The sequence below is a fragment of the Carya illinoinensis genome, chromosome 2, assembly GCF_018687715.1.
Source record: "Carya illinoinensis cultivar Pawnee chromosome 2, C.illinoinensisPawnee_v1, whole genome shotgun sequence".
Classification (NCBI taxonomy): Eukaryota; Viridiplantae; Streptophyta; class Magnoliopsida; order Fagales; family Juglandaceae; genus Carya; species Carya illinoinensis.
The window spans coordinates 19,453,782-19,525,870 of NC_056753.1; the positions used below are offsets into that span (position 1 = coordinate 19,453,782).

The following is a 72,089-nucleotide window of genomic DNA, read 5'->3' on the forward strand; positions in this document are numbered from 1 at the left end:
ATATATGATACTCGTAATGCTCAACTAGTGGAAGCGGTGGCAACTTTGTGTGAGACAACTTCCTTAAAGGACACACGTACACGATCGAGAATGGGCATTGATGGAGAATGTTCCGCAATAGATCAACAATCTAGCAGCTAGTTATGACAACTTGGCTCAACTTTGCTCAAAGGCTCACTCTGGGGAAGGTTTCTCAAGTGGTGATAACCTGAAATTTAAAAGAAAACAGAGTAATACAATTTTTGAATACTTGTATTTTTGATCGATTGATATCGGCAGATTATAGAGAGTATAAATAGAAAGACATTTTTACAATCAAATGCTAACTTTCAACAATACATTTAAATTTGAATGTCAGTTACGGAAACCAAAATCAAACAGCAGGATCACGACTTCCTCATCCCTTATCTGTAGCGTTGATTTCGGCAGCTAGTAAGTGGTTTAAAACCTCATGATTTTCAGCCGCAATATCTACTTGATCTTCTACATGCCCCCTCAATCTGAAGAGGAGATCACGGACATTCAGATTGAATTGCACATCTTTGAATTTGATAGGTGGTAATGGTTTTGTCAAGGCATCAGCTAGTTGATTGCGGCTGGAAATAAATTGCACTGCTAGCTGCTTGTGAGATACTTGATTTTTGACAAAATGAAAATCAATTTTGATGTGCTTTATTCATGCTTGAAACACCGGATTGGAGGAGAGATACGTTGCTACAATATTATCACACCAAAGCACAAGAGGTTGAAAAATAGAGAGATGTAACTCAGATAAGATGGAGCGGATCCATATGATTTCAGCAGTTGTGTTTGAAAGTGATTTATATTTAGCCTCAGTGCTACTTCGGGCCACGGTTTGTTGTTGTTTACAGCTCCACGAGATTAGATTGGGTCGTTGAAAAATACAATACGCACCAATTGATCTTCGATCATCTCGATCTGCAGCCCAATCAGAGTCGAAGTATGCTTGAATTCTCAAGTTATTAGCTTTGGTGATGAGGAGACCAGTTGAAACTGTGTGCTTTAAGCACCTCAATATTCTCTTGACGGCTTGCCAATGAGTGTCCATGGGCTTGTGCGTGAACTTACTTACTTTGTGAACTGCAAAAGCCAAATTTGGCCACGTAAATGCCAAGTATTGCATGCTACCTACAATACTTCAGTAGAGGCTAACATCAGTACATGGTGATCCATCGTTAGCAACCAGATGACAATTAGAAGCCGTTGGGGTGGTACACAACTTAGCCTTGTCCATTTTACTCCTTTTTAATAAATCAACAATATATTTTCTTTGAGTGAGATAGAGTCCTTCGGGTTTTCTTTGAGTGAGATAGAGCCCTTCGGAGCTTCGAACCGCTTTGACTCCAAGGAAAAAGTGAAGATTGCCCAGTTTATTGACAGCAAATGAAGCTTTGAGACTTTGAATTATTCTGTTGATAGCATGAGAACTTGACACTGTAATTAATATGTCACCAACATATATTAAAATGTAAAGTACATCTTTGGTGGTCTTTAGCACAAAAAGAGAGTTATCGGCTTTGCTTTCACATAAATTGAGTGACTTGAGTTTATTAGAGAGCTTTGAAAACCAAGCTCTTGGGGCTTGGCGCAAGCCATATAACGACTTATGGAGCTTGCATACATGATGCGGATATTGTGGGTGAATATAACCTTGAGGTTGAGTCATGAACACCTAATCTTTTAAATCTCCATGCAAAAATACATTTTGTACGTTAAGTTGAAGAATAAGCCATCCATAAGTTACGACAATAGATAAGACTAGTCGAATTGTTGCATGCTTCACAATTGGACTAAAGGTTTCTGTGAAATCAATCCCTTTCTGTTGGTGAAACCTTTTGGCAACCAAACGAGCTTTGTAGCGCTCAATGGTTCCATCGGCTTTCCTTTTGATTCGATATACCCAACGACATCCAACGATATTAGCTCGAGATTGTGGTGTAACAAGAGACCACGTACCATTTTGGAGAAGTGCATCAAATTCTTTATTCATAGTGTCACGCCAGTGGCTATGTTTGAAGGTTGCCGTAAATGAGGTTGGTTCTTGAGCTTCAGTGGTTGTTTCTGTGATTAGAGCTTTTGAAAGTGGGTAACGGATGTAGTCATTTGCATGCTCCCGTGGTTAATGAATGTTATTTTTGGATCTCATGACCATAGGATGGCGATTAACAGCAGGCTGAGATGTAGAACAAACTTGAGTTACTGCTTGGTCCAAAGGAGCATCACTATTAGGAGGGGAGTTGGGCAAGATCACGTCGTCTGTTCTTGCAAAAGAAGAAGAGCAATGTGTAGATTGTGTTCCCATGGGAAATGAATTAGGTTGCATGGGAGTGGTGTTTGGAGGAGAGGAGATGGTAATGGTGAATGGAAGAGCCACAGACGGAGTGAGAGGTGTCCCAGGCTTGACTTGCTGGAAATATGGAAAAAGAGTTTCATAAAAAATGACATGTTTGGAAATGTAAGTTCTACCTGTAGAGGGATCAAAACATTTATATCTATTATGACACAAACTGTAGCCAAGAAAGATGCAAGTTTGAGACCAAAAATTGAGTTTATTTTTGTTATAGGGTCTCATGTTTGGCCAACAAGCACAATCAAATACACGCATAAATGAGTAATCGAGCACACGATGATAAATTAATTTGAAAGGAGATTTGTGTTGGAGGACAATTGTCGGAAGACGATTTATGATGTATGTTGTTGTTCGGAAAGCATCTTCCCAATAGATGAAAGGAAGATTTGAGTGAGCCAACAAACTTAGACCAACTTCGACAATATGGTGATGTTTACGTTCAATTGATCCATTTTGTTGGTGGGTGTAAGGACATGCCACCCGATGATTGATTCCATGGTGTTTAAAATAGGTGTTTAATTGACGGTATTCACCACCCCAATCGAATTGAATTTTTTTTCAAAATGTTTTTCAACATCGGCTTGGAATTGAAGAAAAAATTGTTCAACATCAGATTTGAATTTGATTGGAAACATCCATACAAATTTTGAATAATCATCAAGGAAACTAACATAATATTTAGCACCCGTGGCAGAAGACACAGAAGCAGGTCCCCATACATCGCTAAAAATTAAATCTAATGGATGACGAGAAACATGTGAAGAAGACTGAAAGGGTAAGTTATGGCTTTTAGCCATTTGACATTTGGAGCAAATAGATGACCTTTTATTGGTGCTAGCTGAAAGTTGATTATTGATGAGGACTTTGTTGAGAACGGGTTGGGATGCATGTCCAAGACGACGATGCCATTCGTGAGTGGATACATGGACAGTGGTGAGAGTATGAGGGTGACGAGAAGTGGAGTTGAATTGATAGAGTCTATTCCTGAGTTGGTCTTGATAATGGATCTTCCCCAAGTAGTCCTTCACAAGAAAATATTTGTTGTGAAATTCAAAATATACATGGTTTTTTTTTTTTTGAAGAGATCTCATCTCATTAATAAACCAGAAAACAATTTGTAACAGATGACTCCATGCTACATACATACACAGAGTGCCACGATTACACCATTTCTTTGGTTACAACTGAAACTACACATGAAGGACAGGTTAATATCATAGGTATCCTCTGCACAGCTTAGAGCTTCTTGTGCCAGAAGATGAGCTGCCATGTTTGCCTCACGAGGAACATGAGAAATGCTCCATTTTGCGCATGAGTTCAGTATCTTCCTTGCATTTCCCACCAGACATCGTCCCATGCTCCAGTCCAAGCCTTGTCTTTTAGTCAAATCAACTACCTGTTTTGAGTCTCCTTCCAATGAAGCCTGCTGTATGCCCAACTCCTTGATGAACACTGCTGCTAGCAGTAATCCATATGCTTCTGCATCAAAAGGCCTCTCTCTGAAGGTTCTTTGAGCTCGGAGTGCACCAGTAACCTGGCCTGTGTGATCCCTGACCATGACACCTATGCCAATTCTGCCTTCAACTGACCTTACTGCTGCATCCCAATTGACCTTGTAGTGGTTCTCAGCTGGCTTTTTCCACTTGTGTGAATCTACCCGAGGGTTGTCTCTTCCCTTTCCTGGGCCTTGCAAGCTGTCTGTGTATAAAGTCCACTCTTCTAGTGCCTGGTTGTATACCCTGGTGGGATGCCTAAGTTCCTTGCCATGAACCATCTGATTCCTCCTATTCCATATTCCTTTTGAGATGCCTGCCACTATCCCAAGCTCACTGGTGTTCAGCACCTCCACTAGACTGGACCATACATCAAAGAAGTGATCACTATGGTATGTCATCTTTTGAATCTTTCTAAAGCTATGGTTCCATACATCTTGCGCAGCAACACAGCCCTATAGGGCATGGCCTGACGTCTCAGAGGCTTGTTTGCAAATACCACAAGAACTATCTTCAACCACCCTCCTCCTTTTCAAATTTGCCAAGGTGGGGAGAGCCTCACTGCATGCTCTCCATATAAACATTTTGGTTGCTGGTGTGGTTTTGATCTTCCATATTGTCTTCCACACTTGTGTATCTTGTCTTCTACATGAGGGTTCCCCATCTACTTTAGCTTCCATTGACCTGTGCAAATGGTAGCAACTCTTAACTGAGAATTGACCATTGTTGGTATGTTGCCAAGTCATCCTGTCCTGTCTATCCCCAAGGCACACTGGTATTGCTTTGATTGCCTCTATCTCGTGTGTTAAGAATAAATCCTGGAGTAAACATTCCTTCCAGCTTCTACATATTGGATCTATAAGATCACTTACTTGCTCACACCAGCAGTCTTCTTCTCTTGGGGTGATAAGTTTGTATGATGGCAGAGATGGGATCCAGTTATCCGACCAAATGTTTACACTTTGGCCATTTCCTATTCTCCATACCACTCCCCTTTTAAGGACCTCTATGCCTGCATGTATGCCCTTCCAAGCAAAAGATGGTCTCGAGCCCAACTGTGCATCTAATAAAGCACCTTTTCCACAATATTTCTGCCTAATAACCATGGCCACCAGGGAGGATGGGTTATTGAGCATTCTCTAGCCTTGTTTGGCTAGAAGTGCCAGGTTAAAACTTCTGAAGTCCCTGAAGCCAAGGCCTCCAGCCTCTTTGTGCTTGCTGATCTGATCCCAGCTGACCCACTGTATTTTTGAAGTGTCTTCACTGAAGCCCCACCAGAACTTTCTTAGTAACTGATTCAGCTTCCTTGTAATCGAATCTGGAAGTAGGAAAATCCCCATTGTATATGTGGGAATGGCCTGCAGAACCGCCTTGAGTAATACCTATTTCCCTGCGCTTGAAAGGTGCTTTGTTTTCCAATTTGCAATTCTGGCCCATGTTCTGTCAACTAAGGAGTGGAATGCAGTCACTTTCTTCCTACCAACACATGCTGGAAGCCCCAAGTATTTTTCAAATGAGCCATTAGTCTTAACCCCTGCCAGCTGCAGGATTTGATCTTTGGTCTCTTTCTTAGTGTTATTGCTGAAAAACACTGATGATTTTTCCTTGTTAAGAACTTGACCCGAGGCCTGCTCATACACAGCTAAAGTATCAAGCAAGTGAATAAGTTCCTTTGGGTTTGCTTGGCAAAAAAGGAGGCTGTCATCTGCAAAAAAGAGGTGGTTTACAGTGATGGGGCCTCTTCCTATCTGAACTGGGGTTATCTCTTTGTGCTTTTCAGCTTGGTTCAGTAATGAGGTGAGAGCCTCAGTACATAAAATGAAGATGTAGGGGGACATAGGGTCGCCTTGTCTTATGCCTCTTGAGGGAAAGAACTTTTCCTGTGGTGTCCCATTAACTAGGATTGAGTATGTGACAGAATTAAGGCATGTTTGAACTAGGTTGATCCATTTGATAGGGAAACCCATTTTTGACATAACACTCTTCACAAAACCCCATTCTACCCTATCATAAGCCTTACTCATGTCTAATTTGAGGGCCATACTCCCTTTCTTTCCTTTCATTCTTGTACTCATGGAGTGGAGAGCTTCATAAGCAACTAATACATTGTCTGAAATGATTCTGCCAGGTACAAAGGCGCTTTGGTTGGGGGATATGAGGTTGGGGAGGATGGACTTCAGTCTGTTGGCAAGGGTTTTTGAGACAATCTTTTACAATACATTGCACAGGCTGATGGGTCAAAATTCAATCACTCTTGTGGGGCTTTTAACTTTTGGGATTAGAGATATAAGTGTGTCATTAACTTCAGCTAAGGAACCTCCTTGGTTTAGAACATGTAGTGCAAACTGACTTACCTCCTCTCCTACTACTTGCCAGTGCTTTTGGTAGAAGAATGCTGGGAATCCATCAGGCCCAGGGGAGCCTAAAGGATTCATTTGGTCTACAGCACCGTGGATTTCTTCTCGGGTGAAAGGATTAAGGAGCCATTATGTCATCTCAGTGGTTAAGGTGGTGTTTAATGCAACCAAACATTCCTCAAAATTAGTTGGGGAGGAAGTAGTAAACAAAGATTTGAAAAAGTCTGTAAAGACCTCACCAATACCCTCTTGCTCAGTTATTACCCTTCCTTGTGAATCTTGAATACTTCTAATGGTATTTATCTTCTTTCTTTGATTGGCCTGCAGGTGAAAATATGTAGTGTTCCTGTCCCCAACTTTCATCCAGTGTTGCTTAGCTCTCTGTCTCCATTTCGTGTCATTTACTTCCATTGAGATCTCAACCTCATTTTGAAGGTGTTTCATGGCTGCTATGTGCTCCCCACTGCCTGTCTCCTGGAGATGACTAATCTTTTCCAGTTTCTAATTAATATCCTTTTGAGTCTGCCCTTTTTCCTTCTGGTTCCACTGCACTAAGCCCCTCTGGCATAGCTCAAGTTTTAGTCGTACTGAGTTGCCACCTCCTCCACTCATTCTATCTGCCTTCCAAGCCTTTTCTACTATCTCCTTACACTCCTCTTTTAGGTCCCAAGCTGCCTCATATCTAAAGCACACTCTCCTCTTCTTTTTTGCATTGCCTTCCTTATGTTTGCTGATCCATAGAGGGGAATGATCAGACCTTACTGCTGCTAGAACAGTATAGGTGCCAGAGCTAAACAGTTCATTCCATTCCTTGTTTACCATTGCCCTATCAATTCTTTCTTTTGTAAATGCCCTTCCTCTTTTGTTATTGGACCAAGTAAAGCATTGTCCCAGTGAGTAGAGGTCTTGGAGTCCACAGAACTCGACTGCCCTCCTAAAATCCTCAATCTGTTTATAAGGCCTACTTGCAGCCCCTTGTTTCTCCTTCTGGTGCATGATTTCATTGAAGTCTCCTGCACACAGCCAGGCCATAGGTGTGGGGGGTTTTAACATTTCAAGTAATTGCCAACTCCCTTTCCTTTTTGCTGTTTCTGGATGTCCATAAAATCCTGTGAATTGCCATGATTGTCCATTAACTTCTTCCTTAACTAGTGCACTGATATGCCACCGGGTGTAGTTAATGATTGTAACTTCCCATTCCTCTTTCCACAGTAGAGCAATCCCACCACTAAGTCCCACGCTATCCACTGCAAAACAGCCATCTAACTTCAAGCTCCTTCTCACACTTTCTAGTCTTTGTTTCCCAGCCTTTGTTTTCACAAGAAAGACTAGGTTGGGGCACTTCTCCTTAACTAGTTTTTTAAGGATTCTAACTGGCCGAGGGTTCCCAATTAGCCCTCGGCAGTTCCACACCACAATGCTCATTGATATTGGCAGGGCTGGCTCCCAGCCTTTGCCACTTGGTTCTTGTTTTCATGGTCCCTACCTAGCCTCTTGATTCTCTTAGCATCTTGTTTATTTTCTTCACTTCCTCTTTTACAACCCCTCTTATATCCTGACCTTTGGCAAATATTAGTTATGTCCTTCAAAGGAATTTCCTCTGATAAGCATCCATGAGATTCCTCTCCTCGGGCAAGCCTTTTCCATTTTCTGGTAATGGGACCCTCAAACTGTGTAGCAGGTATTTTCATGATCTCTGAGCTAACAACCTTCCTCCTAGTCAAAACTTCACCTGTGTTCTTTTCCCCATTGGTTCCAACTTGTTTATCTAGTTTCGGGTGTGTACTTTCCTCAACTAGACTTTGTTTGACATGATCTATTTCCATTATAGTCAAGGCCCGAGGCAGTGGGGTCTCATTGTCAGTGTCCAGTATAAGGGCCTCGTGCACACTTGGAAATGGCCTATCTAAATGAAAATGGGTACTAGTTGCTAGGTGTGTACCTGTCATCACTTCAGAAGTTAGGACTTCCTCATCTGCCCTTTGACCTTTTTCTTTTTGGAAAACCCTTTTTAAGTTTCCCACTGAAAAGGTTTCCCCCAATTTCGCTGACACCTCCTGTTTCACAGCATGGTTGCTTGGTATGCGCTCTTCTCTGTCACATTGACCTTCCTCCGGCACATGCACTCCACTGTTGCTGCTGGCTGACTCACTCAAAAATGAGTAGCACTAATGCTATCCCAAGTACAGGAGGATGTAGTGTAATAATTAGGAATAAATTCCTAGATCGTCTCCTCAGGGAAAGTTGCTTAAAATTAAACTCGTTGAAAAATGTAAAAAACTTCACAAAGAGAAAACAAGATGATGATATGTGCAATGGATGGAAAAGTGTACTAGTCATGGACTAGATTCATGTTTTTAGATTTTGATTGTTGGATTGGAATGTAAAGGACTAATAAATTAAACTCAGAAATTAATAAAACTAAATTAAGAATTAAACTAAATTAGAAAATAATTGACAAAACATGAACTGAAAATTGAAAATGCCCAAAACCAAGATTCTAGAATTCATCTTTGTAATTAAATTACAAATTCTCAAAATAACACATAACAATTGTAATCACTATTAAATGAAAACTTAAAGAAGTGAGAAAAATAAATAACACGAAATAAGTAAACAGCAAATAAATTACCCAAACTTCTAAGCCAAAAAAAATCTCAAAAGTATTCCATAAACTTTAAACTGAAGTTAAATAAAATAGAGAACGAAAAGTCTAGACGAAAACTCCCCTTCACCATTCAATTGAAATCTAAAGCAAAAAGAAACAATTTCTCATGTATCACTCTTGAAAATTAATCTTCAAACCTTTAATGAAAACTCTAGAATAATTCCTCTACTCCCCACGTATGATGTTTCAGAAAAATCAAAAACAAAAACAAAAGCTTACAACCAAACCTTTCTTGCAATAAATTAAGGTAACAAACTTAATGAGAACTCCTAGAACAATTCTTTTGTTGTATGGAACCAACTAGCATATTTAATTAAAACTTCTAAAATAATTCTTTTGTTGCATGAAACAAACTAGTAATGAAACAAACTAGCACACTTAATAGAAATTAAGGTATTACACTTAATGAAATAAAATTCTAGAACAATTCTTAATACACTTAATAAAAATTCTAAAACAACAGAGCATTGAAGCCAAAAGGAAAAACAAAAATCCGAATACAAGAAAGACTCAATTAATTAAACAACATAACAAAGCACAAAGTTGTTCTTGTAAGTTTGGACTGCACCCCTTTTATAGCCGAACAACTTGGCTAGTTGCCTCTTGCATTCACATTTCATTTGCATTCACACCTAATTTGCATTCATACCTCAATCTTGCATTCACACTTCAATCTTGCATTCACACTTCACCTTTAGAATAATTCCAGCCAACTCTTGCTTTATACAAGTCAAGCATGGCTCTCTTTCCTCTAATCATGCATCGACTTTGCTTTCTTCTTCTTTTTATTTTTCAGTTTCAGCACAACACATTAAGCACTTACCGACTTCTCTCAATTAATTCCAGCACATCACACTTCAGCTCAAACAAATCATGCACCGAACACCAATCACTGCATCTATTCTTTCACACCTTTATTCTACCATCCAGCCACACACACATGCATATATATATATATATATATATCAATTCAGTGCCAAACTCCCCCAACTACAATTCACTCCAGCCGACTTCTCTTATTTCTTCCCACACCTTTTCAATTTCTGCCGTCCAGCCACACACATTTTAATTCCAGCACAACATTCACATGCCTCTCTCTATTCTCTTCATTTCGGCTCTTGTTCAATTCAGTGGAAAGGCAGCAGCCTTTGATGACTTTTTTAATGTCAAATTTGGTGGAGACAATTCGGTGGACAGCAGCTCAAATAGACCATCTTTTTCTTCATTTAATAACCGGATCACTTTCTAGCTTTTCATATGTTTATGTAGCTCAAATGCACCGGTTCTCTTCACTTTAATGGGATCATGTTTCAGCCAACAACTTCCCTTTAATCATGTTATTCCAGTTGACTTCCATCTTCAATTTCTCACCTACTCATGCACCGATACTCTTTTTCATTTCATGAATCCCTTGGTTGAAAGCTCAAGCACGGAATCTCTTGGTTGAAAACTCACTCTCTTGTACCTACTGCACCGTCCAGCCACACACACACACACACACACACACACACACACACATATATATATATATATAGATGGTTGAATTCAAGTTGGTGCTGCCAAACTCCTTCCTCCAAGTCAAGCATGGCACGGCATGCACTTCCATATTTATTTGTTTTTCTTTTCAACATGCCTCTTCTTGGTTTTAGCCTCCTTTTTGGACTTGGGTTGAGTTGGTGGGATGAAGTGCATACGGCACTCTTCAATCTAGAGGTGGTCATCAATTCAATATATCTTTCCATGCCATGTGTATAGGACCTACAAGCCAAAATTCATTGTTTTGAGTCATGCATGCGTTAATGACTTCCAATCTATTAAAAAAATTTAACATATGAATCACACACAAAATTTATCTCATACTAAGCTTTCTAAATAAAATATGCATATGAATAAACATTATCCAATTGAATCTCAAGTTATAAAATTAAGCACAAACTCATGCTATTAATCAATTTAAATCACAACTTGTATTTATTCTTATTAACCATTTTTCCATTTAAAACCAATAATAATGTCATGATGAATTTAAAATACATTGGTTTTAAATAGCTAAAATATGCAATATCTTAGCTCAATCACTGGCACCGTATGCTCCTCCCCTTGCTCCTCCACTTGCTCCACCCTTTGACCCACCATACTTACGGATACTAAAGATATCTATATGCATGGGTTGAGCTCTTAGCCAATGACCAAACTGGTGGGGGGCCTGGTCTTCTTTTTGTTGTTCATGGCGTATACTGTTACAGTTTCTACCTTTGTGGTATAGGATACCGCAGTGGAAGCAGAAATTCTGTAAGCGCTATTTGAATGAGATCCAATGCTCTTGATCTTCAAACAGCATCCACTTCCCCCTAAGCAGGGGTTTGTGAAGGTCGACAGCCACTCTCACCCTCAAACAACGACCCCATGCACGTCCATCAACCTTTGCATCTACACGGATAACATGTCCTATGGATTCTGCAAATTGTATGTCGACCTCCTCTGTCATCGTGCCTAGTGGAAGGTTGTGCAGTTGAACCCAGAAAGGTTCAAAACGAAACTGCATGCTATTAATGGACACCTTAACGTCGATTTCTTGTAAAGATAGTAGGCACCTGTCGAAGAACCATAGCCTGCCACCCAAGACCTTCTCCTTATCTGCCAGTTCTTGAAATTCTATTAAGAAACTCTGGTCACCTATCTCTTTAAACTTCACCCATCCTTGCAACCTCCAAATTTGTGACATTGTGGTTCTAAAAGCTTCGTTGTTTACCATCTTCTCCACCATAGCCCGTCCCACTATGCAGTAATCCCCCATCCTGATCCTCTCCTTTGGCCCATCCAGTTTCACCTGGATAGGTGAACTTTCTTCCGTTGTTAGCTGTAGCCTTTCCCATCGTTTGGCCAAGTCCTCTGCCTCCATTGGTGTGCTTCCTCCAAACACAAGGATTAAGTAGTTTGACTTACAGAAACTGAGCCTTTGAGACTTGGTGGGATAATAATTATACTCCTTCAATGACACTAGATAGAGCCTACTAAGAACAAAGTAAACAAAACCTCACAGATAGTGAGAACTTAAGCCGTTGGAAGCCAACAATTGCTTTTGAGCATCGTTGATCGATGCCTACTGAATAGGCGAGGCCAGTTGATGCCGAGAGATGCGTGCCTCTGTTGTGAGAAGTAGAGAGAGGAAATAGAGGCCACAAAACTTTCATGGCCTAATCCTACAAGAACATAGGCAATAACATCTTCGCATGTCATGGGTTGGACTACAATAGCTAACTCATTGGTTAGTTTCTTAATAAACAAAAAATATTCAGTAGCAGTTTTACTACCTATGGTAGCAGTCGCCAGTTGTGTGCAAATTTGCACAATTTTGGCACAAGATCGCGAAGAAAAATTCTCCTCAAGAGCACACCAAACATTATGTGAAGTGGTATAGTTGACCACTTGGGCAAGGACACATTCAGAGAGAGAAGACATGAGAGTGCTAAGGATGATGTAATCCTGTCGGACCCAGTGAGTGTTGGCAGAGTTGATTGTTTCAGTGATGGGGCCATTTTCAAGTTGGGTGATAAAGACAAGTTTTTGGAGGCATAGGTGTGGTTCCATCAAGATAGCCAAATAAATCTTGGCCATAGAAGTAACGCATGAGTTGTGCTTTCCAGAGGAGATAATTCTCAAAAGTAAGCTTGATAGTGACAACATTATTCATGGAAATAACAAAGGTTGGATGGGAGGGTGAGGTGGGAAGTCTGGTTGAAGATGAGGGAGAGGAAGACATGTTTTTTTGTTTTTTTTTTTTTACATTTGTCTTGGCTGGTCAGTCTGATACCATAAAAGAAAACAAAGTAATACAATTTTTGAGTACTTGTATTTTTGATTGATTGATATCCAAATGCTAACTTTCAGCAATACATTTAAATTTGAATGTCAATTACGGAAACCAAAATCAAACAGCAAGATCACAGCTTCCTCATCCGTTCTTTGTAGCATTGATATCAACAGCTGATAGGTGGTTTGAAACTTCCTAGTTTTCGACTGCAATATCTACTTGGTCTTCTACAAATTTAAATGCCAATTCTATGTTTTAAGGACAAGGTCGAATTCAAGCTCATATACTTCATTTGAATTTTCCTCACTTCGATGGATTTGAACCCACTGAATGGATCTCAAAGTACAACATTTTTATCATACTCTGAGACACTAAAAAATCACAAGTTGTAGATTGCTAGTTAATTGAGTCAAGTCCAATAGCTGGTTGGAATGATCTTTTGGTCACTCTTAGAGTTTGATTTGGGCCTTCAGTTTATGAAGATCCATTGGAAGCTTATACCATGCTCAGACAGACTATTAGAGCAAAAGAATATCATATCTATTTCAAAATTCTATCTAACAAAATTTCAGGTCTTAGGGGGAGTTTTGCATTAGTACCTTTGAGTGGCCAAAGGAATGATTTAAGGATAGTAGTTACCATGTTCAAGCTACTACACTCTCTGCGGTCTTTGGCCTATCTAGATTGCAAGAAGAGGAAGTCTAGAGGCGAAACAAGAGCTACAGCACCACTACCCCTATATCACACCCTATACCACACCAACCAAGCCAACTACATCATGGCTTCCTGCCCCTAACCCCATCTAGAGATTACTAGCAACACAACCATCACAACCACCTCAAAATAACACCTAGCCACCTTGAAAACTAGCCTACTGCAATAAATAAATCATGCCCAATCAAATACAAGAAATGAGAAATTTGGGATTATGTTGTTATTGTGATGAATAATATCAACCTTGACACAAATGTAACCAACCCAAAATTGCATGGAGATAGATCAAGAAAAAGAGGGAGAGGAAGGAATCCAGCCACCATAGAGCTAGGAACTAATTCTGAAATAAAGGAGCAGCGAGGAGAATTACTGGACATCTCATTGCATGCCATAGCTAGTGCCACGTCCCCAAAAACCATGAGGTTGCATGGCGTTGAATTGTTTCCTAAGGTCAAGAAACCATCAAATTAGGATGAGACTTGAAGATGCACCCAAAGCTGTCTTTTGCACATATGAGGGACACTGAGTTTTTTGTAATGGCCATTGGGATTAACAACACACCATCAACCTTGAAAGGTTGATGAATGAAATCTTTAGACCTTACCTTAGAAAATCCGTGCTTGCATTTTTTCATGATATGCTTGTATATAGCAAGACATTGGATGATCATTTGAAGCATTTAAAGGCTGTTTTGGAAGTGTTATACAGTCATTAGCTATATGCCATGCCATCCAAGTGTATGTTAGGCAGCCAAGAGGTTGAATATCTTGACCTCTTAATTTCTAAAGGAGTTAAATCCAATCCTAGGAAAATATCAGCAATGCTGGACTGGCCACTTCCTAAGGAGGGGTGTAACAGGTCCAATTTTGTACATTTTTTAAAATCGAAATGGTATACACCGATTTTAAAAATTTTAAGTAGGACTGATTCACAGTGAAATTGGAAAATTGGTTTTTTCGATTTCGGTCCGATCTAGTCCGGTTTCACAGATTATTAATGTTAGTAATAATATGATGTTTACATATACTAAACTATGATTCTATTCATATTATAGTATAAATACATTATTTTATAATATTTAACACATACTAATATAGTATTGAATTTAACTATAGTTTATATAAGTTTTAGACTTTGTATATGAGTATATATGATCAAATGTGTAAAAACGTATTTACAATATATATATATATATATATATATATATATTTAATAATAATATATTATGCCAAAAATGTATTATATATATATATATATATCGAAAGTAAGCTTATATTAATAACTTAATATTAATGTTTATATTTAGGATTAAAATTTTATGTTATATTAATGTTATATTATAAGATTAAAATTTATATGTTATATCAAATGTTATATTAAAATTATAAGATTAATAGACTTGAATAAAAAGATTAAAATTTCATGTTATATTAATTAACAATTTAACATATAATATAAAAAATTATAAATATAAATACCGGTCCGGTTTGGTTTAAACCGATTTTCAAAATATGAAAACCGGTACCACATCAGTTTAGGACTTGTTTTGGTTCTTAAGAACTGGTACCGCACCAAACCAAACTCACCGGTTCGGTTCGGTTCAACCGGTTTTCTAGGATTCTTAGGAATAACCAGTTTTCTGGTTTTCTTACACCCCTATTCCTAAGAATCCCAATGCTTTAAGAGGATTCTTAGGTCTCACGGGGTCTTATAGAAATTTATATAGGATTATGGAGGGATTGCAGCTCCACTAACTTTTCTCCTCAAGAAGAATTCATTCTACTAGACAAAGGCGCGATGCTACCAAAGCATTCAATGCGCTCAAGGCAGCCATGGTAATACCTCTAGTTTTGGGATTTACCATATTTTTCTAATGTGTTTATAAATGAGTGTGATGCTTCATGTGAAGGTTTGGGAGCAATTCTCATGCAAGAAGGGAGACCATTGGCCTACCTACTTTAGCCAGCTAGGGGCTCAAGGGGAGGAGCTTATTTTTCTCAAGTTATGAAAGAATTACTAGTACTATTGGCTATAAGGAAGTGGAGACATTATTTACTTGAGCACAAGTTTACAGTAAGGACAGATCGACAAGCTCTCAAGTACCTCTTAGAACAAAAAGTGGGTACCCTTGCCCAATGAAGATGGGTCTCTAGGTTGCTGGGGTTCAATCTTACAGTGGAGTATAGATGTGGAAGGGAAAATAAGGCAATTGACGCATTATCGAGATTAAACTATAAGGATGAAGACTCTAATTCATAAGAGAAACTAATTACGAGAACAATCATAAACGTGTAGATGAAGGCCATTAGTGCAATCCAGCTACATGGATGAAAGAGCTTCTCCAAGTGTACCCACGGTTGTAGAAGCTAATCAACAATGACCATCAAGGGGCCCTTTACCCAAACAAGTACCACTTACGTGATGGCTTATTATTTTACAAGGGTCGAATGCACTTAAGGACTCTTGTACCACTCTAGCAACAAGTCTTACACCAATTTAATAGGAGTCCACTAGGTGGTTTCTTGTGGGCACACAAAATTCCCTCAAGGATTAAGAGAGTCTTTCTGGCTTGGGATGCAATGTGATGTGAGAACCTTCATCCGAGAATGCAATGTGTATTAGTGCGTCAAAACAAAAAATCTCCACCCTGCTCAAATCCTCCAACTCTTGTCAATTCCAACTCATGCATGGGTCGACATCAGTATGGAGTCTTACACCTTTTAGAAGCCACAATGTAATTGTGGACAGGTTCAAGAAGTATAGTTTCTTCCTCTCTGGCTCAACCATATGTAACTGTTAATGTTGCTCGATTATTCATGGACAACATCTTTAAACAGCAGGGAATGCCACAAACCATAGTTAGCGATTGAGATCCTATCTTCACAAGTAAACTCTTAAAGGAGATGCTTCCGATTAGTGGGGACCGAGTTGCTTAAGAGCTCAGCTTATCATTCCCAAACAGATGAGCAAAGCAAGATCGATTATGAAAAAGGGCTTGGAATGTTACCTCACGTGCTTCTTAGGTGACCGACCGAAGAATAGGGCACGATGGTTTTCCTTGGCAGAATGGTCGTACACCTTTACCCAGTCAGCCTCTTTGAGATTGTTTACAGTCACCAACTGCCACGTCTCCTACCTTATGAACCAAGCTCCACTACAATTGAACCCATGGAAGAGGAAATGATGAGTCGTGACTATATAATGGCATTGGTCCAAGAAAATCTTTAAGAAGCACAAGCAAAGATGAAATATGATATAGATAGGAAAAGAGTAGAAAGAGAATTCAAAATTGGGGATTGGGTTTACCTGAGGTTGCGACCATATCGGCAAATGACAGTGGCACTCCTGCAGAACTTGAAGTTTTCCCCAAAATATTACAGTCCCTCCCAGGTGATCAACTGAATTTATAAGGTCGCATACAAGCTTAATCTCCCAATTGACTCACAAATTTATCCTGTTTTTCATGTCTCATTCCTTAATAAGAAACTTGGACCTCACATTAACCTCATCCCCAACCTTCCATCCATCATGTCGGATGGGACTCTTATCTCCTGAACTAAACCAAGTATTAGCGAAAAGGATGGAAGAGAAGGGAACACAAGGTAGAGTTGATATATTGATTCAATGGAAGGGAGCTACTCCTGAAGATGCTACGTGGGAAGATCTAGATGAGCTCAGGTAGAAGTTTCCAGACCATGAGGGGAAGGATTTTAAAAAGAGGGACTGTGTTAGGAGCTGAACGAAGGATTCGGATTGCCTTGCCACGTGCAGTGCTTCTTCTGTCTTATTTCCTTTAATTGAATGGGTTATTAGTGTCAATTTTGTTAGTATGTTCTATTGGTTTTAATTATGTGCTTAGACTGGAGTTAGAACAGGTCTTTGACCGCTAAGGCACGTGGGTGTCTCTCTCGTTTCAATAATTTTAGTTGTTGCAATTATTTTGGCTTTCTGTTATTTTTATCTTGTATTTGAGGACCAGACTAATGTAATGAAAATCATCTTTTCAGTCCTATTTGCACGAGTGTTTCTGAAGATCCTTGGCTCCTGAACTACCATAATTCTCTTTTGTTCAACTTATTATTACTATGTTCATAATTGAAAACACATACAAATTTATAACATAAACCCATTTCAATCACACATACAAAAGTTTCCAAGGAACTAAAAGGTCATTCGAAATGAAATAAACAAATAAAAAAAAAATATAGGGCTCAGATATGAAATTGGCGGCATTGTACATACTTTTCAATAGCCAACGCCTAGACGATACGAGTTGCTTTTCTTGCTGGGATGATCAGCTTTTGTCAATATATCATCAGCGGTAAAACTTGCAACCATCAAAATCGAATCTTTTGATATCCATTGCGTGGGTTGTAGTCTGTGGCAATGTCTTTCACTTTGGATTTAGGATAGAAAAAACAAAACCCACCATGAGGGAAGATAGAAAGCAGGGGATTGCTGGGAGGGAAATGAGTCGTATAAGGTGCTTTTTTTTTTTCAGGGATTTGATTTGGGATTTATTCTGATCAATTGTTGTGATTTGATTTGAAATTCCTTTCAGGTTAACATGAATTATTTATGGGTTTTGAAACATCTTTGAAAGGTACCAAACCAACACAAAACTAAAATAATTATACTACAATTGCACATAATCAATTGTTGGAAAAGCCACTCTCGCAAATACATAAACTCACAATTTTCTTCTAAAGATTCTTCGTCTCTCTAACGGATTAAACACACATACAGGAAACCATGATAACTACCCATAAAAGAAATAAAAAAATATAAAGAAAAAGAAAAAGAAAAACTACCCATAACTAATAGTAACCCTTAAGCCTAATGTATCAAGACTTAATAACTGATAACATTTTACATTAAATAACTAGAAAATATAGATATCTAAAATTACTGTTGCCAGCAATCCTATTTGGTCCATCTCCAAGAACATGTGTCATTGGCCTATACCATCTTCTTGTCACTTGTTGGTTCTTCTATGGAAGGTTATAATGTCTCATGGCTGACCGTTGGCAGTAGATTAGCTGGCTACTTTGGGTACACAATAATTCTCACACCCTTGAAAGAAGCTTGTCCTCAGGCTTCAGATATTTTCTTCAAAACTTCCAAGTGTAATCATCACAACCCAGGATTTTAAGAAAAATACTTTAACTATAAAGAAATTGCATAAAATTAAAATCGCAAAGTGACGTGGCTTGATGTAGCACCTAAGATGGTAAAGTTACTTTTATCGTAAAGTAGATCTAATGGATCAAATGAAGTCATGACTATTTTTGGGTTTATTTTTGTGTAACTTTTTTGTGTCTGTAACACTTCTCAATTTTTAAGCTCAAACCCACTCTGATGGTATTACACAAAATTTCTAGGGAAGAATACTCATTGGTACCAATTGAGACCACTCCATTGTAGCAATGATAAAACTCCAACAAGTGCTTCAAGAGCCAGTCCAACTTGAATGATTTGGTTGCCTATCTTGGATTTTGATATGCTTGTAACCTTTTGCGCATATACTTATATGAGTGGCTTCATTCCCTTCTCTACCGGCATGGGAAACTTCATGAAATTTGTTAGGAGTGTTCTAAGCTATTCCAAGATGCATCCCTGATGAGAAAGTAGTGGAGACTCTCTTTGAAGGCTATCTATAATGCTAGAAGAATCACCTTCTAAAATGATTTTAGTGAACCACTAAAATCACAATGGTAGTATAAGTTGGGTGGAGACCACTAATAATATAGGAGATGGGATCATCATCTTTAAGAGATTTGCCCATGGTAGCAATTGGTTAGCATATTGTTTAGCCAATAGAAGAGATGTAGTGCATGATTTTGAGTTTTGATTGAGAGTTTGGAGTTTCCTTTTGATCTAGGCTATATAAGACCTTGAATGTGAAGCAACCTAGCAACAAGTGAGGTCCATACATGTTTAGAAGTGTTGAGACCATAGACAATGGAAAGGACACCTTCAATGAGGCTGGCATTAGCATAAACTGATCCATTTTGGTCCATAGGACTAAGGTTGGATTGAATTAGAGGATAAGATTATCTTCGGAAATAGGAAGATATTGTCAAGGGCAGGATTTTGTGCCTTCTACGATGCCGAGGAGGTCATAGGTGCGCAAGATAGGCAAAAATTGAGAAACCTAGGTAGTTTGAGGTGTCAATTTTAATGGTGGACACCTACATTATCCTGATGTAACCTACCTAGGTTTCTACCTTATCCTAATGTAGAAAGGTGGACACCTAGGTTTCTACCTTACATAAGGTAGTTTGAGGTGTCTACATTATCCTGATGTAACCTAGGTAGTTTCCTCACCTACATTATCCTGATGTAACCCAAAGACGCCTACATAGAGTGTGCTCAGATCATTTCCCTATCCTCTTAGACTGTGGAGGTATTCAAGGAGGCAGAAGGTATTTTAAATTTGAGAATATGTGGCTAAAATCTTATGGTTTTGTAGACAGGATCAGACAATGGTGGTCCTCTTACGTGTTCCAAGGCTCTCCGAGTTACATTTTGGCAAGAAAATTGAAAGCACGGAAACAAGATTTGAAGCTATGGAATGAACAAGTGTTTGGTAATGTGCTTTCACAACAACGATCCCTTATGGAGGAATTACAGGGCCAGGAGGGTGAGTAGGAGGCAAGAGTTCTCACTGAAGCGGAAAAAACCCACAAGAATCAGGTAGTCACAGATCTTGAACAAGCTTTATTGATGGAGGAGATATCTTGGAGACAGAAATCCAGAGCACTATGGCTTAAGGAGGGGGACAGGTGTACGAAGTTCTTTCATAGGGTGGCTAATTCACATCGGAGGAACAACACCATCGACACATTGATGGTGGATGGAGTAGTCTGTTCGGATAAAGCAAGCATCAAGGACCACATTGCACAGTATTATGAACACTCACTAGTCGAACAACAACAATGGAGACCTACAGTTGATGGGTTGTCTTTCTCAACAATAGATCAACGGTCTTTAGAGCAGCTTGAGAGACCATTTGACGAAGAAGAAGTACACAAAGTTATCCGAAGAATGGCTAGTGATAAGGCCCCAGGTCCTTATGGTTTTACTATGGGCTTTTTCCAAACTTGTTGGGAGGTGATCAAGGGTGACCTCATGCAGGTGTTTCTAGAATTCTATAATCACGCCAGTTTCGAAAAAAGTCTCAATGCCACTTTTATAGCACTTATCCCAAAAAAGGCGGGGTCAACAGATGTTCGAGACTATCGTCCTATTAGCTTGATAACTGGGGTCTACAAGATTATTTCCAAAGTACTAGCGAATCGTTTGAGTACAGTAATGGAGAGATTAATATCGAAGCCACAAAATGCATTTGTCAAAGGCTGACAAATTCTAGATTCGGTTCTTATTGCAAACGAAGTGCTAGATGGAAGAATCAAAGCCCATGAGCCTGGGTTGATCTGCAAACTAAATATGGAAAAAGCCTATGATCATGTTAACTGGAAATTCTTGCTTTACTTATTGGCAAGATGTGGCTTTGGAGAGAAATGGCTAAAATGGGTGGAGTTTTGCATTTCAACAACTCGCTTCTCTATCTTGGTAAATGGTTCACTGGTGAGTTTCTTTGACTCCTCACGTGGTTTGAGACAGGGAGATCCGCTCTCTCCGCTACTCTTTCTTTTTGTCATGGAAGCTCTCAGTAAGATGATTGAAGGGCTTGTGGAAGCGGGTCATCTCTATGGTTTCTCAGTGGGGAATGGTTCTAGTTACATTTCCCATTTGTTATTTGCTGATGATACTTTCATTTTCTGTGGAGCACATCTTGGGCACATACAATCTTTGAGGGCGTTACTTCTCTGTTTTGCAGCGGTATCAGGTTTGAAAGTAAATCTATCCAAGTCTGAATTGGTACCGGTGGGGAATGTTCCTGAAGTGGCGGGTCTTGCTGCTCTATTGCAATGTAAGGTTTCTTCTCTACCCTTGCAGCATCTTGGTTTACCCTTGGTGCCACTTTCAAATCTGAACAGATTTGGAATGAAAAAATGGAGCGAAGGTTGCCGTCGTGGAAAAGGTTGTATTTATCTAAAGGTGGTAGACTCACTTTGATTAAAACTACCTTAGCTAACCTCCCCACCTACTTTATGTCTTTAGACTCACTCTGTGGAAGTCAGTTATAGCTGAACGTGTTGGGAAGGCATGGGGTGGTTGGTGTTCAAATGAGGTTCGTGGACCACATGGGGTGGGCTTGTGGAAGAACATTAGGAACGGTTGGGAGACCTTCAGGAGACATACTCATATTGTAGTGGGGGATGGATCGAGAGTTAGATTCTGGCATGACAAATGGTGTGGTGAACGGAGCCTCAAAGACAACTTCTCCGCCATATTCGAGCTAGCACGAGTCAAGGATGCAATGATAGCGGATTTGTTGGTTTTCTCTAATGGCGTCCCTTATTGGAATGTGGAATTTTCTAGGGCAGCACAAGATTGGAAGTTGGAGGTTATCACAGAATTCTATGCAACACTGTATTCAATACACATGACAGAGGACTCCATGGATAGGATACTGTGGAGTCCCTCAAAGAAAGGTAAATTCACGGTCAGATCGTTTCACAAAGTTTTATCCAGCCCAGGCATGCTCAATTTCCCTTGGAAAAGCATTTGGCAGACGAAAGCTCCTTCAAAAACAGCGTTCTTTGTGTGGACAGCAGCACTAGGTAAAATTCTCACCACAGATAACCTAAGAAGACGTCGGGTAATGGTAATGGATTGGTGTTGTATGTGCAAGAAAGATGGAGAATCAGTTGATCATCTGTTTCTACACTGTGAGGTGGCTAGGACCATGTGGGCAGATTTCTTTACGGGTCTTGGAGTAGCATAGGTCATGCCCCATAGATTGGTGGATTTTCTAGCTTGCTAGAGTGGACTACGAGGAGATTCACAGGTGGCAGCAATATGGAAAATGGTACCCATATGCATGTGTTGGTGCATATGGCAAGAGAGAATTGACAGAAGTTTTGAAGACCATGAGAGAACAATGGGGGAGCTGAAAGTTTTTTTCTTCAAAACTTTGTTTTCTTGGGTGGGAGCCATTGTATGTAATGGACTAAATGTTCATGACTTTCTTATTTCGGTTGTAAACTCTAGATAGGTATCTTTCAAGTATATGCCCTATGTACTTGGGATTTGCCACTTATGATGAATAAAACTTCTTGATTACCGATCAAAAAAAATTTTAATGGAGATAAATTGTGTAATGTTGGGGATAAGAAAGGAAGAAGTGAGAGGAGATTTTAGCCATTCGGATCGAAATTGGTATAAAATGTGTGGCTCATGATATCATGTAAGAAAACAAACAAAGGATGCTAGGAAAAGCTCAATGATTTCATTGATATGCTAAAAGTAAACATATACCCAACTTCATGAGTAATTATAGCAGTTGAGTAAATACAATAATTTCTGTACAACAAATCAATCAAGCTAAAAATGGAAACAAAGTATTAAATACAATCTTAGTATGTGACAGTAGAATCCTTGATAATAGGTTGAGTTGGCTGTGAAGATCTTGAAGATTGAACATGGCATGGATTAGGATTGTCTGGGGATATGCTCTAACTTAAGTCATGGCCTACATGATCATTAGAGTTGCATCCTATGCTGGCTTGAGAATCTATAACATTAACATGCAATTGCCTTTCTTAATACTTCTTGGCCTAGTTGAGATATCAACTTTTCCTCCTGCCTTGTAATTTTTTCCAAACCCTTATTTGACATCTCTCAAAGATCTAAACTTTGATTTGCCAATTATAGCTAGTAAACCTCAATATATTTCATGTCTCATAGCCTCTTGCACACCCCATATCTCCTTGATTCTTCTATTATATATGTTACTAGGATTCCTGTTGAATGTAAGTTTGGTTTTGGATTCATTTACAATCTTACTAGAAGCTACAACACAATACATGGCACCCCGTTCCTTTATAGAAATCATGGCAAGAATCTGTGGTGCCAAGGGTGCCAACACCTAATGTTGGTCGAGAATCTAGCATGCCTAGCTCCAAATGGAAGTGCACATGTCAAGTTTCAGACATAAACTCACAACAGAAAAATAGAGGATTAGTTGGTGACTAAGACCTTGCAGTACCAGAAAATCTAAATTCACAACATAGGAATAATTAATGTCATTCTTCATTAATTCCAAATGTTGAAATATGTACAAGCCCAAACAGTTCGTTCATCGCCTGATGGACAATGGACCAAATACAAGTGGTCGCCCTTTAGAAAAAAGACTATGTACATCTCAAAAGAACACTTGGCTCCTACGATATAGGCAAGCCTCCACCTTTAAGGTTTGAGGGAGATTGGTTCCTTTTCCTCAAGCATCACTCTTGAGGGATTGGTTCCTATGGCCATGGAGACCACTTTGAGGGAAGAAGACACCATGAGAGAAGATATGATGATGAGCACTATGATGAGAGAAGAGGAAACCGGGCTTATGATTGGGGACCTATGTAACATACGAACCTAGAATTTAGGTTAAGTCAGTTAGAAATTATTTAGTTATGTTATGATTATATTTATTCTTTTTATTAATTACTTATTTATTAAATTATCTCTATGGTAAGATTTTAAGTAATTAGATTGCTACGACACGTTTTCTAGAAAGATTAGTAACGTCTAGTGCCTCGTATAGGTCACGAGCTACGACGTGAGATTTCTGAAGCAGCGCTAAGAGGTAAATAGTATGATCATATAAATGTACACGTAATGTAAATATTATAATTGGGTATGATAATATGATATGGTTTTGATGGTTATCTACGTTGCGCTAAGAGCCAAGTCAAGGTTAGATTGCTTTCACGAACTTCTATGAATTACGATGATTTACATGAAAGTAAGCCTATATATATGTTATGCTTTTACGGATTGTTGATTGATGGATTGAATGTTACAAAAATCACATGGAAATCATGATATGATCATATAATAATTTAAGATAGGTATTCTATGAATTAAAATAGCCAGATCATGCATGCTTCATTCATGTAGTACTTAGACCATATATGCCATGTATTGTTCATGCAATAACTTAAGTCAAGCATGCCATGTAATAAATAGCCTAATCATGTATGACATGTTCATTAGTTCTCAAATCATGCATGCCATGAAATGTCATAAAATGATTAAATCATGTTAGGCCATGTCATGCTATACTATACCATGTACAAGAATATATCATGTTATGCCATGCCATGTACAAGAATATGCCATGTTAGAAAAGTCTAAGAAGTCCAAGAAAATTATCATGTATCAAGAAAGATAAACATTTTAAGGTAACACGGATCCAAGCGTGTTTACCACAGTTATGCTAAGACGGTACCACGGACTCAAGCGTGGTTACCACAAGTTAAGTGAAACACGGACTCAAGCGTGTTTCACTCCATGTCATGCAAGTTAAGTGAACATGGACCCAAGCATGTTTCACTTCATGTCAAACAAGATAAGTGAAACACAGACCCAAGCGTGTTTCACTCCATGTCAAGCAAGATAAGTGAAACACGGACTCAAGCGTGTTTCACTCCATGTCAAGCAAGATAAGTGAAACACGCTCAAGCGTGTTTCACTCCATGTCATGCAAGTTAAGTGAACATGGACCCAAGCATGTTTCACTTCATGTCAAGCAAGATAAGTGAAACACGGACTCAAGCGTGTTTCACTCCATGTCAAGCAAGATAAGTGAAACACGGACTCAAGCGTGTTTCACTCCATGTCAAGCAAGATAAGTGAAACACGGACCCAAGCGTGTTTCACTCCACGTCAAGCAGGATAAGTGAAATATGGACTCAAGCGTATTTCACTTCATGTTATGCAAGTTAAGTGAAACACGGACTCAAGCGTGTTTCACTACATGACAAGTTATGTGGTGCCACGGACTCAAGCATGGTTCACCATGAAATAAGTACAATTCAAGATAAACAAGTTACTCATGCATTCACGCTTCATGTTTGCCATGATTATGAGTGTTTCCACCCATGTTAATCCATGAATGTTATATGAAAGTTATGATAAGGCTTTAAAAACCAAATTTATGCTAAGCTAGATAGTATTTTACGGTATGATGTATTATTTACTGAGTATTCGACTCATTTTTGTTGTTTGTCTTTTTGTTTTCTTCTATGTTGATTGCCACAGATGGTGATTATGATGATGCAGAGCTGGATGGCCAGGAGTAGATTTAGTATAAGGACTTAGAGATGAATAAGTGTCATTTACACAAGGATTAAGTTTCTTTTATGTCATTTCAATAATTAGTCTTGTTTAAGATTAGCTCATGTTTTGCTTTATTCAGTTTCAAGTTTCAAGACTATTTATATCCTTTCAGTTAAGTTTCTTTCAATAAATAAGGTATTTTAGAGTAATGAGTCTTTTTACCGGGCATTTTATTATGTTTGTTAGTAACGTCTCTATCCTACGGGAATGGGGTGTTACAACCTAAGAGACCTAAAGTTGATTTTCCCAAGTTTAGTAGGGGAGATCCGTACAAGTGGTTGGATAAAGTGGACCACTACTTTCAATCTTTGAAGAACAAATGATCTTCAACTATACGAATGGGGTGGAAAGTTGTATTCCAGCATCTCCTACATGGACACCTAATCTGATCAGAACTAGGTGTGTGGGCTCGCGCCATAGCTAGGAATTGTCTAACACCTTCAGCGAACTGATTGGAATGCAATCTATCCTCAATATGCATCCATGCCTTATCCATCTTATGCAGTTGACCAGGTAGTAGAAAAGAGTTTGTAAGGAGGACTCAAATTGGATGTGCAATTACAAGGCAATATAAAAATCTGTAATATTAGTCTCTATACTTGGAGGCGAGTGCGCAAGTTCAAAAAGACTGAGAAGGTTATATTAGTTTCAGGAGGAAAATCATGGTATACTTTTCATTATAAGGCGAAAAGCAATGAACTGAATATTAACTTCCAGATAGTTGTGCAGTGTAGAACAATTCATGGGATTATGCAGATTACTATATAGTCAAGTATGAAAGGTGTTTAATCTGCATTGTGTTTGTGGGTAGGTAAAGGTGAACCTAATTGTGATTGCTTTGTACGTTTTAGACTCAATGTCTCCCTTGTATTATAAACTGTGAGTAACCATACGTATTAGATGTTCTCTATCCCTGTACAAGTTTCTTGCATCAAACATGCTTATATTTAAGCTCTAGTAAGAATCAATTGGTACAAATGAATAGTGACATGGCCATTGGTATTCCTACTTTCAATCTAAAAAATATGACAGAACTTATAGATATTGAAAGTACTAGTTAGTTTTGCATGCATTTTCTTGTGCACATCAATAACATTAGTAGCTATCATGGTAAAATGATCCAGACAATACATCATTCCAAAAAGGAACATAATCAGGGCTTACTTGTATTAGGGGCCGCTGGGGTCAAAAAATAAAGGCTTGTGAGCAATATGAATTACAAATGTATCCTAGAAGCTACTAATTTTATTTATCTTAAATTACACGTGCCTAAAAATATTTCTATGAAAAAGGAGAATGTACAAGGCCATATAACATTAAGCAGTACTCTAGTCTTTCTGCTCTAAAATGTGAAACAAATTAAAACCCATCCAAAAATCCATTTGGTGTCTTATTCAAAGTTTTCAATAAAAATTTCTATTTCATGTTGCAAATCATACATACAGACAAGCACATCTAAGTGAGTAAGAAATAAGAACATTGTGGAGTAAGTCATTCCACTGGGGCTAAAATTTTCTCCTGCCACTTTATATATAATTTCCTTGAAGAAATTAAAGCTGTTACACTATGGCTTAATTGATCCTAATCAGATTAAGGGATATTTTGACAATGTTTGGAGGGTTCTGAAATAAATGGTTGAAAATCATATATACGCCCCTTATATCATTAACAGTGTAGTGGAGGAAAGGAAATAAGACTGCTGATTGGTAAGACCAATGAATGGGTTGTACATGAAGTGAGGGACTTTATAACAAGCCAAGAAGTATTACATGCAAAATGGGTTTAATAAAGAGTGCAAAAGCATAACAAATTAACTCAATAATATCATAGTACTCTGCTATCTAGGTCCAGGAGGAAATTAGGCCCAAAATTTTCCATTTTTTTTTTCTTTCTTTTATTATCTAATGGTTACTGCATCTGCATAGTTCTTGCATAAAGTAGTTTCTCAAGTGTCAAAAAGTAAAAACTCAAAAGCATAGCCAATCAAAAGTGATGGCTAGATGTTTACCTTGATCATAGAAATTGCTAGTGGCTGGGAGCTTAGAATGCCAAGGTACAGCCACAGCAAGTCCATGTGAGAAATACCAGAATTATCCCCAAAAAGATGGGGAAAGAGCAACAAACATATGACATATTCAACTTAAATGTATTCACAATAATTAGGACAAACTCCACAAAAGAATAAGCAATCAATCTACCATGTTTAGCAAAAAAAGTAGTAGCAATATTGACAACGGCAGCGATGGAAATTGTAAAAATTATAATTCATAAGTAAACAAATGAATGAATAACTTCGAAGTTAATCAGAGGCTTCCAATAGCTGTCCAGATTTTAGCATAATCAAAAGAAAAAAAAATCTCAAGAGACACCAAAAAGGTAAAGCGAATCATTGGCTGCAACATTAGGGGACTTATTTAGTATTGCAACACTTACAATTGACACTTGTACACTTATATTCAAGAAGAAACAACATAAAACCTTTGACTTGAGTCCAAGAAATGTTCAGCTTCCACATCATGTTGTCCATATAAGTGTAGATGTGCAATTGTTTAACTCCTTAATAATAATTGGGCAAGAAATGGTGACACTAAAAAACTATCTCCTCCCTCAAAAAAAGATAGAAATTGAGGTAAAATATGTTCACTTTAAAGATAAACAAAACTATGGAAACCAAGAGATAGAATAGCTTTCGGTAGTGTCCAAAAAAAACTTTAGGAAAAAAAAAACAGAGAGAATAAAAGACTTTAAGAAATTTCTTATGCTGAAGAATAATGATATCAATATGACTATTTTACAACCCATTTTACAATCAATGTCTACTTCCAAATAAAAATACTATTTTTATTTATTTTTCTGGATTTCAAGTTTTATGCCGGCATACTGTGTAAGCAAAGAATATTAAAAACAGGCATGTATCATTACTCTATGCACAACTACAATTTAGAAAACATAAAAACAAGCCTTCATTTTTCTTCTCCAGCATCCCAAAATAGAAGCATAAAATATTTATCCCAATAGACATAAACAAAACACAAGTAAGGCAATGCAATGACAATCACAACAGAGTTGTGAAAAAGGAAGACTCTCCACTATAACAATATAATAATGCCTGAAAAAAACAAAGGTGGAGATTTGGGAATACAATATCGTCACAACATTATAGAAATATTACACAATCATATCATCAAAAATTTTACACAATCATACCACCAATAGAGATAGAAAACATAGGGAGAAGAGAGAGAGAGGCTTACTGTGGCCCTAGGAGAGAGAGGATGGACGCACCCACTACGGCCTACAGAGGTGGTTGTGGAGGCTAGGGCGTTATGTAGGAAAATCGCAAAAAGAGTGGCTGACTATGTGTTTCGCGTGGGGTGGGGTGGGGGGAAGAAATGAAAGAAGGGAAGATGAGAGAGGGATATTGCGGGGAACGGAAAGGGAGGGGGGTGTTTATGTTTTAAATTTTTACCGCAAGTTATAGTCATGGCAAAAAATAAATAAATCGTGACTAAAAAAATTACTGGAAGTAAAAATTTTGACCGGGAGCATTTTTTTTTTGCGACAATCTACATTAGTGGTTAAAAAGGCTTCTTTGATGTAAAACGTTTTAGCCCACGATCACCAAATCTTACTGTCTATTTTATTAGTGGCAACCTGAAATCATGGAAAAAATCCATTTCATCGATAGGAAAAAAGCATTTACCACAAAAGTTTACTGACCGACCTCAACTTGTGGTTAAAGGCGTGTTTAGTCCCCACTAATATTGTTCATGTGAATAGAGCACTATTTGCCACGATGGTTTGTCTTGGAAAAATAACTCGTGGAAAAACCAAAATTTGTTAATATAGTGTTAAAAGTATATCTCTTCGTGTCTAACAACTAAATATTCCTTTTGATATGCTAAACTATAAGAGATTGTGCATTTTATATTTAATGTCAGTCTAGACTAAACTGAAACTCTTTTAAAAAGACTTGATTTTGGTCTAATTTATACCGAAACTAATTAATCCGTACACGTTCCAGATTTCCAATCCAACCAAAACCTTTGATTTTTTTTTTTAACATAAAATTACAATATATTGGCCATGTAATTTGTCGATTTAATTATTTATTTATTTTATGATATTATTTAACTTATATTTATATGATTTACTTGTCCAATACTCATGTTAATTCAATTTTATTTTAATTAGGTTTTAAGAACTTAGAGAATAAAGTTCCATTTGGTTACATAGTTTAGGTACTATGCTTTGTTGAAAATTAAATAAAATATTAATGTTATAATATAATTTTTTAATTTTAGTTTTGTTTTGAGATTTGAATAGATTGAATTATTTATTATATTTTATATGAAAATTTATAAAAATTATGATGATTATATAAATTGAAATGAGATAGTTTGGTATGGTAACAAAACCACCTAATCGCAAACAAATATTTTGCCCCGGCCTGTTTCATCACTGTTTCTCTCTCTTTGTTTCCTTTATTTCCCATCTTGACCTTTCTTTTTCAAGTTGTGTTTGTATACGGATACGCATTTCAATAATGCATGGCGCATGCATATTGCTACCGACAATGACGACACACAAAATATTATACCACATCGATCCCATGGTTTAGGCCTTATTAAATGACAATAATACTTATTAATTAAGATATGTCACACAAATTATGGGATTAATCAAATTACATAAGGCAATATAAAAGATATGTCGATAGCTAGGCATGCTTATTGGTCCCCATCATGACAAGTTTTTTTATTATGAAAACAGAACAAGAAAGAGGAATGCTACAGCTACGAAAGGGATTATATAAAAATAATCTTACAAACTAACGTGATTTCTGTAATCTATCATATTTGTTTTCAATAAAAGAAAATTTACAATCTAACAAACCACGTCAAACCATATCAGTTTGTAGGATTATATTTGTATAATCATTTTGTGGTTAGAGTATTTCTCAAAAAGAAAACGCGGATCTGCTCTCATATATACCAAGAGATGCTTGGGTAATGAGATGATATAAGAATTATATCATGAATAGTAGTTAAATGATTTGCGAATAGTTACGAAATGGTTTAGTTTAAGATATTTTATTAAGTTTTGGAAAAGAAGAGAGAAAAATTTGAATAAAATTTTTATAAAATTAAAATCTTATTTTAATATTATTTTTATTTTGAAATTAAAAAATTTGTGTTTTCTTTTGTGTTTTATTTGAAAGTTTGGGAAAAATGTAATGTTTATATAATAATTAGATGAAAAATTAGTTGAAGGCTTGAAATCGGAAAGTATATGCTTTGCATTTGAGTGATGTTTGGAAAAGAAATTATAAGAATTTTTTAGATGAGATGAGATGATCTATATTGCCAAACAAAACCTTAATCACACAGACTGATATCTCACATTTTAGAGTGATTTTACACCTTAATCAATTTAAAAAATAACTATAACACTTCAAATAGTAAGACTGCTAAAGTTAATTGGACGAACAACTATGCGACCAGCTCATTTGTCGGGTTGCTCAATTCAACTATAAAACATGTGCAAAGGTGCGGGAAGTCAAATCGAGGCTCCACAGACACAGGGCGTCTATTTCTTTCTTTTCTCAAGCTTGATAATTAATAATATGATACAGATTAAAGCTATATATTCCCTGATCTGCCTCAGCTTTGGAGCCTTATTTTTATGCACATATATATAAAAATATAATGATAAACTCTACTCTACTTGTCCTTTCTGATCTTTTGCAATGATTTTGGCCTTTGCTTTCATTGAATTACCTTCATGATCCAACAACCTCTAAGACCTTAATTTCAAATCATGAAAAGAACCCATGAAAGATGTCTTACTGTAGAGGAATAGTTAACCATATATATCCACAATATTTCTCATAACACTTTCACAACTATATTTTAAAACGAAATGTATTTTTGTAAAATATCTCTTACCTAGAACATTACTTTAAAAAAATATCCTTATCTTAAGACAGTTGTGAAATATTTTGTGAAAAATATTGTGTAAGTATCAATATTACTCTTATTATTAAATGACACCGTACATAAGCCTAATTCACTCTCGTATATATAAACAGAAAAACCTATATATCTCGGTCTCTCTCTTGATTCTCCTCTCTCACATGAGCTTACTTCTTCCTTAACTAGATAAACTCTACCATGCTCCTCTCTGCCCCAATGACCTCTTTCTCTTGGCCGGATTCGATTGCCTTACATAGTTCCAGAAGCCCGATCGACAACAATATATATGAACACCCAGGCTAACTTGTGAAGAGTACTGGCGCAAGTTTCTATAAAATATATATATAAATGATATTTGTAACGGTGGTTATGCAAGCGCTGCATGCGCAGTCTCTTTAAAAAAAGTGAGTTAATTAATATGGGACACACTTGAAAAAAAAAACTAACTTTTTAATCATAAATCTTACTTTCTTTCAAAGCGATTGTGCGTCTGTATATTTCACAACTATATATAATATTATTCATATATATATATATATATATATATGATTCGGTAACGTGAGACAATGAGAGGGGACTTTTGTGCTTCATAAGACAAAGAGGATCTATTTTTCAAACGCAGTCGCCATAATTCCATGATTAATCCATTGTCATCTCTTGCATGCTGTAATTCAGCAGTGCTTTAGATTTGATTGTTTGTGTGATGAGAAAGTGCAAGAAAAGAACTCTAAAGGCTCGTTTGGGTAATAAGATGAGATGGTGATTCTGTTAATAATAGTGAAATAGTTTGAATTAAGATGTTTTATTAGATTTTGGTAAAGAAAATATAAAGAGTTGAATAAAAATATTATAAAATTAAAATATTGTTTTGTTTTTTATTTTGAAGTTTGGAAAATTTGTAACTATTAGATAAAAAATTTAAAAATTTAAAATTGAAAAGTATTTCTATTTGAATGATGTATAGAAATGATTAAATGATAAGATGAGATGAGATGAGATCACCTCAATTACCAAACAAGTCCTAAATCATAGCAAGTCTAATTAATTAACTGTTTAACTAAGCTTTCTTAATTTTATTGATGATGAGGATTGAAGCCCAATTGCGCTTGAGATCATGATCTCTTGCTTTATGAGAGAATACCATTAATTAGTTTGAGGCTATATACATGTTCTGTAATCACATATGAATTTCTATAAAATACTTCAAAAATATCTATGAATATAAACTACTGCTATATATATGCACCATCGAACTACCATTTTTTAATTTTAAAAAAATAAAATAAAAAATTGCACACCAAACTAGCAAAATTAACAATATAATACCGTAAATTACCAATTTCTTACATTCGAACCATTCTTCCAATTAACCTGATGTAATATGATAGAACCCAAAAAAATTTTAACCAAGTGTTTACAATATCTTCACTTGATTTAACAAAAATGAAAATAGCATTCACAAACAAAAGGCAGAAAAGGGCCGGGCCACCCTCTTGGTTGCCTAAATCAGGAAATCATATGTGGTATTTAGGCAAGAAACATGGTGGCCTTGGCAATAACCCTCATGGGTGGTCTTTTTTTATTTTTAATTTATAACATTATTTTCCTTTCTTTTCCTTTTTTTCATTAAATTCAAGTGAGGGCATTTTAGAAAAGTCAAGCAAAGATTCTAAGATTTTGTCATATTGAGCTTATCAATTGAATTAATGATGCAAATTATTAAAAGAATAGTGATAGTTTGGAGGTGAAAATAAAACTTCTCCATGCCACTAAAGTGTTTCACCGGCCCTAAGCTACAGCCAAACTATGAATAAAAAAAATCCTTCTGTCACATTGATAATTATCAGTAAATTAACATGAGGTGATCGACATGATTTAACCGTGAGAGATATTGAAATAAAATAAAAATCGATTTACAAGTTAGTGTGGAGTACACACATAAATGTGTCAAACATATAAAATTAGAAAATTTTAAACTTCTCTTGCAAGCCAGTTTTTGCCATATCAGTAGTATGAAGGGTACTGTCTTCCAATCTAGTACTTTACATGGACTACTAAATATTAAGACTCCGTTTAGTTTCATAAATGGTCTCTATCCATCTTATCACTTATCATTTCATCTCAATATCCAAATATCATTTAAATACAAATACTTTCAATTTCAAATTTTTAAATTTTAACTTTTTCATCTAATCATTATTTAATCAACATAACTTTTCCAAATTACTAAACAAAATATAAAAAATAATTCAATTTTTTCAAATTCTAAAACAAAAATTATATTTTAACAATATTTTAACTTTATAATATTGTTATTCAACTTTTTTTTTTTCAAAATCCCATTAAACATCTTAATTCAAACCATTTCACTAATATTTACAAACTATCTCACTACTATTTATATATTTTTCATATTATCTTATCTCATCTATGTAACTAGATGAGACCTAAATACACTTTGATCAATTTTATTTCCAATCAGTCCTGTGAAAAGATTATATATATATATATATATATATATATATATAATCTAAGGATGGATAGGAATGCGAAGTTAAACATTTTGCATTTTGAAAATAAAATCAATTTTGCTATCTTGAAGTATATTTTGGCAGGTGATATTCTTAATATTCTATATTCTTTATTATTTTAATTTGTCATAATTAAAGTTTATATAATTTTATTTGAATTAATTGCTCTTTTTTGCTTTCTTACATAACGTCTCACATTTAGTGAAGTGAAACAAACAGTATTCAATTAAGAGAAAAAGAGAACGATAAAAGATCATTGCTCATCTCTCAAATGGGAAGTGATAATTAAAATATCTAAGGAGGTGTCTGTCAAGTCCAAGAAAAAATAAACAAAGCATAAAGTTCAAACAAGAATTTGTGTTTTCTTGTAGTTAAATTAATATAAGAACTACCGTGTTTACAAAGGAGTTGTTTTAGAATAATGAAAGATTTATAATTTAAAGTATCACATCATGCTGCATAACTTTCTAAGATAATTTTTCACGAATCTCTTTGTGGACTAATTATTTTCTTTTAATTATTTATTAATCAATGAGTGCTGATATAGAAAGTAGATTCTTTTTCCATATATTGTAACAACCTAAAGCAGATGATAATTATGTTTTCACATTCATTAATTGGAAAATACCCATAAGAGCATGAAGACTGAGAAAAATACGATAACACGACATGAACCCAAATGACATATACTCGAATGACTCATTTTGGTATTCAAGTTGGGTTACGGTTGGCTCTTTCTTCACATGAACCCAAATAACCTAACATAGATCCAAACAACACAACCCGAATTGCCACTCATGGCACTGCTAATAGGGTGGTTTATTAATTTCTCAAGAAGTTAATTGATTGTTTGTGGTGGAGAGTTAATTTGTGGAGAGTCAATTAGCAAGTACAGTTAAATAACTAGTGGGGGGAGTTATTTAACTGATTATAACTTCCCCACCCACGTAGACATTACATGGGTCATAGGGTACCCATTTACTAATATCTCCCACTAGTCAACAATGGGCCATGCCCATTAAAATGAAGCATGACTTGACGATAAGGCAAAGAGTACAAGTACTATATTAAGTCACCATCTTATTAACATAGTAAATCACTCATAATATCTTGTGCATACCTCAAACTATTTGATCTCACTAGGTCAAAAGTCTTTATAACTTAATGCAATTCTTGGCCTCATGTTATATAACATGCTCATGGTTATATCAAGTCAAAATGATATAATCATTCAGGCTATAAGTCATACAATAAAAATTAAAATTCCATACAATCTTTCAAGGCACTCATGTCAATTCAAGGCTATTAGTGAGGTTGTGCAACTCAAAAAGTTCAAGATGTTTGTTTTGTTCACCAATATTTGAAAAGTTATACTCAATAAATGTGACATTATGCGACTCTATTTCCGTAATTCTTCCATTAGGATATCCACCATACATTATATAATCCTTTGAGCTATCTGAATATCTTATGAAGGTATGCTTATTTGCTCTAGGGTCAAGTTTCACATATTTATGGGAAGTGGTGTGAACATAACCCATAAAACCCCAAGGCTGAAAATGTTCCAAATTTGATTTTGCGTCATTCCATGATTTGTATCATAGCGGTAACTTACCACTGCTCATCAATGAGATTATTGCTAGTAGCCTTAGATCACGAATCAAGATAGGCATGGACCTCAAATGCTCAATCATGGTATGTTAGGGTAGATAACATACTACTCAAATATCAAAGTAAGAACGTAGAGCCTAGTAGTTGATGTCCACGCACAGGCAATATTCACCTGGTTCAACATATCTTGAGCAGTTGGACAATTCTTAAACTCCCTAATAAGATCCTTGTGCATGTTGTTGTGCATGATAAAGCACGCACATCGATCTTTCTTTGCTCAGAATTGATAGCTAGGCTTCCATATCTTGACAATGTTAGGAAGTATCCCCTTCCTTAGATTGTATCATAAGTTTAAAGAAATTTAAGAACCACTTGTTCATTAAGCAGGTCTGAGATTTTCCTATGCCACATGCTATAGTTGGTCTCATTCAGTTTATCTCCTTTAGTAAGGTCAGTATTTACTTTCTTAGTAGCCCTTATCACTATATTTATTGCACGAGATTGACATTAGTACACATTTATTCCTATTTCAAAAGCTAACTAGACTATGGAATTCCTTTCTAAATAATGAGATAATTGGTTTTTTCAAAATACTAGTAATCATTTCCCTTTATATAAATTAAGATACAGTATCTAATTAATTTTGAATAAACTTTATAGAGGAATATCAAAAACTCATAGCTCATGCACATATAATTTATTCATTATGTATAGAAAATCCATAGTTGTTGTGCTAATACATTAAGCATAGATTCCACCCAAAGCCTTATTGATAATTTTGTGAATTATGTTAAGATGACCTTAAAATATATCAATAGATGTGAAGCACATCCTTTTACATAGACCCAAAAATATAATTCCAATGCTCTCTGAGTGCTTTCTCTTCTCTCATGAGAAGAAGTAAAGCTTCAGTGCTTTTGGTCTCTAAAAGCTTAAGGTATTTCTCTCTGTGAGCTTTAGTTTCTTGTGTTCTGTTGTTACTGTCCAGAGTTATTGATAGAATGAATGGAAGCAGACGAGCTGGCTAAGCATTGGGAGAGAATACACCTATCTACGGAAGAGAGTTCCTGCTTCCACTTGAAAAAAGAGGGTCTCAAGAATGTAAATAGACAAGGGAAGCATTGCATTGTGGCCAAAGCTCTAACTGAGAAGAATGTCAACAGTGAGGGATTTAGAGAGACTATGTCTCAAGTATGGCAGCTAGAGGGATGGGTTAGTTTCAAGGAACTTGGCGACCAGAGCTATCTGATCGAGTTTCAGTACAGAGAGGACAAAGACAAAGTATTGAGTGGAAGACCCTGGTTTTATGATAGAAGCCTGTTAACCTTACAAGAACTGGATGGCACGGAATCCATCAATGGTCTTAAGTTCAACTATGAACCGTTTTGGGTCCAACTCCACAACCTGCCACTGGACACAATGACAGAAGAAATAGGTGAGGAACTAGGGGCCTCCATCGGGCATGTCATCAGAGTGGAGGTAGAGGCGGATGGACGTGCATGGGGAAGATGCTTAAGGGTCAGGATTGCAATGAATCTCCATAGACCCTTGTTAAGGGGGAAATGGTTGGTGTTCAATGACCAAAAAATCTGGGTCTCATTCAAGTATGAAAGATTGTAGAGTTTTTTTTTCCAATGTGGTATGTTGTATCATAAGGGGAAGAACTGTATAAGGCAACGTTATTAACAACAGGCGAATGAGCAAGCACATCAACAATTTGGTGCATGGCTCAGAGCTCAACTTATGCACAAAATATCTTCAATGGCCGCAGGTATGGTGGCACTCAGGGTGGCAACCAGCATCGACAACATCATGGAGGCCAAGAACACGGTGTTAAGGAGAAAACTAGGCCAGAGAACCATGCTTTCAAACAGGAACTTTTGGCGCTAAAACAGGATGTGACTGAAAAGGAAATGCAGGAACAAGTCCACAGAGTTAGTAAAAAGCAACAAGATACTAGTGTGAACCTGACCAATGAAGATAAAATAGGTCATACCTTTTAGCCTCCCAATACAAGACAGCTGGATAGTCAACTTCTTAATAATCAGGAAACATTGTACATGCACGAGGTGGCCATACTGGAATCTGAACATGAGGTACAAAACACATCATCTCTCTCAAATATGGAACTGGACTCTATCACAGCTAAAGGGTCAACTGGTGCTCAGAATGTAGGAGTAACCAATTCAGCTGGAACCAACAAGGAACTGGTTACTTGTGGAGGACTAGTCGAAGGTAAATTGACTGACAAAAAAACAGAGAAGGAACCAGTAAAGGGGACTGAGGAAACAAAGTAAGGAAATGGAAAAAGCTTGCTCGAGGAGGGGTTGCTCAAGATGAAGGTGGTGGGAGTGTGGCTTTGGAAGATATATCAAACTACCCTCTTAAATGTCGAACCAGGAGTAGCCTAAAAAGGAATATTACAGTGAATGATATTAAACCAAAACGTCAAAAGAGAAAGGATGATCCCAATGAGAACCAAAACACAATGGCAGAGGCTAGCTTCTAGTCCTGCCACCAACAATGAGCCTCTTAATCTGGAACTGCTGAGGGCTTGGGAACCCTCAGTCAGTTAGGATCCTTAGGAAACTTGCTAAGGAAAAGAGCCATTTTTTTAGTTTTCCTAGTGGAAACTAAGTGTAGTAAACAAAGAATGGAGGAAGTCAGAAGGTGTTTGAGAATGGATGGATGTTTTGCAATTGAAAGTGTGGGTATGAGTGGAGGCATTGCCCTTTTATGGAAAGAAGCATGGCAGGTCAAAGTGATTAACTATACCAGATGGCACATTAGTGCAATGATCAAGGAAGAGCTCTGTGACAAAACTTGGCAATTTATTGGATTTTATGGCCATCCTGAGACAGCCAAAAGGAAAAGTAGTTAGCAATTACTTGAGATGCTAAAACCTTTATCACCTATGGCTTGGTTGTGTGCAGGAGACTTTAATGAAGTTTTGCATCACAAAGAAAAGCAATGGGCAGCTAGCAGACCTTACAACCAGATTGAAGCTTTTAGACAAGTTATTGAGAGATGTGGACTTAATGATGTGCACCACCTGGGACAACAATTTACCTGGTCCAATAATAGAAGGGGTAGGGAATTTACTAAGGAATGGATAGACAGAGCTATGGCTAACAAGGAGTGGAAAGAACTTTTCAGAGATGCAACATGTATTGCTCTAGCAGCAGTAAAATCTGACCACTCCCCCCTCTACATTAACAAACAGATCCCTAACCAATGCAGGAAAAGGTGGAACCTAGGCTTTAGATATGAAGCTGCTTGGGATTTACATGAGGATTGTCATAGCATAGTGGAAAATGGCTGGAAGAGCATCAATTCAGAAGGTGCATCAGGCTACACAGTGAGACAAAAACTAGAAACATGTCAAAAGGCCCTTCAGCAATGGAGGAAAAGAACACATCAAGAAAACCACAACTCCACTGCAGAGACACTAAAGAGAAAAGCCATCTTCAAAACACTGGTACTGGCTCTCATGTAACAGCTCCAAAAGAGTGTGGAAACCTCTCTAGCAACAGATGATTTAAAGTGGCGCCAAAGGGCAAAGCAGCACTGGCTGAAATTTGGGGACAGAAACACACATTTCTTCCATCAGCAGGCCTCCCAAAAAAGAAGAACCAATGCAATTAGAAGCATAGAGGATCAACAAGGAAGAGGAGTTGCTGACCAGACAGGAATAGGTGAAGTATTCACAGGTTATTTTTCCTCACTCTTTACTACCTCCTGTCCCACTAGTTTTGATGACTGCTTGTATGCCATGGAATCAAAATTTACCATTGATATGAAATCTTGGCTCTCAAAGTCCTTCACTCGAGAGGAACTAAGAGATGCAATCTTTCAAATGAATCCTTTAGGGTCACCTGGACCTGATGGTTTTCCAACACACTTTTATCAAAAACATTGGGAGGTGGTGGGTGAGGAGGTGTGTTCTTATGCCCTCCAAGTCCTCAATCATAATAGATCCCTCCAAGATGTTAATGACACTTATATCTCCCTTATTCCCAAAGTGAAAAACCCTAAGAAAGTAGTTGAGTTTAGACCAATTAGTCTTTGTAATGTATTATACAAAATTGTGTATAAAACTCTTGCTAACAGAATGAAAGGCATTCTCCACAACCTTATCTCCTTGAATCAAAGTGCATTTTTCCCTGGTAGACTCATTTCAGACAATATTTTAGTAGCTTATGAAGTCCTACACTCCATGAATTCAAGAATGAAAGGAAAGAGAGGTTGTATGGCACTAAAACTTGATATGAGTAAAGCATATGATAGAATAGAGTGGAGTTTTGTAGAAGCTGTAATGATAAAGATGGATTTTCCATTAAGATGGATTAGACTCATTCAATCATGCCTTAACTCAGTATCCTACTCGATTTTGGTTAATGGGGAACCACAGAGGAAATTCATGCCATCAAGGGACTTAGACAAGGCGACCCTGTGTCCCCTTACATAATCATCATGTGTGCAGAAGCCCTTACCTCACTCCCTAATAGAGCTGAACAAGATAGACAGATTACACCTGCACCTATTGGAAGAGGCCTCATCACAGTTAATCATCTGTTTTGTGCAGATGACAGTGTACTCTTCTGTCAAGCAACAACTAAGGAGCTCTCATGTATCTTCAAAATTCTTGAAGTTTATGAAAAGGTATCGGGTCAGGTCTTGAACAAAGAAAAATCCACAGTCTTATTTAGTAAGAACACTAAGACAGTGGATAAGACACAGATTTTGCAGCAAGCAGGAGTTAAGGCTACCAGCAACTTTGAGAAATATTTGGGATTACCTGCTATAGTAGGGAGGCAGAAAGTGGCAACTTTTCATGCACTCATTGATAAAACTTGGGCTAGGATGGCAAACTGGAAGAATAAATTTCTTTCAAATGTAGTTAAAGAAGTCCTCTTAAAAGCAGTGCTACAGGCCATTCCCACTTATGCAAAGGGGATTTTTCTGGTGCCAACCTCGATCACTAACATGCTGAACCAACTTATTAGGAAGTTTTGGTGGGGCTACAACGAGGATACCTCTAAGATACAATGGGTCAGGTAGAAACAACTCAGCTACAGCAAAGAGGCAGGTGGTCTTGGTTTCAGAGATTTCAAAAGTTTCAACCTTGCTTTGTTAGCTAAACAAGGGTGGAGGATTTTACAGAATCCTTCCTCTATAGCTGCTATGGTTCTAAAACAAAAATACTTCTCAAAGTCTGGGTTGTTAGATGCTAAGCTGGGGTCAAGACCTTCCTTTGCATGGAGAGGAATGTGTGCAGGCTTGGAAGTACTAAAAGAATGACTCATGTGGAGGGTGGGCAATGGGCACAAAATTAATATATGGAAGGACTGGTGGATACCTTCTTTTCCATCAAAAAAAGTAGTCTCCATTCAACCAATTGATTGTGAATGTGAACAGGTAAGTGATCTAATTGATAATGACCTCAAAACCTAGAAGCATCCTCTCATCCAGGAGCTACTATCCCCACAGGAATATGAAGCTATAAAAACAATACCCCTCAGCATTGGAGGAAAGGAAGATAAGATGGTATGGCAATTCACCACCAATGGTCAGTATTCAGTAAGAAGTGGTTACCATCTTCACAGACAAATAGAAGATGATCTTCAAGGGGAATCATCTAGAAGAGCACAAGTCAAGCATGTATGAAAGAGCATATGGAAGCTAAGGACCACTCCAAATGTCAAACAATTCATATGGAGAGCATGCAGCGAGGCCCTACCAACCCTAGCAAACTTGAAGAGAAGGAAAATTGTAAAGGAAAGCACATGTTTCATCTGCACACAAGCCCTTGAAACCTCAAGTCATGCCTTATGGAGTTGTGCTGCTGCTCAGGATGTGTGGAACCAAAGCTGCAGAAAGGTCCAAAAAATGACCTGCCATAGTGACCTGTTCTTTGATATTTGGTCCACTCTAGTAGAGAGCCTAGATGATGCTGAATTAGAGGAGACTGCAGTTACACTGAAAAGAATCTGGACCAGAAAGAATGATCTCTACCATGGTAAAGCTTTCACTCATCCGACAAGAGTATACCAGCAGGCCATAGAAGAGTTATCTACTTTCAAAGAAACCACTAGAGCATCTAAGGGAGTAAAGAGACAGGTTGGTGCAGCAGTGCATAAGTGGTCTAAACCAAGTCAGAATAACTTCAAACTCAATTGGGATGAACCTATCAAAGCAAAGGAGTGGAGAATTGGGATAGGAGTGATAGTCAGAGACTACCAAGGCCAGGTTATTGGTACTGTACGAGCTTAGAGGCCTTTAAGAGGGACTCCCTTCGATGTTGAAGCATATGGATTATTAACTGCAGTCGTGTTTTGCAAAGAGCTAGGACTACAACAGATTTGTTTAGAGGGTGATGCTAAACATGTGGTGGATTTGCTACAAAGTAAAGTGCTAGATTAGAGCTTGGGGGGATGCCTTTTTGAAGATGCAAGAAAGGTGCTGAACTCTAGTGTCAACTGAACAGCAACTCACATCCATAGAGAGGCAAACATGACAGCCCACCAACTTGCAAAAGCAACTATAGAGTTGGTAGAGGATGTTTATGAAATTGAAAACTCCCAACTTGTATTTTGCCTATTGTACACAAAGAAATGATGTAACCAAGCACCTCTATGTCACTTTGGACCATAGAGAGTTATGTTCATTTGTTTCATGATTAATGAGATCAGTATTTCAATATATATATATATATAATTCCAATATTCAATTTTTGAATAAAACTACAAACATTCTAGAAAACTAGATAAATAAGAATGCTACATCATCGATATACTTATAAGCTACCCCTTACCAGCTTACTATTTCAATGTCTTTCAATTTATAATTTTGTTTAAAGTCCATATTGTTGAGACTGTTTACTTAGGTATGGATCTGAGTACCCAACTATACCCGAACTTAGACTTGGGTGTGAAATGTGGCCCAAATACCCACTCAGTTAACCCGGGTCATAGCTCGGCCCAATACCCAGAATAATCTGGGTTTTTGAAACCTAGAACCTAGGTGGACCAAATTTTGAAAAAAGAAAATCCACTTTTTTATTTATATCTTTGCGTTTTTTTAAACTAAATCCAAGTTGCAAGTACTATGTTTTAGTATCCGCCTCTAGATATGGGTTCATCCTACAACTCAAGTCAAATTGTTGTGATTACACCTCTGCATTACTTAAGAGGCTACTAGAATCTCAAATAATTCCAAACTTTAAGATTAATAGCCCAAGATGACTAGTACTTTAGGAAGTTGTAGAGAGAGAGAGTAAAGGCATTTCGTTTGTACGTTCACAGCCTTTTCATTTGATTAACGTACGTACATAACAATCTCTTTTAAGAGTCTCCTAATAGGATAGTTAATCAACTTCATAGGTTAATTAACTGCTTGTCATGAAGATTTAATTAACTGGTGAAGAGCTATTTAATTGATAGCAATTAACTTTTCCACTTATGTAGACACTACGTGGGTCATGGGATTCACGTTTACTATCCATAAATTAAAACAAAACAAAAAAAAAACAAAAACAAAAGCAAAAAACAAAACAAAAAACAAAAAACAAAACATACCCATCACGAATGTGGTTGATTCAGATCGAGGTTGAAACGCCACTTGACTCATGGATTGAGCAATTTGACAATTGTTCAAATAAATGGTCCATTAATTTCATATTTGCAATTAAAAGAAAAGAATATATCTACTCAAGTATTCAAGAAAAGAAGAATAATATTACGTACAGTTATATAGTATGCATATTTTGCATTATGCATTTAAATAAAAATAGTGTCCGTCATGAAAAATAGATATTTTCAATGTGAGGCTCAGATGTATCTCGCTTTATTTTTAAAAAAGATAATACAAAACTTACACATCATTTTAAAAAATAAAAAGAAAAATCAAGAAGATAATTAAAATAAACAGATAAGGAGGATGATAGCAATATGAAAGCTTGGACGGAATTGAAGACTGGCACATGGGAATGCCTTGTTCAAAAGGCCAAGTATCATTAAAGTGAAGTCAGGCTTTCCCAGTACTACTCGACTCGACTATATGAATATTTCACGTGAAAATATCCATAACCAATCAAACAAAAACTGTGAACACTCCCTCATGATTCCACCCTGGATCTCTCTCCATGTAATACGATACACTCAATTCTCAGGCCAGCAACAATATGGAAGGACTGTATCACGTGTCGGCTACGAACCTTCCCCCTCTATTGCTTCTCTCCGGCCTTGCTGCTTCTGCTCATGCCAACTGGAAAATGACATTTTTTTGTCCCCACCTTCTTCTCTCTGCTTCCCATCATTTTCTGAACGTATATATATTATCCATATTGCTTAATAAATATTAATAAATAATTCTTTTTGGCAGTATAAAATAATAATTAAATAATAATATTAGAAGTGAAAAATAAATAAAATAAATTATTTAATTTTCTTTTGGTTTGACTTGAAGCATGGATGCTAATCGTCGGTGGGTACGGTGGGGTTAATTGCCGAGAAGATCAGATTTCTCAAACACATGCAGTGCAATGATAGGGTTAGTGGCGCACATCATGTGGCAATCGTGGTGACTGAAAAATAAAATAGAAAATAATTATCATATATTTGGGTGGGTAGGATATGAAATTTATTCATAATTTTTTTTTTCTTTTTTCTTTTTTCTTTTTTTTTTTCTCATTACATCGTGGGCTAGCTCTTGCTTAGGTCTTCAGTGCCTGTAAATTCTACACACTAATTCTATATACTCTTGAAAGGTAAAATAAAAAAGATTTTTTTAGATAGAGGAATTTTTTTTTTTAATCAAAGTTTTAAGTTATTATTTGAATTTCAGAAAATAGAAAAGATAAACATATCATCAGTTAGATTCTATAATATTTATTTTCAGACGTCATTAATTAAATGCTTAATAAATATTATATTAATACCCAATTTATATATCTATCTTTCTCCAATTTTAAAATCTCAAATTTTGAATAAAAATAAATAAATAAATAAATAAAAATAAATAAAAACCCCAGTCCAGCTAGAGGCAAAATTTGAACGCTCCAATTTTTGTGAGAGCTAGATCCCTTAAAAGGGGGACATGCGTTTCATTACATGCAATTGACATAGAAAAAATGTCTCATATTGGAAAATAATAATATGACTCTTAAATATATCTATCAAATATATTCACTAATATATTTTTATTTTTTTATTTTTTTTAATAGTTAAAGAAGTGACTATGAGCGAATTTATTTATTTATTTTTTCTATTTTTTTTTATCTTAATGGTTAACTATGTTTAAAAGAATATTTTTTTAAAAAAACCTCATTAGCATTAGTGAGCATATTTTGAGTGCATATTTGGTGTGCACCCTAACATTGTCCCTATATATATATATATATATATATATATATATATCCAGTCTTAATAGGAACGTAATCCGAGTCAAGTTTTTTAAATTAGTTATCAAGATTACTTAAATTAGGCTATGCATGCGTGAATTATGAGAATAGAGGGATTATTTTATTCTTATCGAGGGATAAACTTGGGATTATACCATTTTCCTATTCCAACTTGAGTTTATAAACTTTGTTCTTAAGCTTGATGATTAAGTTTAATTAGAATTTAGAAATAAACAAACATTTTCACCATTCTTCATGATGAAGCAAGCTAGCTAGCTGTGTATTAATTATAGTATCGATCATAGTTCCTTAATGCCAAACAATAAATATAAGAATTCATGATTCACGTTTCATTACTATAATGAAAATCTTGAGTTCTTTGAAAATAATTCATAAGTAATTGAAAAATGATTTATACAAGTTCCAAATAGATAAAGCCTTTGTAAAAAAGTAGATCGACCCCACCTAAGAAAAATATAAACAAAGTAGACCCAGTTTTATACAAAAGACTTTTAGAAAGCTTGTCTATTTGAGACTTTTACTTGATATTAATACTCAATTTTATACACACATATAACCTAATATATATAATATATGTCATCATCTAAAAAACTAATTTTATGAAAGGTTTAATACTTTATTTATAGAATGGAGGACATTGAACAACTAAATGAGTCATTTTTATTTTCAATACCAATAACCAATTTTAGTCTAGGCACTAAATAAGATATTGAATTTGAGAGTTGGAGAATAATTAATTGAAATCCCCTTAATTATTTTATTAAATTAAATAATCTTATTAGGGAGAATGAGTAATAGTAGATAAAAATTCAGGGTGTGCAAATCTTGTATAATTATTATAAAGTCCAAGTGTCATCATCTAGTACGGTATTAAATTATTGAAAACTTATTTATCATTTTATACTTATTTTTTAATCATTTAATGTTACATAAGGAATGCTGATTGAGCGGAGGATGAATGACATTTTTCTTTCTAAAAACGTTTTCATTTTTTGGTAAAAATTGAAAGTTTTAAAATAAAAAAAGCTATATATATTATATTTTCATATTAATACGATGTGTTGGCGATACTATCAACTTTTGAATTTATTTTATAAAAGATTAATAAAATATACTTTAAAAATAATAAAAACACTATTTTATCTAATAAAATAAAGGTATAATGAATTAGCATTACTAAAAGTCTAGTTGGAAATAGCCCATGCTAATATAAGGAGAAATATTTTAGTCATAAAAAAATTATATAAAAATAATTTTATATATTAATACAGCTCGTCAGATTATAAAATTATTCTTATTATAAATATTATTTAATAATTAATAAGATTATTTTATATAATTTTTTTTATAAATATAAGAATATTTTAAGAAAAAATCTGATTATAAGTAATTTTATATATCAATATGTACATCTATCTAATATAATTGATCAAAAAGTTAAATTTTTATAAATATAATATTAATTTAAATTTTAAATATAAAAATAATAAGATTAATATAGATATCGGTACGTAATTTTAGTCATAGGTAACAAAACTCATATTTTAATATAAAAGTCAAGAAGCATGATTGAGATCAGCACCGACCGGCAACAGTGTTGGGTAAGCTGCTCTATGGGATGAATGAACACGTGCAGCCAACACGGAGTAACTTTGAACTGAACGAACGAACGAACAAACAAACAAACAACGTACGCCAACGCAACATAAACACCGGCAAAATAAGCTTAGATTATTAGATCTTTTGCATAATTTATTGTTAGAATATTAAAATGCCGTGTCGGTAACAAAGGGTCTCGTACCAGCCAACTGGTTATTTAGACAGATGATAGTCGATGTAATGCAGACTCATGTACGCGTGAATTGCTTTTTACAGTTCTCTTTTTGACTTCTACTCAAACATACAAACCGCCACTTGCTCAAGTGGGCTTCGCTACACGTTAAATTGTTTACCAAAATTATCTGGTACGATTTGATTCTCTCCGTTTTTAAGCTCAATGGAGTAGTTTGGATTATGTTTATTACAATAAGTTATTTAACTTATTAAGTTTAAAAAGTAGACAGACGAGTGCTAATCCTAATCAATCACGTCAATTCATTTACTTAATCAAATATATTCATTTAAAAATAGCCAGAGGAATTCTCGTAAGATGTTTATATATTTTTATGGAAAATGCTTGTATATAGTTTAAATGCTTGAATGCCCTCTCTATTTGCCTTTTCAAAGTAGCTGGTCATAATTTTTTTTTATTTAATAATTAAGAAAGTAATTTTAAATATATTAGTATATTTTTTTATTTTTTATAAAATATTTAAATATATTTAAAAAATATTAAAAGAAAAAAATGCAAAATATGACATGGTAGCATCGTCCTTTTTATTTATGTATTTTATGAATGTGATAAGTTAAAATAATTATTTTATATTAAAAAAATAATATAATCAATCATATTTATTATGGGAGATTTTTGTCCTATACCCATGAGAGTGCTCAAAGCCCAAGCCTACCAAGAAAGTTTCACTAGAGGATGAAATATGAAGAAATGAAGGGGTACGACAAAGGAAAATGAGGGAAAAGGTAATGTCAGGCCTATGGGTAGGGGATGGGGGAAAAGACATAAAAGATAAGGTGATGTAACATAAAGAGGGAGATGAGAAAGAAATGAAAATGAAAGGAACGGACGATTTAGAGATGACTTCTTTTAGGATCTCGGGGGGGCTTTTTGAGGAATTTTTGGACAAATTTCTGAAAGGTTTAACGAGATGGCTTCTTCAACCTTCAAACCCGACATCCAATGATAGCGTCTAAACTAGTAGAGTAATTTGCAAATCAACTATATAGTGAGGATGAGAGACTCTGATACACTATAAATAAAACTTATATAGTGGATTCTCTCATCCATAAACCAAGTTGGACATAGGCCTAGAACGTAAACCCGTGTATCTATCTTTTTCTATTTTCCTTGCATCTATATGCTGTTCACCTCCACGGTCATATGCCTGGATTCTGTATAGCCCCTTCGGACTAGCCAGGGGCTTGCACCGCCTGCACATCGCCGACCCGGGCCCAACACCAACATCGGCGCACCATCTACAGATCGAGCAAAGGTCTAGATCGACTAAACAATCCGACCTAAAGACTTACGAAACACGACGTTAATAACATTAATCAGTAAAATGCACAAAAAAATAATTGCATTCAAGTTAAGAGTTATATTCTATAGTTTATATCACACTTTTATTTCATTTTTATAGATTTTTATTTTTTAGAACTAAGAAATTTAATAATCCACACATAATTTTCAAAAATACATAAAGATAAAAGTGAATAGGAATGTATTATGAAAAATAATAGAGTTGCTATTATGTTAATATCTATTTATTACTCTTTTTGTATTAGATTTTTTTTATTTTTTATTTTATTTAATAGTTAAAAAAGTGATTATTAGTAAAATTATATATATTTTTAATTTTTTATTAATTATTAAGGATGTTAAAAAAATATTTAAAAGAAAATAATAAAAAATAAAAAAATTTAATACTTTATAAGCTGTAAATAAATAGTACCATGTATTATATATGACTTGCCTGCTATTTATTGGCTCATTGGTCTGATTGTTTTGAAGAATTTCAATCACAATTAATAAATTTATAATAATATACAGAAGTGATTGACACATTCTAATTATGAAGGCAGCATCAATCATGAGACATGGGAGGATGAGAGCAACGGACAACAGACCTATAAAGGGTGGAGGGTATTTATGGTACATAAAATTAACAATATATTGAATGAATTTATTTAATTATGAATGCCAATATATATATATATATATGAGCTAGCAAGCTTTCCATCCGTAATTAGTACAAAGGGTTGAACGAAAAATTAAAAAAAAAAAAAATGAAATGAAAAAAGAAAGTGGTCTCCAACCAATACCAACCCATCTGTGTCTGTTCTTTATATTTAAATCTTTCCGCATCCTTCAGCACTTCAGGGCTCAACCTCAATCCAGCTCTCACAAACACACACACACAAAAGCAGATACATAACACTTTTGAGCCATTTCTTTCTCTCTGTGATCTAATTTGTTTCTAACACGAGAAATTAGACAACCAAAAAGCAAAGGAAGAAAGAAAGAAGGAAAGAAGTAAGCTATGCTAAGCAAAATGGCTTCTTCTCCGCCAGACAAGAGCAAGACCATAAAGATAGAGCGCTACAACAGCTACCTCCGCAGAGTTGACAGCACAAAGCTCCTAATTAACGCCTCCTCCAAGGTCTTGTTCCGCGCCACTCTTCTCATCGCCCTCGCCCTCATCTTTTACTTCGTCCTCCACTACCCTCCGCTTTCCGATGGCCCTGGCTCCCACCATCTCCACGCTACCCGCCGCAGCTTCCTCATTTCCAGTGAAGTGTGGAGTCCTATGCGTCAGGAAACGCTCATCTGCACACCCTGACTCCAGTGCCACACCGCAGAGTACCACTACGCATGTGACACCTAACGAGCGATGTTCAGTTTCGCGCCCCGCGCGTTCGTAGCCAAGCATCCTCTAGCCCTCACCAGCGAAGGGCCACGGAGTCGGTGTGTAGAGCGATGCCCGGTTCCGCGCCCGGCGCGTTCGTAGCCAAGCAACCCCTAGCCCCCGCTCCCGTCATCTAGCGACAACTCAGGGGACATCACTCAGTTTATTCTGCTCCCGAGTGACCAGAGGAGCTCCACCGGGATAATACCCCATCCCGGCTTGGGGTCGTGATACACACGCACCCGTAAGTCCACTTACGCCAATAAACAGGCTTTTCACACTTAAACAAAAACACACGTGCATGCACCATGTAATGTCATATCAATGCACAAAAATAACCAACCAACATAAATCAATAAAACAAGTAACTCCGTCCTCCATCCATCCGACCCCCGAACTCCTCGGACTCAGTCCGGAATCAACCAACCAGCAGATAAAATAATTGAAAGAGCAATATATATTTAAATCTGAAACTAGGGTTTAGAAAATACTTACAGCGCTATATGGCAATTTTAAAAAACACGAGGCGTTGCAAACGGCGGCGAAAAAGCAACGTCACAGTGAAAATTCACTGTGGCCGTGGGTTGTGAAAAACCCACTTTTGAACGAGGACAAACTAGGGCTTGGGATTGATAGGGAATGGTCTAGGGATGATTGTGAAGCTATTGGAAGTGGTGGTTGGCCGTGGGTGGCGGCAGAAACGGCGGTGGGAGGCCGGATTTCCCAAAAAGGAAAGCTAGCTCGTAGGAGCTGTTCCGGTGGTCGTTGGAGGCCGGAAATAGGTGGGTTAGGACGGCAAGGGACCGGTGATGAAGTGGTGAAGAAATGGTGGCCGGAGGTGGAGCGACGGCGGCGGATCGGAGCCAAAGCCGTGCGGCCTTTAAAGGGATTTTCCGGCCAAACGGCCGGCCGGTTGGAGGTGAGTCTCGGTGGGGAGGTGCGCCGGAGGGAGACGAACCGAACGATGCCGGCGGTGAGCCACACGGTGGCCGGACGGCAGTAGATCGGGGGTGAGAGGCTTCCGGCGTGAGGGAGAGAGAAGAGAGAGAGAGGCAGGGGGGTCGACGCGGGGAGAGAGAGGGAAAAAGAAAAGAAAGAAAAAAAAGAAAAAGAAAGGAAAAAGAAAGAAGGAAAAAGAGAAAAAGGAAAAAGAAAAGGAAAAAGGGAAAGAGATGTAGGGAAAAGACGAGGTCTAATCCTCAATCCGGGAAAAACAACACTAAACCGCCGCGAAGATATTAAAAACCACAAAACAACTAAAAAAAATAAAACACAACATCAATTAAATGAAAAAAAACAATTTTAAAATACAAATAAATTAAAATAAATAACTAATATATTAATTAAAATAAAAACAACTATTTCAGCGAAAATACACTCAAAAGCGGGTCATCACAATCATAGTTCCTTAATGCCAAACAATAAATATAAGAATTCATGATTCACGTTTCATTACTATAATGAAAATCTTGAGTTCTTTGAAAATAATTCATAAGTAATTGAAAAATGATTTATACAAGTTTCAAATAGATAAGCCTTTATAAAAAAGTAGATCGACCCCACCTAAGAGAAATATAAACAAAGTAGACCCAGTTTTATACAAAAGACTTTTATAAAGCTTATCTATTTGAGACTTTTACTTGATATTAATACTCAATTTTATACACAAATATAACCTAACATATATAATATATGTCATCATCTAAAAAACTAATTTTATGAAAGGTTTAATACTTTATTTATAGAATGGAGGACATTGAACAACTAAATGAGTCATTTTTATTTTCAATACCAATAACCAATTTTAGTCTAGGCACTAAATAAGATATTGCATTTGAGAGTTGGAGAATAATTAATTGAAATCCCCTTAATTATTTTATTAAATTAAATAATCTTATTAGGGAGAATGAGTAATAGTAGATAAAAATTCAGGGTGTGCAAATCTTGTATAATTATTATAAAGTCCAAGTGTCATCATCTAGTACGGTATTAAATTATTGAAAACTTATTTATCATTTTATACTTATTTTTTAATCATTTAATGTTACATAAGGAATGCTGATTGAGCGGAGGATGAATGACATTTTTCTTTTTAAAAACGTTTTCATTTTTTGGTAAAAATTGAAAGTTTTAAAATAAAAAAAGCTATATATATTATATTTTCATATTAATACGATGTGTTGGCGATACTATCAACTTTTGAATTTATTTTATAAAAGAATAATAAAATATACTTTAAAAATAATAAAAACACTATTTTATCTAATAAAATAAAGGTATAATGAATTAGCATTACTAAAAGTCTAGTTGGAAATAGCCCATGCTAATATAAGGAGAAATATTTTAGTCATAAAAAAATTATATAAAAATAATTTTATATATTAATACAGCTCGTCAGATTATAAAATTATTCTTATTATAAATATTATTTAATAATTAATAAGATTATTTTATATAATTTTTTTTATAAATATAAGAATATTTTAAGAAAAAATTTGATTATAAGTAATTTTACGTATCAATATACATCTATTTAATATAATTAATTAAAAAGTTAAATTTTTATAAATATAATATTAATTTAAATTTTAAATATAAAAATAATAAGATTAATATAGAGATCGGTACGTAATTTTAGTCATGGTAACAAAACTCATATTTTAATATAAAAGTCAAGAAGCATGATTGAGATCAGCACCGACCGGCAAGAGGGTTGGGTAAGCTGGTCTATGGGATGAATGAACACGTGCAGCCAACACGGAGTAACTTTGAACTGAACGAACGAACGAACGAACAAACAAACAAACAACGTACGCCAACGCAACATAAACACCGGCAAAATAAGCTTAGATTATTAGATCTTTTGCATAATTTATTGTTAGAATATTAAAATGCCGTGTCGGTAACAAAGGGTCTCGTACCAGCCAACTGGTTATTTAGACAGATGATTGTCGATGTAATGCAGACTCATGTACGCGTGAATTGCTTTTTACAGTTCTCTTTTTGACTTCTACTCAAACATACAAACCGCCACTTGCTCAAGTGGGCTTCGCTACACGTTAAATTGTTTACCAAAATTATCTGGTACGATTTGATTCTCTCCGTTTTTAAGCTCAATGGAGTAGTTTGGATTATGTTTATTACAATAAGTTATTTAACTTATTAAGTTTAAAAAGTAGACAGACGAGTGCTAATCCTAATCAATCACGTCAATTCATTTACTTAATCAAATATATTCATTTAAAAATAGCCAGAGGAATTCTCGTAAGATGTTTATATATTTTTATTTGGAAAATGCTTGTATATAGTTTAAATGCTTGAATGCCCTCTCTATTTGCCTTTTCAAAGTAGCTGGTCATAATTTTTTTTTATTTAATAATTAAAAAAGTAATTTTAAATATATTGATATATTTTTTTATTTTTTAGAAAATATTTAAATATATTTAAAAAATATTAAAAGAAAAAAATGCAAAGGATGACATAGTAGCATCGTCCTTTTTTTATATATTTTATGGATGTGATAAGTTAAAATAATTATTTTATATTAAAAAAATAATATAGTCAATCATATTTGTTATGGGAGATTTTTGTCCTATACCCATGAGAGTGCTCAAAGCCCAAGCCTACTAAGAAAGTTTCACTAGAGGATGAAATATGAAGAAATGAAGGGGTACGACAAAGGAAAATGAGGGAGAAGGTAATGTCAGGCCTATGGGTAAGGGATGAGGGAAAAGACATGAAAGGTAAGGTGATGTAACATAAAGAGGGGGGATGAGGAAGAAATGAAAATGAAAGGAACGGACGACTTAGAGATGACTTCTTTTAGGATCTCAGGGGGGCTTTTTGAGGAATTTTTGGACAAATTTCTGAAAGGTTTAACGAGATGGCTTCTTCAACCTCCAAACCCGACATCCAATGACAGCGTCTAAACTAGTAGAGTGATTTGCAAATGAACTATATAGTGAGGATGAGAGACTTTGAGACACTATAAATAAAACTTATATAGTGGATTCTCTCATCCATAAACCAAGGTGGACATAGGCCTAGAATCACGTAAACCCGTGTGTCTATCTTTTACTATTTACCTTGCATCTATATGCTGTTCACCTCCATGGTCATATGCCTGGATTCTATATGGCCCCTCCGGACTAGCCAGGGGCTTGCACCGCCTGCACATCGCCGACCCAGGCCCAACACCAGCATCGGCGCACCATCTACAGATCGAGCAAAGGTCTAGATCGACTGAACAACCCGACCTAAAGACTTACGAAACACGACGTTAATAACATTAATCAGTAAAATGTACACAAAAATAATTGCATTCAAGTTAAGAGTTATATTCTATAATTTATATCACACTTTTATTTCATTTTTATAGATTTTTATTTTTTAGAACTAAGAAATTTAATAATCCATACATAATTTTCAAAAATACATAAAGATAAAAGTGAATAGGAATGTATTATGAAAAATAATAGAGTTGCTATTATGTTAATATCTATTTATTACTCTTTTTGTATTTAATTTTTTTTATTTTTTATTTTATTTAATAGTTAAAAAAGTGATTATTAGTAAAATTATATATATTTTTAATTTTTTCTTAATTATTAAGGATGTTAAAAAAATATTGAAAAGAAAATAATAAAAAATAAAAAAATTTAATACTTTATAAGCAGTAAATAAATAGTACCATGTATTATATATGACTTGCCTGCTATTTATTGGCTCATTGGTCTGATTGTTTTGAAGAATTTCAATCACAATTAATAAATTTATAATAATATACAGAAGTGATTGACACATTCTAATTATGAAGGCAGCATCAATCATGAGACATGGGAGGATGAGAGCAACGGACAACAGACCTATAAAGGGTGGAGGGTATTTATGGTACATAAAATTAACAATATATTGAATGAATTTATTTAATTCTGAATGCCAATATATATATATATATATATATATATGAGCTAGCAAGCTTTCCATCCGTAATTAGTACAAAGGGTTGAACGAAAAATTAAAAAAAAAAAAAAAATGAAATGAAAAAAGAAAGTGGTCTCCAACCAATACCAACCCATCTGTGTCTGTTCTTTATATTCAAATCTTTCCGCATCCTTCAGAACTTCAGGGCTCAACCTCAATCCAGCTCTCTCACAAACACACACACACAAAAGCAGATACATAACACTTTTGAGCCATTTCTTTCTCTCTGTGATCTAATTTGTTTCTAACACGAGAAATTAGACAACCAAAAAGCAAAGGAAGAAAGAAAGAAGGAAAGAAGTAAGCTATGCTAAGCAAAATGGCTTCTTCTCCGCCAGACAAGAGCAAGACCATAAAGATAGAGCGCTACAACAGCTACCTCCGCAGAGTTAACAGCACAAAGCTCCTAATTAACGCCTCCTCCAAGGTCTTGTTCCGCGCCACTCTTCTCATCGCCCTCGCCCTCATCTTTTACTTCGTCCTCCACTACCCTCCGCTTTCCGATGCCCCCGGCTCCCACCATCTCCACGCTACCCGCCGCAGCTTCCTCTCCTCCGCTCTCCATGGTCCCGGCGCCGGCGGCCCCACCTGGGAGAAGCAAGTCCGCCATTCCTCCACCCCCCGCCGCCCCAACGGCATGTCCGTCCTCGTCACCGGCGCTGCTGGCTTTGTTGGTTCCCACTGCTCCCTCGCTTTGAAGAAACGCGGCGACGGCGTCCTCGGTCTCGACAACTTCAACGGCTACTATGACCCATCGCTGAAGCGCGCGAGGCAGGCGCTTTTACTCAAACACCAAGTCTTCATTGTGGAAGGAGATTTGAACGATACCCCATTGCTCACTAAGTTATTCGACGTCGTTCCCTTTACGCACATCCTCCACCTTGCCGCCCAGGCCGGGGTTCGCTACGCCATGCAGAATCCACAATCCTACGTGAACTCCAACATTGCCGGGTTTGTGAATCTTTTGGAAGTTGCCAAGGCTGTGAATCCTCAACCGGCAATCGTTTGGGCGTCGTCCAGCTCCGTCTACGGCCTCAACACCGAGAACCCATTCTCCGAATCGCACCGGACCGACCAGCCCGCCAGTCTCTACGCCGCAACAAAGAAGGCCGGCGAAGAAATCGCCCACACCTATAACCATATCTACGGGCTCTCCCTCACTGGTTTAAGGTTCTTCACGGTTTACGGACCTTGGGGTAGACCAGACATGGCCTATTTCTTCTTCACCAAGGACATCTTACAGGGTAAGGCCATTGACGTGTACAAGACACAGGACGGCAAGGAGGTGGCGCGTGACTTCACGTACATCGACGACGTCGTGAAAGGGTGCGTTGGGGCCTTGGACACGACGGAGAAGAGCACCGGGAGCGGCGGAAAGAAGCGGGGACCTGCACAGCTGAGGATCTACAATCTAGGAAACACGTCACCGGTGCCGGTGGGGAAGTTGGTGTCGATATTGGAAGGGTTGCTGAACACCAAAGCCAAGAAACACGTGATCAAGATGCCGAGGAATGGGGACGTGCCTTACACGCATGCCAATGTGAGCTTGGCTTTCAAGGACTTTGGGTACAAGCCCACCACGGATTTGTCCACCGGATTGAGAAAGTTCGTCAAGTGGTACGTGAATTACTATGGGATTCAATCGAAAGTAAGGAAGGAAACCAGTACCGGCAATAGTAATCATCCCGAAGAATCCGATTGACGATGATGAAGATCATATTCGAAATCATCACTCTGGGTCACGTTTCTTCTTTGAATTAAAACTTCTGTTCTTTCTTTTCCATTTACATATTTTGGTCAAGTTATTGTTGTGGTCCTTAAAAGTATGGGATCAAGATGTTGAAGCTGTACAATATAGATATAAATTTGTTATAGAAGAAGATGAAGCAGCACAGAGAAAGAAGCTGTGGGAGGAAATGTAGATCTGTGAACTGGGGTTAGGGGGAGGGTGCTGTGTTGTGCCGTAATAATTTGTCGGTGAGATCTGCTAGAAATTAAGATTGCAGAGCTTAGCCGTTGGATTGATGTAAAAGAAAGAAGGAGAGAGGGAAATTTGTGACAGAACAACACCAATAATCTTAATGATGACATCAAGAAACATCCACGCGTTTTTATTAGACTTTGTTTATTTGTGCGTTCAATTATTTATTACTTTTGGCCTTTCTTTTATCCTTTTGTTTGGTCATAATCTGTTTTGCTTTTTATTGACTGCAAGGAAGGGCAGTAGATATTATTAATTTCTTTTGGCTTTTGAAGATTGCTTCGGTGGATGAAAGTGGGGTTGGTTGGCGGTAGGGTTGTCTTTTGTGGCATGAGATTCTCGCCTTTTTTTTAACAAAAGCTTTTTATAATATAAAAATATTATGTATAATTATTTTTATATATTTAATTAATATATAGAATTATTTTTTAATATAAAATAATTAATTTAATCAATCAAAATGTAATATATCAAGAATATATAAAAATAATTATATATAATAAAACTCTATCGATATAGATAAGTATAATGTTTAAGAGAAATGACTTAATACAATTATAAACTTTGTAAGTGTGGTGTATTTTTTCTTTTAAAAAATAGGTAAATTTGGTAAAAATATAAGAGCGGTGCTACCTGCTCATTTTTACTACATGCGTATTTTTTTTTTCTTTATAGATTTTTTTTAAATATTTTAAAAAAATATTAATACACTTAAAATTATTTTTTTAATTTTTAAGTAAAAAAAAATAAAAATTTATAAGCGATCAGACATGGGGAGAGTACATATAAGCATTTTCCAAAATATAAATACATTAAGGAGAGGACATATAAGTATTTTCCAAAATATAAATATATTTTTTAATGGTGAGTTTCACTATTTTTCAAACAAAATCCTAGAGATTTATATACTCAATTTGTAAATTCTATAATATTAAACATTCTTCTTATACATTATAGATTTTAATATTAAATAAAATAAGTTTTATAATTAAGAATATGATGACTATATGATCTATAATTCGATTTTTTAAGTAAAAAATTTAAATAAAATTTTACTACATATATTTTATTACATATAAGTACAGTCGTGCATTAATTTATATATCAATATTAATTTATTCATATTTAAAATTTAAATTAATATTATTTTTAATAAAATTTACTTTTTAATCAATCACATTATATTAATGCACAGATTAATACATAATTATATTTATAATTATATTTTTCTCAAAAAAAAAAAGAGTAAGTTTTATATTTTATGTTTATTTCTATCTAATCATTGATATTGTTTAGATTAATAGATAAAAAGGAAATTTAATGAATCTTTTGCGGCTTTTGAAAACGCTAGTCCCAAATGAAAAAGTAAAAGTGCAAAAGGGTGGCGGAAGTTTCTACACATGAGATAAGAGGTGGAAATAATTCATGTATCCGTACTTTTACGCGTAAAAAATGAGGCATGAGTCATGAACATGTTGGATTCCTTTGATTACGTGATGTTTGTCAAACTTTTTACTGAACTTGGACAACTGTTATGTCTCCCATTTCAGTCACACCATCACCTGTTGCTTTGTACTATTTTGTTCTATGCGGACCTGCTGACTCACTCTATTTTTTTAATACCAAAAAAATAAAATTAGAAGAAATACGTCAAAAAGAAATGAAAGCTCAGCAAACATCCAAATGCCAAGAGAAACATAACTATGGGTATAAAAAACAACGGGTGAACCGCTAAACTCATTCAGATAAGACTGAACAGATGGGCTAGGTGCAGTACGCGTTTAGTTCAACTCATATTGATTTTATTTTATTTTTAAATCCGTTAAAATCAGTTCAATTTTTTATTTTTTTTTTATAATTAGACCGAACCGACTTATATATATATATATATATATTTTAATTTTTATCTTTTATATAATTTTTATATATAATTATATATAAGATAATTATATATTATATGATAAATTATTAATTAATATAATATTAAATTTTAAAATCTTATATATCTATAATTTATTATATTAATAATTATACTAATACTATATCACTATATATTATAATATATTATAATATACTATATTATATATATATATTATATAATATATAATATATTAGACTGAATTAGACTGGAAACGAATTAAACTAAAATATTGGTTTAGGAGAATAATTGGTACGTAATTAATTTTAAAAAATGTAAAACTGATGCATACCGATTTAGTCGACACTTCTTGTGTTTAACTTTGTGTGCTTTTTTAATAAGGAATAAATCTTCAATTATCATGAGAATAAAGAAATAAAAATAAAGAATAAAATAATTTGTAATAAAATAGAAATATATTTAGAGAGTTTGTGAGTTTATGAAAGACGGCTAGCTAAATTGAGAAGTGTGAAATCTCTAACTAGATTTTGGCCAAAACTTAGCCACTTCACCACGAGCACTACGAGATATAATTTTTTTTTTTTTTTAAAATAATCCAAGGGAGATATAATATTTTCATGTAGAGCAATCCAAAATGATTAAGGCTTCATTTGGTTAGATAAATTGGATGAGATGAGAAATTTATGAATAATAATGAGATAGTTTGTGAATAGTAGTGAAATAATTTGAGTTAAGATATTTTATAGAGTTTTTAAAAATGAGTGAGAAAAAATTTTAAAAAAATATTATAAAATTAAAATATTGTTATAATAAATTTTTTAATATTATTTTTATTTTATGATTTGAAAAGGTTAAATTATTTTTTTTTGTTTTATTTGAAAATTTGAAAAATTTGTAATAATTAGCTGAAAAATTAAAAAGTTTAAAATTAAAAATTAAAAAGTGTGTTTGAATAGTACATATTTAAATGTTGAAATAAGATATAATGATTAGATGGTCTCATGTAAAATCAAACCGGGCCTTAACTCACTCTAAAAAGTGAGTTATATACCCATTCACTTGAATCCAAATGATTAAATACCTACTGGCTGGGAAAAGTTTTCCATTTTGGTTAAACATTTTATCTCGTTGTAAATTTAATACTAAATACTCATTTTTTTAGTAGTTTTTCTCTTCTACAAAATAAATTAAAGAAACTCATATCTTTCTCCTTCAATTTTTCGAATGCTCAAACCGAAAACAAAGAGGAGAAAGTTATATCATTAGTTCTATCATAATTTTCTCTCCAAAAAAAAAAAAAAAAAAAAAAAAAAGAAAAAAAAGAAAAGAAAAGAAAAGAAAGAAAAGACTTCGAAAGACTTATATTTATATTTATGGAGAAATGGTCTAAATATGTTTTTTTAAATCATTTTTCGATTTATATTTATGCATTCTTCAATTCTCAAGGACTTCCAAATTAATATCCATATCTATTAGGACTTGGATATATAGGATTACTGGATTAGTTTAAGAAGTGAGATGAGATGAGAATTTTGTGAATAGTAAGAAAATAATTTGTAAATAGTTTAAATTGAGTATTTTTTTTAAGTTTTGGAAAAAGATATAGAAAAAGTTGAGTATAAAAAATTATAAAATTAAAATATCGTTAAGATATATTTTATATATAATATTATTTTTGTTTAAGATTTGAAAAAATTGAATTATTTTTTATTTAAAAATTTATAAAAGTTTTAATAATTAGTTTGAAAAGGTTGTATTTAAATTATATTTGAAAAGAAGATAAAATAAAATAAAAATTTTAAGATGAGATTTATTTCTAAACAAATTCTAATGTATTGAGAAAAAAATTAAAAAAAAGTTTGGTAGGATGACTAGCTTACGTAATAGATGACAAACGTGAAGATACACATTGGAACCCACAGAGAGGGAAGCTTTCAAAAGCTTCTCCCACACAAAAGAAAAAGCAATGTTTATCAACTTCCATTGCAACATTCGAGGCAGATGCTTACGCCCCTTTACCACCGAAGATTCCAGTCTATTCTCACCCTTTTTAGCCCTTTTTCCCATGCAAACATTTTGATCGATCCCGTTTTGCTTTTGTAGGGTGCTCATTGTTGTTTGGATGAGCAACTCCTTGGCCGCCACCACCTTCACATGTAAGTGGTTCGTATTAACCTTTGCTCTATAGCACGTTTGGCATACATATTTGTTAAGAATGTGTTTCACTACCAACAATACGGATAATCTGCAACAAAATAAGAGGACTGCATGGGATGCCAAGTGAAACTCCAATGCCTAAGTTAAAAAGAAGTGATATCAATATACGTATATGAATGAATGTGTAATTGTGTTACCTTTAAATGTTATTTATAAGAGCGTGACAATAGTGATAACAACTAGCCTTTATAATCTGTAGCTCAGCTCCTGACATCTCAGACTTAGGCCCTTTAATACATGGGTTTCTTGTTCAAGGCTCCAAGTATCCCTTCAAGTTATCTTGCTAATTTCCTTCGTGTTAGCGTGTGGGAAATGGAAAATTCACCAGCTTGTGTTTCCCTTCTACCCCACTAGCACTAAACAAGTGGCGATCCCAAGGATCTTATCCCGCTGAGGGTCTATGCTAACTAGGGTATGAGCTTGTGTAAATTTAGCTTCCCTGCATGTCCAAGACGTGACTCTTGTTATCTATAACTGTTCTTGCACTTTTATTCTTTACTTTCAAGAATGATAATCGATGGTGCTATCATTTGTTCTCCTTCCTAAGAATCCCTCATCAGTACCCTTTTTCTCTTACCTCTTCCATTTCCTTGAGTCATTTCTTCTTCTCGAGTTCTTCCATTCCCTCTCTACACCCTATTCTCTAAGGCTTCCAAAGACTCGCATTCTCTCACTCTCTCAACTTTATTTCCTCCAACCTAAACATAAATGGCTCGTCGTGCTTCCTCCCGCACTTCCCACCAAGCTTCTATGCAAACTCTTTCTCAGGTTTCTTCCCATTCCATGCTCGAATCTTCTGAGGGTTAGACTCCACCTTTCTTCGAAGGGTTCACTTGGCGCTCCACACTCGTTGCTCAAGACTTGACGAAGCTAAGGGCTTCATGCCGTATCCTTGATTCTGTGGATCTCACTATCCCCTCGGAGGGTGCTATTGACGAGGAGGGTTTCTTGGGGAGAGTTTCCCTTACAGTTTATGCTCTGACGCACTGTTTGTGCCTCCCGCTTTGTCACTCTGTTCACGATGTTCTTGATTTTCTCAAACTAGCTCTCACCCAACTCCATTCGCACGCTTGGCATAGTGTTCCGCATGGTTCTGGAATCTTTGGGGGAGAGATACTCAGACTTGACTGCTAGTGAGTTCTTTTCTTTCTACTTCGTGAACCGACTGTTAGGTAACATTTGTAGTTTTCGTGTATGTTCCCAGCGTTTGGCAACCTTTAAGGTCAACATTCGAATGTTAAACAATGGACAAAGAAACTTTTCATTGTTTCTAAAAATTCCCAGCCTCTGAAATGGTGATTTGGGACTTCCCCATTCGGGCTAATTAAGGCAAGGTCCCTGACAACAAGAAGATCCTCATAGATCTTACTGACCGCGAACGTGATCGTATCGACACATTCCTTAATTGGGCTAAAGAAAACGATGATGCCCTGTGGACAGAGCAATTGTTAGCTCCCGACAACATTAACTGGTTCCTTGTCGCATCTGACTGCTCCCATGTAAAGGGGCATAAATTGAAAGCTGTGAAGCCCCCTTCTAAGAAGAGGCATGCCTCCCCACCTTTTTCTAAAGCTCCCGAGAAACATTTTCACCAAATGAAGGGTGAGGCTCCTACCAGCCACCTAATTGAAGATGTTGAGGGCATGGGTGATGACCTGAGGCTAGATATGGCTATTAATTTTGGCATCCATCCCATTTTGGAGAGGGAGACACCTTCTATTGAGGGGGAGACGATGTTCATTTCTCCAATGCTCGTGTCACCGCTAACATCCCTTAGGCTAGACGACCTTGTGGGCTCATGGGCTAAGCCCTTCTTGATTTGGCCATGACCTTCCATTTTGATTTGCTCGCCAAGGGGTCAGACTCAATGGGTACCTTGCCCTTCAAGTTTCCCTCTCTTCTTGTCAATCTCAGCTCCCAATGGCAGTGAGTTTGCGTCTGACATATTTGATACATTTTCCATGGGCGTGGCTGGGGTCGTGACGTTTGAGGTGGAGGCCCCTACTATTGGTGGCGACCAAGGCTCTAGTCTAAGTTCCTTACCCGCGACTATTTTTGGGGGTGTAATTCCATCCACACACAATGAAAGGGTCTCAATTCCTTCCCATTCCCCTTCCCCTTCCCCATCTTCCTTTGATGGTGATGTGGATTCCTTGACCCTTAAAGAAGGGGTGGGTTGTCGAGGGAGGATTAATTGGAAGGAAGGGGTGAGTAAGATGGGAACAAAATAGGAGAAAGTCCCAACTGCACCTTTGCGTTTATCACCCTCCCTCCCGATCCAGAGCCCAACTGTGCAAGAGACAAAGGTCACTGCCACCTCCTCTGTGCAATTGACACATTCCTTTGGAATGGTCTAGGTGGAGGATCAACGAGACATGGGAAGAGGGACTGAGGGACCCTCTCACTTGGGTCCTTCTCCTAAAGATGGGGGCATGGTGGAGATGTCATGCTGTTTGTAGGATCTCTTGTCCCCGGTTTGACATTGCTAGTTATGTTATCATTATTTTCCTTCTTTGCCCACGTAGTTCATTCCTTAGTGTGTTATTGTGCCTTGTAGGGCGTGGAGGACTTGGCGACTTGGATTGTCAATGACCACATTGACTTGGAGTTGGAGGTATGCTAGATGCGAATGTTTGGATTTTTTTGCCAAGCAGGAGATGGCTCAACTGCTAACTGAGAAGACTAAGGTAGAATCCTACCTCGAGCAAGCTGATGAGCATATTCGCTTCATAGACAATGACCTCGAACTCCATCACTATAAGGCATCTGAGCTCCATAGTGAGTTGCTTCAGGCCAAGTCCCTTAATGCTGGACATAACTTTGCCTTACAGTTGCAAAGTCTAAGCATGATTCAGCTTGCGCCCAATTGTCCTGTGTTAGGAGAGAATTGGATTCCTCTCAGTGACTATTTGCCTCCACCGAGTAACGGTGTGTTGGGTATGTCCAAGCTTTGGTTGTCTCTGAAGAAAGTTGCAGTCAAATTTCCCTTGAGCTTTTAGAGGCAAACACATAGTATGAGGAAGCTCAAAGGTAGTTTGGTCTTCAACTGTCAGAGAAGGAAGGGTTCTATGAGGATTTGTTCAATAGGTTCGCCACCTGCAAGAAGGATTGGGAGGAAACAGATGTCAAGTAAGACAAGAAGAGCCAAGCCACGTTGCATCTGGATGGGAAGGTGAAGGAGCATAATAAGCAATTGTTGGAGTTGGAAGTAGAATTGACTGCTTCAAGGGGCAAGGCAGTTCGTCTACATCCATAACTGGCTTCTGACAGGAGTGTTAGGGATTGAGCCTTTGGATACGAGTATGGGGCTGTTATAGCCCACCTGTGAGCTCACCTATTGGCCCATCCTCTAACTGACTTGAAGCACTTAGACCTTGTGCCTTCAAATCTGATAATGCTATAGTCCTGTTCGTTGACTCCTTGGGGCGTAGAACTATGCCCAACGCCCTTCTTGCACTCCCTGTCGCCCTCGATACCCTCCGAGCCTTCACTTGCCCCACCTTCCTGAAGACTTTTCTTATCTTTTATGGATGATGTTTTTTGGACTGTTGTAATAATTTGAACTTTTGTAATATCTTTTTGGAAATGCATTGGACAATTTCGCGCTGACACATTGTAATATTTTGCTGCTAATGTGTTGCTCTATTTGAGTTTACTTTGTGATCTTCAAGCTTAATTAAATCCACGATATTGACTCGTAAGATAGTCGCCCTTCGGTGGTTGAGTAAGGGAGTTGTGTGTCTTTTGACCTCCAAGCCCTTTGACTGCACTGCGAATCTTTTGACTCGATTTTGGTAGCTAAGTATGAGAGTCATTGGGTCTTTTGACCTCCACGTCCATTGGCCAAACCGCGAGTCTTTGGACTCGACTTTTGTGTCGAGGTCTTTTAACCTCAATGCTCTTTAGTTACACTGTGAGTATTTGGACTCGACTTTGGTGGCTAAGTGAGAGAGTCATGGGGTCTTTTGACTTCCACGACCTTTGGCTACATTGTGAGTTTTGGACTTGACGTTGGTGCCTAAGTATAGGAGTTGTGAGGTCTTTTGACCTTCTCACCCTTTGGCTGCACCGCGAGCTTACTAGACTTTGGTGGCTAAGTGAGAGGGCCGATGGGTCTTTTGACCTCCATACTCTTTGGTTGCACCGTGATTATTTGGACTTGACTTTGGTGGCTAAGTATGAGAGTCATAAGTATGCAAATAACCATCTGCCTTTATTGATCTTGCTTTATTGAATACATAGGAGAAAAGAATTAAGGGTAAAACTTCTTTAGATACTCAGCATTCCAAAGGTGTTGCAACTCCTTTCCTTGGCTATCCTTGAGGCAGTATGACTCCAGTCGATTGTTGGCTACCACTACGTATGGCCCTTCCCAAAGTGGCCCAAGCTTTCCTTTATCTTGTCTTGTCACTCCCGTTTCTTTAAGAACCAGGTCGCGTATTTTAAAATATCTGGACTTGACTTGTTTATTGAAGTAGTGCTATGTCCTTCTTTTGTGAAGAACGTTTTGGATCTTGACTTCTTCTCTCTTCTCCTCTAAGAAGTCAAGGTGCTGCTCTAGTGTTTTGTTGTTCTCTGTTTGATTAAGTGGCAGGTTTGGTGCATAGGCAAACCGATTTCCACGGAGGCTATTGCTTTGCTTTTGAAAGCCAATGTGAATAGTGTTTTGCCTTCTAGGATCTTCACAGTTGTCCTTTATGCTCACAGTACTCCTGAGAGTTCTTCTAATCACTTTCATTCTTGTCTGTTAGCTTCTTTTTTAAAATCCCGAGTAAAGACTTGTTTCTCACCTCTGCCTGCTCGTTAGCTTGTGGGTGCCTAGGTGACAAATGTTGTGCTTGGATTCTCAGCTCCTTTTACTATTCTTTGTAATGTTCTTAGTCAAACTGCTTCTCGTTGTCGAATATTATACTATTTGGGATTCCGAATCAACAGATGATGTTCTTCCACAGAAATTTAGTGATAGTCTTTGTTGTAATGGTTGCTAGGGGTTCCCTTTTTGCCCATTTCGTGAAATAGTCTATGGCCATAACTATATGTTTTACCCCTATTGCTTCCTAGCCAAGTCTCAAGCTAGGAGTGTGGAGCACCAAGTAAATCATTCGAAGAAAGGCAGAGTCTGACCCTCAGAAGATTCGGGCATGGAATGGGAAGAAACCTTGGAAGGGGTTTGCACAGAAGCTTGGTGGGAAGTGCACAAGGAACCACTGTGAGCCATTTGATGTTTAGGTTGGAGGAAATAAAGTCGAGAGAGTAAGAGAGTGCGAGTCTTTGGAAGCCTTAGAGAATAGTGTGTAGAGAGGGAATGGAAGAACTCGAGAATGAGAAATGACCCAATGAAATGGAAGAGGTAGGAGAAAGAAGACAATGATGAGGGATTCTTGGGCAGGTGAATGGATGACAACGCTGTTAGTTGTCATTCTTAAAAGTAAGGAGTCAAAGTGCAGGAATAGTTATAGATGACGTGTGTCACATCTTGAACGTGCAAGGGAGCTAAATTTACACAAGCCCATACCCTAGTTAGCATAGACCCTCAACGGGATAAGATCCCTATGATCACGACCTGTCTAGAGCTAGCGAGGTAGAAGGAAAACATGAGCTAGTGAATTTCCCACTTGCTGACACAAAGGAAATTAGCAGAATAACTAAAAGGTATATATGGGGCCTCGAACAAGAAAACTCATGTATTAAGGGGCCTAAAGTTGAGATGCCAAAGGCTGAGCTACGAGCCCAAGGGTTGGTCTTATTGATATACATTGTAGTAATAGGAATAGATAGCATCTTCAACTGATCAAGAAGGTGATTACTCCAATTTACATTAAGACTTTTCAAAATAGACTTTAGAGGTCAGCCATTATCACCATCATCACGCCCCTATAAATAACACTTAAATGTAATATATTTACACATTCATTCATATACGTATATTAAGATCACTTCTCTCTAACTTAGTCATCGGGGTTCCACTAAACACCCCATGTTGTCCTCTCATTTTCTTGCAGGGTTATCCGTGCTGTTAGTATGTGGAAATCACATTGAACTCTGTAAGCATCCCATAGATGGTGCCACTGTTAAGAACGTGTTTCAATCCTATGCAGACTGGGAACTGAACAGATTTATATAGGTTCTACCGCTTTGGACAACTAACTGACCAATTCTCTATCGCTCTCAGTCGTTTCTACCATCTATTAGCCTGTTTTTGGTCAGTCCTAGCTGGTTTGATTGGTTATTGTTCACACATAAGTATGCTTGTAATTCTTTATAATTAGGAAGTGAGTTTTGTCTAACTTAACGGAGAATACAAACGATGTAACTTTGGGATCTTCAACCACTCTCAAGAATAATGATAGACTTATTACTCTTCTACCATCTTTTTACCACTTTTTTTTTGTTTTATTTTATTTTTATTTTTACTTAATGGTTAAGGAAGTGAATATTAGTGAAACTATATATTTTTTTAATTTTTCCTTAATGATTAAAGATGTAAATAAATACTTAAAAGAAAAAAAATTAAAAATAAAATAAAATTTTCAAATAGTAAAAGAATGGTAAAATGGTAGTAAGTCTATTATTACTCCTATCCCAAAGGGATTAGACTCATCCATATCTTTCTATTTTTAGAGTTTCTCATAATAAATGTTTCAAACAATAACCACAGTGACCAACTATGGGATAGGATCATGGAGAATAGTCCAAAGGATTTACACATTTAATATATTTTGGAGAAACGATTGTTGCAATAGTATAGTGTATAAACGTATGCAATTATTTTGAAAAAAATGAATAAATACAAAATTCAAATGAGAATAAATTAATTTTTAATTGTGGACCCTACTTTTTTTAAACGTGACTGTATGACGTTTGCGCACTTCACGACTATAAGTAATATTACTCATCTAGTCATCTAGTTCGCAAGAAAGCCAACTAAAAATTTAATCCATACTGTTTTGGTCACGAGAAAAAAGATGCCAAAATTCGAAGCTTAATTTTGATATCTAATATATTTTGAATTATCTGACCAAACTTTAGCTTCGTTTTTTTTGGCCAAAAGGAGGGTGGCACCTCCGGTACTTTATTAAAAAAAATCTTCACTGATGGCGGAGGGAAACCTTGACTACAAAGAACCCAACTCCAACAAATAAACTACTCACGTAAAACCACCCCTAACAAAAACTACTAGCACTTATCTATTATATCTAACATATGCCGTACTCATTTTGTCCAATCTATACAACCCTTTAATCACCCAAGGCAGGTGTAAAGAATCATTAAAAATGTTATTTTCGCCCATCGCGCCACATTTTGCCAATGCATCCGCTACTTGATTTCCTTCTCTAAATACATGAGAAATAGAGAAATCAAAGTCTTCTAAAATCATCAAAAGTTCATCCCAATAGTCCCAAAGATACCACATTGTACAAATCTGAGAACGTATCAATGAAACCACCAATAAAGAATCACACTCTATGACTATACACCTTAATCCCCTCTGCTGACAAATTTTTATTCCCTTAATAACAACTCGAAGCTCCGCCTAGTTATTAGAACAAGAATAAAAAAATTTTGAAAAACCAAAAACGAAATTACCTCCATGATCTCGTAGCAGCCCACCCCCCACAACAGGACCAGGATTCCCAAAAGAATAGTCGTTCAAGTTTAATTTCCATCTGCCCAGACTTGGTTTACCCCATCTCAGCAACTTCACCTACACTCTAGTCTTCTCAAGTATCGGGACATTCAAGCTCTTCATAATATGTTCATCCATGATGGACAATTTCTGCACTTTGACAATCCGAGATGCCAAGATTTGCTCTCAGAATTTTATAGAGCAATAGACCTCCCTTACAGACTCAGCCTTCCCTTCCATTCTTGTCAGACACCTTCTATTCCACATACGTCACACCACCATACTAGGAAGTAAGCCCAACAACGTACCCACTTGAGACTGTCGTGTTGCACGGTTAAACCATATTTGCACTCTTTCTTGCCAGCACTGCTGTGGAATAAAAGGAATTCCTAACTCAGCTGATGCCAACTTCCACACCTCCATGGCAAAATCCCTTTTCCCGAGTACGTGCTCCAATGTTTCTACATGCCTGCTCAAATAGCAATTACAACTAGAATTTAAAGCAATCCCAAGGCACCGCACCTGAGCATCCACACTTAGATAGCCAAAAACTGCCTTCCACATACACAAAGAAATCTTTTTCGGCAAGAACTTATGCCAAACCCATCTTGCCCATTCAAACTTTGGCATCTTGAATCTGATTATCTCCCATGCTGATTTAGTAGAGAAGCAGCCACTCTTCTCATGGAGCCATAGGAAAGTATCCTGTTTATTTTTCAAAGAACCAATCGATTCAACAAACTCTACAGCCCTCTGGCTTCCTAGCAACTCCTGACTGCACATCCCAGTAGTTCTCCACAACTAAGTCTTGAATCATAAGATCAGGTTCCACCACCTCACTAACCTCACGGAACAAAGGCCCATTCACCAGAAAATGATCAAACCAGAAGGAAATTTTTCCTTCCCCCACTCTCCATTTTGTATTCTCCCACAAAGAAGGCATCACTGCCATTATGCTTTTCCAGAACAGAGAGCCCGAGCTAGCCTCATTATTAAGCACAAAATGCCATGCTTCACATACTTTGCCCGAAAAAACTTAGCCCAAAGAGAATTTTTTGTCAGCAAATTCCACCTAAATTTAAGGAAAAGCGATTTTTGAACCTCCTCTAAATCTCTCACAACAATGCCTCCCTCCTTCACCGGCACACAAAGCTTCTTCCATGCCCTCCACTTCCACTTACTTTTATCATCCTGTTCACCCCAGAAAAAATTAGCAAATAAACCCTGTAACTTCTTAAAAACTAGGTTAGGGAGATTAAGAGTTGACAACAAATTCATAGGCATGCTAGAGAGGAAATGCCGTAAAAGAATTAATAGACCCCCTTGCGAAAGAAGCCTACTCTTCCTGCCCGACACTTTCCTCCCCATTTTTCCAAGAAGAGGACCAAAATGGCAAGCCTTGAATTTACCATCTACAATTGGTACACCCAGGTATACGAATGGAAAATGACCTTCTACAAACCTAGTTTCATTCAAGATGTCTCTTTTCCTGCACAGACTTAATTTCTTCGAGAAAAAGATAGCTGACTTTTCATGGTTCACCCACTGTCCCGACCACTTCTCATAATCATTCAAGACACTCATTAAACATCGAATAGACCTCTTACTAGCATTGGAGAAAATCACAACATCATCCGCGTACAGTAAATGCGTAATTCTAGGAGCACCAGCCGGAAGGCAAAAATGAGAAATGCCCCTTTCAGACATTCGCTTGTTAAGCAATAGGGAGAAAACCTCCTCTAACATAATAAATAAGTACAGAGAAAGTAGATCCCCCTGCCGAAGGCCCCTCTTGGATTTAAATAATCCTTTAAACGTACCATATATCATTATCGAGTACCAAGGCGTTAAAACACACCTAAAGACCAACCTGCTGAAAAATTCAGGGAAGCACATCGCACGAAAGACATGTTCCAGAAACCTCCAATCAACAAGGTCATATGCCTTACTCATGTCTAGTTTCAACATAACATTTTCACCCCGCACCTTTCGGTGTAAAGCCTTTGTCATTTCCTGCACAAGTGTCACATTCTCAAAAATACTATGGCCTTTCACAAACACACCTTGTTCTTGTGAGATAATATCCCTAAGAACCAAAGAAAGCTTTGCAACCAGAGTCTTGGAGAACACCTTGTAGATAACATTGTAGAGACTAATTGGCCGAAACTTGTCAAAACCTTGTGGGCTTTTAATCTTGGGAATAAGGACAATAAAAGATGAGGTATAAAACTTGGAGAGTTCCCCACCCAAATAGAACTCTTTCACCGCCTCCATCACATCCAATTTAATCAAATCCCAGCAATCCAAATAAAAAATTGAACTAAAGCCATCTAGCCCTGAGTTGTTGTCTGCCGCAATAGAAGCCAACGCCTCATACACATCTGTTTCTGCTCGAATTTCTTGCAATCTGGCCACTACCTCATCCGAGAAAGCTGAGTCAAGTAATTCACTCAAATCAGGCATTACAACCGAGTCCTCTTGGGAAAGGAACTCTTCAAAATACCTCATAGCACCCTTATATACCCTCTGCATCGACTCTAGCAATGTCTTATCTTGCAACCTTATAGATTTTACACTAGAGTTTATTCTCCTTTGCCCAATAACATTATGAAAGAATTTGGAGTTTTGGTCACCGTCCATTAGCTAAGTTTTTTTTACTTGTTGGCTGAGTCTCATGTCCTCCCTTTTAGTCCACATCTCCAACTCAGCCTTAGTGGTAAGGAGCTCCACCTCAGTCTCTTCAGAATAAGATGCCTGCAATCAGAATCAAGGTGATCAAACCTCTCTTCCAGCTGCTTTATAACATAACCCACATGGTCGAATACCTTCTTATTCCAACTGCGCAGTTTCACTTTTAGGCGGTTCAGTTTAGAGGCTAACTTCAACAACTCCGAGTTACATACCATCGGTTCTTCCACGACATGCGAACTGTCTCCAAAAAATTATCATGGTCAATCCACACGTTTTGGAATCTGAAAGGGAAGGGACCATACCTTTCAGTCCTCGCCTCCAACAAAAGTAAAATAGGTGAATGGTTCGACGTTCTTCTACTCAACAACCTGGCTAACGCTTTGCCGAACCTATATGGAAACTCATTATTTACCAAGACCCTATCAAGTTTTGCCCAACTTCTCGCCATACGTTGCTGCCCATTGCACCATGACAACTGCCTTCCATCGAATTGTAAGTCCATAGCCGAAATGGGCCTCAGCCTACCACCCACCCTTTCCCCATTACTTCTTATAATATTAAAGTCCCCCAACACTACCCATGCGGTTCCCACACACGAGATTCCACTCAACTGATTCCACAAGTCCTGGCGCTCTAACTAAGAGAGCATTTAGTATATATAAAAGTTACTAACAAGTTGTCTCTATTAGTCTCAAACAAACCAGACAATGATTGGCTAGTTAAACCAACCACATCCATAACTACATCCTCTTTCCAACACACCCAAAGTTTTCCCCCCACCTCCATATTAGATTAAAATTAGGAAACTGCAAACTAGACGCCCACCGTTGTAATTTTGACACATCCTGAAATGGCTCTAAAATCACCAAAACCGAGATACCATACTTTCTAACCAACTTTCGAATCCATCTTTTTGAGGTCCTCAACCCCCTCACATTCCACACTACAATGTTATCAATCAGAAATTCAATATGCGTTTTTAGAATTTCACCC

The 72,089-nt window shown here is 36.6% G+C and overlaps 3 protein-coding genes and 1 long non-coding RNA gene across 5 annotated transcripts; 1 reads left to right on the top strand and 3 right to left on the bottom strand.

Annotated features, from left to right (window-relative positions):
* Positions 1-6,722: 6,722 nt before the first annotated feature.
* On the bottom strand, positions 6,723-7,646 carry LOC122301770. The gene has a single exon (XM_043113153.1). The coding sequence runs from the start codon at positions 7,644-7,646 to the stop codon at positions 6,723-6,725; it is 924 nt and encodes a 307-aa protein (XP_042969087.1).
* Positions 7,647-10,007: 2,361 nt separating this feature from the next.
* On the bottom strand, positions 10,008-29,080 carry LOC122300259. 2 transcript variants are annotated; one of them, XR_006239966.1, is made up of 5 exons: positions 28,915-29,080; positions 25,883-28,266; positions 16,724-23,897; positions 16,425-16,571; positions 10,008-10,647 (listed from the first exon to the last, which is right to left on the bottom strand). It is a non-coding gene; the product is annotated as an uncharacterized LOC122300259 (long non-coding RNA). The 2 variants fall into 2 exon arrangements; XR_006239965.1 differs by having other exon boundaries at positions 25,883-29,080.
* A 25,724-nt stretch (positions 29,081-54,804) lies between these two features.
* LOC122300260 (UDP-glucuronate 4-epimerase 6-like) lies at positions 54,805-56,818 on the top strand. The gene has a single exon (XM_043110770.1). It carries the CDS (start codon positions 55,009-55,011, stop codon positions 56,401-56,403), a length of 1,395 nt encoding a protein of 464 aa, XP_042966704.1. The 5' UTR covers positions 54,805-55,008; the 3' UTR covers positions 56,404-56,818.
* A 12,538-nt stretch (positions 56,819-69,356) lies between these two features.
* On the bottom strand, positions 69,357-71,045 carry LOC122301771. Its single transcript, XM_043113154.1, has one exon. It carries the CDS (start codon positions 71,043-71,045, stop codon positions 69,357-69,359), a length of 1,689 nt encoding a protein of 562 aa, XP_042969088.1.
* Positions 71,046-72,089: the final 1,044 nt, after the last annotated feature.

Coding starts and splice junctions, on each gene's coding strand:
- LOC122300260 (XM_043110770.1), top strand. CDS start 55,009: ATGCTAAGCAAAATGGCTTCTTCTCCGCCAGACAAGAGCAAGACCATA.
- LOC122301770 (XM_043113153.1), bottom strand. CDS start 7,646: ATGAGCATTGTGGTGTGGAACTGCCGAGGGCTAATTGGGAACCCTCGG.
- LOC122301771 (XM_043113154.1), bottom strand. CDS start 71,045: ATGGACGGTGACCAAAACTCCAAATTCTTTCATAATGTTATTGGGCAA.